Here is a 72089-nt window from a genome sequence, read left to right as displayed (position 1 = left end):
TGGTTTTTGTAAGGCAGATTTCACTGGGATAATTTTAGGTTGCCATGTCACATTTGAAGACCCCCTGATGCACCCCTAGAGTAGAAACTCCAGAAAAAGACCCCATTTTGGAAACTACAGGATAAGGTGGCAGTTTTGTTGGTACTATTTTAGGGTAAATATGATTTTTGGTTACTCTATATTACACTTTTTGTGAGGCAAGGTAACAAAAAATAGCTATTTTGGCACCGTTTTTATTTTTGTTATTTACAACATTCATCTGACAGGTTAGATCATGTGGTATTTGTATAGAGCAGGTTGTCACGAACGCGGCGATACCTAATATGTATACAATTTTTTTATTTATGTAAGTTTTACACAATGATTTCATTTTTACTGTGTTCACCTGAGGGATTAGGTAATGTGATACTTTTATACGGCAGGTTGTTACAGATGCGGCGATACCTAATATATCAACTTTTTTTATTTGTTTTACATTTAACACAATAAAAGCATTTTTGAAACAAAAAAAACATGTTTTAGTGCCTCCATAGTCTGAGAGCCATATTTTTTTTATCCTTGGGGCGATTGTCTTAGGTAGGGGATCTTTTCTTGCGGGAAGAAATGACGGTTTGATTGGTACTATTTTGGAGTACATTTTTGATTGGAATTACACTTTTTTTGCTCAGTTTTAATTTTATTTTTTTACAGCATTTACCTGAGGTGGTAGATTATGTGACATTTTTATAGAGCATGTTGTTACGGACGCGGCGATACCTAATTATTATAATTTTTTTTAAACACTATTTTATGGTGAGGGGGCTTTTTTTTTTAACTTGAAACTTAGATTTTTTTTATTATTTATTATTTTATTAAAATACACTTTTTTCACTTTTTATATTTGTCCCACTGTGGGGCTTCACCTTTTCAGGGTTTGATCCCTGTTTCAATTCAGTACAATACATTCAGTATTGTACTGTATTGAACTGTCAGCGTCTTACATAGTAAGACGCTGACAGTTGCCTAGGAGACCCAGCCCTCAGGCCGTATCTCCTAGGCTTCCGTAGCTGGCAGGCCCCGATGCCTGTGTAAGGGCCCTTGCACACGACCGTATGCCCTCCAAGATATATGGTCCGTGAGCGGGCCATATGTTCCGAAGCGGCATTGAACGTGCGCACAGGAGCACACAGCATCATAGATTGCAATGATGCTGTGCACATCGGGCCGCTCGCGGGACTATTGTCCAGCACTCATATGACCTTATGCGTGCGGGAGAATAGTCCCACGGGCGGCCTAACGTGCACAGCAACATTGTAATCTATGATGCTGTGTGCTCCCATGCACACGATCAATACCGTTCCAGGACATATGGCCCACTCACGGACTGCATATCTTGGAGGTGATACGGTCGTGTGCAAGAGGCCTAAGGAATCGGGGCAGCCATGGCTGCGCTGACTGGGCCGATGCAGTCAGAGGGAGCCCCCTCCCTCTATAACCCCGCACATGTCGTGGTCAGCGATGGCCGTGGCATGTGAAAGGGTAATCCGCTGGCATCACCGCATACAGCGATGCCGGTGGATGCTGCAGGGGTCCGGCTTTTGGTAACAGCCAGGCCCGTGCTGCGGATCGGGCAGGTGCAGCTCTTGCACCCACCCGATCGCATCACGTACATGCACACGAGGATGCGGCAAGAAGCCTCATGCACACGAATGTTGTTTTGGACCACATCTGAGCCGCAGTATTTGCGGCTTGGATGCGGACCCATTCACTTCAATGGGACCACAAAAGATGTGAACAGCACTCTGTGCGCTTTCTGCATCCGTTGCTTCATTCCGTTGTCCGTAAAAAAAATATATAACCTGTCCTATTCTTGTCCGTTTTGCGAACAAGGATTGGCAGTTATATTAATGGCTGTCCGCACTGTTCCGCAAATTGCCATCCGTGTTTTGCGGATCCACAATTTGCCCCAAAACACACAACGGTCGTGTTCATGAGGCCTTATTATGTGACAGTAGCTGCTCCCAGTCTATGCCCTGAAATGCTGCCCTCAACCCAGGGAAATTAGCCTTTTAAAAATTCTGTGTCTTTGCTCTGCCTGACAGAGTTTGCGTCTTATAGTTTAGGGGTAAAATAATTATATTGTGGTCACTATTACCTAGTGTTTCTTGAACAGTAACATTTACAACAATGCATCATTAGAAATTACCAGATCCAACAGAGCATCGACCCTAGTGGGAGCTTCTACAAACTGGCCCATAAAGTGGTCCTGCAGCAAGTCCTCCATCTAGAATTTTTGAATATCAAAAATCTGTTGAGATCCTTCAAATTAATGATTGTCCTGAATGAACCCTCTGGTTTTAGGACCAGAAAAAGAGGAGAATAATATCCCTTTTCTCTTTCCTGTACTGGAACAGGGATAAGGACCAATTTTGCAATTAAATCCAATACTGCTTTTTCCATATCCATTCTCTTGATTAGCAGGAGCCCCATCCGTCAGAAGGCATCGATCAGACACCTATACTTTGGATAGCAGAGAAGTTGTCTTTATGGACAACCTCTTGAATATTGAGGCATGGGTGGGAATGAGTGAACTTCCTACACACGATCTAATAGACAAGAGGGGGCAGTATTATTATTTTAAGATAATGGTGACTAGTTGCACATTATGTTATATTAGTGGTAGGTAACCTCTAAAACTCCAACTGTTGTGAAACTACAACTCCCAGCATGTACACTTGGTCTGCTCTTCTCAGAACTCCCCTGGAAGTGAATGGGGCATAATGGGAATTGTAGTTTCACAACAGCTGGATTGTCAAAGGCTGCAGATCACTGTGTCGTATCGTGGCAGAAAAATATACAGGTCTTCTACTATACTTCACATGGAGATGATTAAAGGTGTCAGTCACTTTTTAAAGCAACCTCTACAATGCCATAAACAGGTGGGTGCTGGGTAACCTGCTGTCCATGGACTCCGTATGCAAAAAGTGGCCACCAGCAGCAGCCACGTCTACAGCAATCAAGATGGCAGAGGTCAGGTCATTAACCTGTTTGCTCAGCTGTGTTCTCTTCTGTCCTGGCTCAGACAGAATTCAGCGCATGAGAAGAGACAGGGGTCATGCTATGTGTCTGCACATGTGCTGAATGCTTTCAACTGCCATTTTCATTGCCATGGATGTGATGCTGGAGATGCTGGAGTCAACTGTTTACACACAGAATCCACGTGAGGGGCCAAGAACTGGTTAGCAGCACTAAGAGATGAGGGAGGGATGGATTTCCTATGTCAGCGCCATGCAGTGTACGACATAAAGGGGTCGCCCATTCAATCCACTGAAAATATATGGCGGCATGCTCCAATGGGTGCCATATAACCAATGTATTCTCTATGTAACATGGACCCCACAGAGCACTACCATACAGCGACACAATGAGGGCCTACACGGCAGTGGCAGACTGCCCCAGATTCACCCAGACTGCCTACACGTCAGTGCCCCAGATTCACCCAAACTGGAGTTTCCTACGTCCATCTTAAACTTCTGGGCGCCGGAGTGAGATGCACCAGATATATGAAGAGGCAGATGATTCTTAATAAATTAGACACATCTCATGCCCTCCGTGCGCCAGAAACTGAATTCTATGTCCTCTAGGAGCTGGATTAGATGGTGTAAGTACAGGATGTGTCACAATTGTGACTTTTTACCGCAACTATTGTACACACATACATTTCAATATGCGGTTTCCCTACAGACAAAGCCGGGAGGGGATCCAAAAATATAAAAAAATGCAATGAAATATCAAGGAAGTGAAAAATAAGAGACTAATAATCTAGAGGACATAACAACCATTGTAGATACTGAGCAGTTGGTAGGAAGCAACATGGCAGCCAGGCTGTGGTGATGTCACAGTGCAGTGCTCGAGAACAGGTTCCTCTGTATGACAACACAATGTACAGGAACCTAGAAGACACCTCTGCACAGTCAACCCAGCGCCATTTTCTTGAGCTCAAACCTCGGTGTAAACTTCACTTTGGCTCTGGAAGAGAGAAGTAGATATTGCTTCTAGTGTTTGCTTCCTATTATTTTATCCTTTGATTTTTATCTCAAGGCCCCATAACATCGGTGCCACTTGAGGACATTTTCCTCACTTAGAGAGGTCCATCTCTGGAAACCAGAAACGGGATCCAGGGAACTAGGACAGCTGAACGCTGATAACGATGCCTGGCTCCACCGCTCCGAGAACGAGGGTAAGTGACACTCTGAAGAAGAGTTAAGCAATCTTTGCTTTCATTATCTGTACTGGGTCAACTATTCTAAACTCCAATGGGACACATGGGTGCAACTATGTCATCTGGTGATAACTGAGATGTTTTAAGGGGTTTGGAAATGATGAAGGGGGAACTGAAAGGTAGGGCCTGCACACCAGAATTCTGGCTTTAAAAATATCAAAAATAGGGATCTGAGACTTTTTGGAGTTTACATACTCATATTTTTGGAGACCTTTTGCATTTTTACTCCACTCACTCAAGTTATGTAAAGTGGGTGACATGGTAAGCCTGTCTAGCTGATTTAAGCCACAATCATCAATGGAGTAAACAGTCCCAAAAATGTCTCAGTCTTGCTCCAGTAAAGAGAAAGTGCAGACAGTGGAGGAACATCTCAAGACTGAGATGTTAGACTTAAAGGAAATGTGTCATCAGAAAAGGACCCATTGTTTAAATCACATTTTTATGTTTAACATTATTTAAAATTTTCTATGTCACTATTTATATTTAAATGAAAACCATAAAACCCTGCTGTTTTTGAACTGAACACTAAGCATAAAAGTAGGTGCCACTTCTTGGTCTGTACAGATCACTTTACTGCCCTTACCTGCTTATCTATACACAGAGGTGATATCACAAAAAGGGTTGTCAAAGCTTATGTATTCTTTCCCTGTAAAATGACCTCAGCTCAGGTCACAGAGCATTCCTAGAAAACGCTACCTTAGAAGTCAATGAGATCCCCTCCTGACCATTGTGTCTATGGCCTGTAGAGCTCTATGGCCCCTTTCACACGAGCGAGTTTTCCGCACGGGTGCAATGCGTGACGTGAACGCATAGCACCCGCACTGAATCCTGACCCATTAATTTCAATGGGTCTGTGTACATTAGCGTTTTTTTTCATGCATCAGTTCTGTGTTGCATGAAAAACGCAGCATGTTCTATATTCTGCGTTTTTCACGCAGCCCTGGCCCCATAGAAGTGAATGGGACTCAGTGAAAAACGCATTGCATCCAGAAGCAAGTGCGGATGCAATTAGTTTTTCACTGATGGTTGGTAGATTTTGTTTGTAAACCTTCCGTTTTTTATCACGCGCGTGAAATACGCATCAAAACGCATTGCACTCGCGCGGAAAAAACTGAACAACTGAACGCAATCGCAGACAAAACTGACTGAACTTGCTTGCAAAATGGTGCGAGTTTGACTGAACGCACCCTGAATGCATCCGGACGTAATCCGTCATGCTCGTGCGAAAGAGGCCTATGTCAATCATATACTGGAAATACATTCTTCTTCATTTCTTTGCTCTTTTAGGTCAGACTATTCTTTGAGAGCGATTGAGATCAGCTCAGAGAACACCTGGTAGGGACACACAACATCTGAATGTTTCCCATGTCCTCCACGGCAATTACCATCTGCCAGGGAGAGAAGTTGCTCTCCAATAAGACCTGCACCAGCCCAAGACCCCCGACCATCTGGGGTGAGCAGCCAGGAGAGTGCTGGGACCACCACCGCTGAATTCCACCATCCTCGGCCTATACCCCCGAGCCGAAGGACCAGGGAGATACTGCCACCAACGGGGTCTCCCATATACTCTACAGAACGCCTCTATAACATCTTAATACAGCTGCAGAGGATGGGCACCATGAGACCTCAGGCCATACCACCGCCAGAGCCCCCAACACCGGCTCCACTGAGTGTGCCCCACCAGCCTCCACCGAGCTGCAGGACTCAGCAAATTGGAGAGCTCCCTGCAAGGACTATCACAGTGGAGGACCCACAGTCTTGCGTCATCTGCCTGACTGAGTACACCAAGGGCGAGCAGGCAAAATTACTGCCCTGCGGTCATATGTACCACCAGGCCTGCATTGCCCAGTGGCTCCGAAATAACACCTGCTGTCCCCTGTGCCGCTGGAACTGCTTTTAACGGAGCACAAGACCAACATCCACTTCTTCTGTCATCAACATCAAGACAGAAGAAAACTGCACGGTGCTCCAGGGGGCGTGGAAACTGCTGTAAGAGTGTTTGGAGTTTACCCAGGTAAGTGACTTTTACATGCAGCAAAACTTCCATCATTTTCCTCCATAAATATTTCCTACTGTAATAGAAAAGATCTACAGATGTCCTAACACAGAGCGTTATAACCATGCAGCCAAAAAGACCTCAAAAATAAATTAAAGGGGTATTATGGAGCCATGAAAAGCCGGCCTGATGGGCTGGGAATATCTGAGGAGAAAGAAAGGATTTTATTCTATTACTTTTCGCTCCTGGTCTGACGATTCTGGGGCCCCTGCTGCACTCCACTTTCTGCTTGTGGACTCGACACACCATACACTGGCTGCAGCAATGACTCCCATCATCCAATGACTGGCAGAACAGCATTTCCATCTATTTCCTGCCATGTTGAGAACAGAAGCAGGAAGTGGATTGCAGTTGCGTCTGGGCACCACCAATTAGGCGAGGTGAGTAACATCCTTGATTGTTTTCTAAGATTGCTAGCCTATCAGACCAGCTTTTCACCCCGCCGCAATACCTTTTAAGCTCTGCTACATCTGTTCATATATATTTATATTTGCTTTTCAGAACCCAAACTATGGGACGACTCCATCTTGGTCACCATCCAACTTCAAGCACATAAACACCAATGAAAAGATCGATACAAGTGCAGAACCACACAGACTACAATTACCACCATGAGACTGGACTTCCAGGTGAATCTCCTGAGTAGAACCCGACTCAGTTTCTGGACCTCCTGATCTGCAAAAATTCTCCTCTTCATCTTCTCAAAAAAAGACTTGTCGACTGCATCAGTGGAGAGAGCTGTCAGGCTGCCTTATATCTACCTACCACGTACCTGAAGAAAATCACCTACAAGTGGAGGACACACTTTCGCCCTCCAGATTCCAAATTCCTACTCGATCCATCAGCACCTGCCATGGGAACTTTCTGAAGGACTGTAAGAGATCACGCAACATCTTTGGTCCACCTCCAGTGGACTCTACTTTTTGCTGAATAAATATTGCTGGTGACTTATCATACTTCTGCTCTTCCATTCTTATTGATTAGTGAATCTCTTTTTTCTATCTCCATCAGGTGGAGGACACACTTTCACTTTCTGCGTCTAGAAGACCTACAAGACTTATCTGATCTACAAGGATTCCTCCAGGCCTTGGGACCTGATATTGCTTCCTGCAAACTTGTACCTGATAACGGGTATCCCTTCTCCAGATTCCAAATTCTTACTCGATCCATCAGCACTTGCCATGGGAACTTTCTGAAGGACTGTAAGAGACCACATAACATCTCTGGTCCACCTCCACTGGACTCTACTTCTTGCTAAATAAATATTGCTGGTGACTTATCATACTTCTGCTTTTCCATTCTTATTGATTAGTGAATCTCTTTTTTCTATCTCCATCAGGTGGAGGACACACTTTCGCCCTCTGCGTCTAGAAGACCTACAAGACTTATCCGATCTACAAGGATTCCTCCAGGCCTTGGGACCTGATATTGCTTCCTGCAACTTGTACCTGATAACAGGTATCCCTTCTCCAGATTCCAAATTCCTACTCGATCCATCAGCATCTGCCATGGGAACTTTCTGAAGGACTGTAAGAGACCACGTAACATCTTTGGTCCACCTCCACTGGACTTTACTTCTTGATGAATAAATATTGCTTTTGACTCATACTTCTGCTCTTCCATTCTTATTGATTAGTGAATCTCTTTTTTCTATCTCCATCTTGTGGATCACAGTGGGCTGCCTTCAATTTTCCCCCAGAAGGGGGGGTTCTCAGAGAACACCTGGTAGGGACACACAACATCTGAATGTTTCCCATGTCCTCCACGGCAATTACCATCTGCCAGGGAGAGAAGTTGCTCTCCAATAAGACCTGCACCAGCCCAAGACCCCCGACCATCTGGGGTGAGCAGCCAGGAGAGTGCTGGGACCACCACCACTGAATTCCACCATCCTCGGCCTATACCCCCGAGCCGAAGGACCAGGGAGATAGTGCCACCAACGGGGTCTCCCATATACTCTACAGAACGCCTCTATAACATCTTAATACAGCTGCAGAGGATGGGCACCATGAGACCTCAGCCATACCACCGCCAGAGCCCCCAACACCGGCTCCACTGGGTGTGCCCCACCAGCCTCCACCGAGCTGCAGGGCTCAGCAAATTGGAGAGCTCCCTGCAAGGACCATCACAGTGGAGGACCCACAGTCTTGCGTCATCTGCCTGACTGAGTACACCAAGGGCGAGCAGGCAAAATCCCTGCCCTGCGGTCATATGTACCACCAGGCCTGCATTGCCCAGTGGCTCCAGAACAAGCACCGCTGTCCCCTGTGCCCCAGGGACTGCTTTTAGTGGAGCAAAACATCAACATCTCCATCTGTGCCATATATCTTGGCAGCATAAAATACTGGTGGTGGTCTACTGTATTCCACAAGGAGATGATTAAAGGGTTTGGTCACATTTTGAAGCCACCTCTACTATGCCATAAGCAGGTGGGTGCTGGGAAACCTGTTGTCCATGGACTCCGTTTGCAAACAGTGTCTGACAGCAGCAGCCGCGTCTACAGCAATCAAGATGGCGGAGGTCACGTCATTTACCCGTGTGCTTGGCTGTATTCGTTTCTGTGCTGGCTCGGAGAGCATTCCGCGCATGCGCAGATACAGGGCTCTTGCTGCGTGTCTGCACATGCGCTGAATGCTTTCAACTGCTATTTTCACTGCTATGGACTGCTGGAGTCAACTGTTTACACACAGAATCCATGCGAGGGGCAAAGAACTGGTGAGCTGCACTAAGAGATGGGGGAGGGATGGATTTCCTATGTCAGCGCCCTGCAGTGTACGGCATAAAGGGATCGCCCATTCAATCCACTGAAAATATTAGGCGCGCTCCACTGGGCGTCATATAACAAATGTATTCTCTATGTAACATGGACCCCACAGAGCACCATACAGCGACATCATAAAGGCCTACACTACACAGTCCTGAGCAGCAGGTACTCTGTGCCCGGATTCATTCAGACTGGAGTTTCCTATGTCAGACTTGATCTTCTGGGCACCGGAGTGAGATGCACCAGATATATGAAGGGGAAGATGATTCTTAATAAATCTGAGATATCTTCATGCTCCAGAAACTGAATTCTACGCCATCTAGGAGCTGGATTACATGGTGTAAATACTGAATGTGCCACAATCTATGACTTTTTAACGGCACTAGTGTACACACATATTCTTCATGATGCAGTTTTCTACAGACAAAGCCGGGAGGGGATCCAAAAAGAATGAAAAGTTTAATAAAATATCAGAAAATAGAAAATTAAGAGACTAATAATCTAGAGGAGATAACAAGCATTGTAGATACTGAGCAGTTGGCAGGAAGCAACATGGCGGCCAGGCTGTGGTGATGTCACAGAGCAGTGATCTACAACAGGTTCCTCTCTATGACATCACAATGTCCAGGAACCTAGAAGACACCTCTGCACAGTCAGCTCAGCGCCATTTTCTTGAGTTCACACCTTGGCGGTAACAATATTGGCTCTGGAAGAGAGAACTAGAACATTTTTCTAGTGTTTGCTTCCTTTCTCCATTGGTTTTCTCCTCAAGGCCCAATAACATGGGGGCCACTTGAGACCATTTGCCTCATCTACAGAGGTCCAGCTCTGGAAACCAGAAATGGGATCCAGGGAACTACAACAGCTGAATGCTGATAATGACGCCTGGCTCCGTCGCCCCCGAGAATGAGGGTAAGTGATGCTCTGAAGAAGAGTTCGGCAGTACTTGGTAACATTATCTGTAGAGGGGACAACTAGTCTAAACTCCAACAGGACACATGGGTGCAAGTATGTCATCCGGTGATAACTGAGATGTTGAAGAGGGTGAACATTGAGATGTTGAAGGGGGGGGGGGTCTGCACACCAAAATTCTGGCTTTAAAAATTTCAAAAATAGGGATCTGAGACTTTTTGGCGCTTACTCACATATTTTGAGACATTTTAAATTTTTACACTATTCACTCAAGATATGTAAAGTGGGTGACATGGTTAGCCTGTCTAGCTGATTTAAGCCACAATCATCAATGGAGACTTTATAAACAGTCCCAAAAATGCTTCAGCCTCGCTCCAGGGAACGGGAGGTGCAGAAAGTGGAGGAACATCTCAAGACAGAACTGTTAGACCTAAAGGAAATGTGTCTCCAGAAAATGACCTATTGTTTAAATCACGTTTTTATGTTTAACATTTTAAAGAACTTTTGGTGATATTTTTTATTTTCTATGTCACTATCTATATTTAAATGAAAACCATACATTCCTGCAGTTTTTCCACTGTCCACTAAGCCTCATTATAGGCGCCGCTTCTTAGTTTGTCCAGATAACTTTACTGCAGTTATCTGCTTATCTGTACAAAGAGATGATATAATTACAGGCAGGATTTGGATAACAGAGAACACAGGATCCACCAGGTGATTGTCAGAGCTTATCTCTTCTTTCCCTGTACAATGACCTCTGCACAGGTCACAGAGCATGCCTAGAAAACTCTCCCATAGAAGTCAGTGAGGTTTCCTCCTGACCATTGTGTCTATGGTCTGTAGGGCTCTATGTCAATCATATACTGGAAATACTTCCTTTCTTCTTCATATTTTTGCTTTTTTAGGTCAGACTGTCCTTCGGGAGCGATTAAGATCAGCTCAGACAACATCTGGGAGAGACAGGCAACATCCTAATGTCTCCAGAGTCAGAGCTCCTCCTCTGCAAATACCATCTGCCAGGGAGAGAAGCCGCTCTCCAATAACACCTACGCCAGCCCAAGACCCCCGACCATCTGGGGAGAGCAGCCGGGAGAGTGCTGGGCCCACCACCCCTGAATTCCATCCTCCTCGGCCCATACCACCGAGCCACAGGACCAGGGAGATACAGCAACCCAGAAGGTCTCCCATACACTCTGAAGAACGCCTCTATAACATCTTAATACAGCTGCAGAGGATGGGCACCATGAGACCTCAGGCCATACCACCGGCAGAGCCCCCAACACCGGCTCCACTGAGTGTGCCCCACCAGCCTCCACCGAGCTGCAGGGCCGCACAAATCGGAGACCTCCCTGCAAGCACCATCACAGCGGAGGAGCCACAGTCTTGTGTCATCTGCCTCACTGATTACATCCGGGGTGAGCAGGTGACATCCCTGCCCTGCGGCCACTTATACCATCCTACCTGCATAGCCCAGTGGCTCCGAAATAACACCCGCTGTCCCCTGTGCCGCTGGAACTGCTTTTAACGGAGCACAAGACCAACATCCACTTCTTCTGTCATCAACATCAAGACAGAAGAAAACTGCACGGTGCTCCAGGGGGCGTGGAAACTGCTGTAAGAGTGTTTGGAGTTTACCCAGGTAAGTGACTTTTACATGCAGCAAAACTTCCATCATTTTCCTCCATATATATTTCCTACTGTAATAGAAAAGATCTACAGATGTCCTAACACAGAGCGTTATAACCATGCAGCCAAAAAGACCTCAAAAATAAATTAAAGGGGTATTATGGAGCCATGAAAAGCCGGCCTGATGGGCTGGGAATATCTGAGGAGAAAGAAAGGATTTTATTCTATTACTTTTCGCTCCTGGTCTGACGATTCTGGGGCCCCGCTGCACTCCACTTTCTGCTTGTGGACTCGACACACCATACACTGGCTGCAGCAATGACTCCCATCATCCAATGACTGGCAGAACAGCATTTCCATCTATTTCCTGCCATGTTGAGAACAGAAGCAGGAAGTGGATTGCAGTTGCGTCTGGGCACCACCAATTAGGCGAGGTGAGTAACATCCTTGATTGTTTTCTAAGATTGCTAGCCTATCAGACCAGCTTTTCACCCCGCCGCAATACCTTTTAAGCTCTGCCACATCTGTTCATATATATATTTATATATGCTTTTCAGAACCCAAACTATGGGAAGACTCCATCTTGGTCACCATCCAACTTCAAGCACATAAACACCAATGAAAAGATCGATACAAGTGCAGAACCACACAGACTACAATTACCACCATGAGACTGGACTTCCAGGTGAATCTCCTGAGTAGAACCTGACTCAGTATCTGGACCTCCTGATCTGCAAAAATTCTCCTCTTCATCTTCTCAAAAAAATACCTGTCGACTGCATCAGTGGAGAGAGCTGCCAGGCTGCCTTATATCTACCTACCACGTACCTGAAGAACATCACCTACAAGTGGAGGACACACTTTCGCCCTCCAGATTCCAAATTCCTACTCGATCCATCAGCACCTGCCATGGGAACTTTCTGAAGGACTGTAAGAGATCACGCAACATCTTTGGTCCACCTCCAGTGGACTCTACTTCTTGCTGAATAAATATTGCTGGTGACTTATCATACTTCTGCTCTTCCATTCTTATTGATTAGTGAATCTCTTTTTTCTATCTCCATCAGGTGGAGGACACACTTTCACTTTCTGCGTCTAGAAGACCTACAAGACTTATCTGATCTACAAGGATTCCTCCAGGCCTTGGGACCTGATATTGCTTCCTGCAAACTGGTACCTGATAACGGGTATCCCTTCTCCAGATTCCAAATTCCTACTCGATCCATCAGCATCTGCCATGGGAACTTTCTGAAGGACTGTAAGAGACCACGTAACATCTCTGGTCCACCTCCACTGGACTTTACTTCTTGATGAATAAATATTGCTTTTGACTCATACTTCTGCTCTTCCATTCTTATTGATTAGTGAATCTCTTTTTTCTATCTCCATCTTGTGGATCACAGTGGGCTGCCTTAAATTTTCCCCCAGAAGGGGGGGTGCTCAGAGACCACCTGGTAGGGACACACAACATCTGAATGTTTCCCATGTCCTCCACGGCAATTACCATCTGCCAGGGAGAGAAGTTGCTCTCCAATAAGACCTGCACCAGCCCAAGACCCCCGACCATCTGGGGTGAGCAGCCAGGAGAGTGCTGGGACCACCACCGCTGAATTCCACCATCCTCGGCCTATACCCCCGAGCCGAAGGACCAGGGAGATACTGCCACCAACGGGGTCTCCCATATACTCTACAGAACGCCTCTATAACATCTTAATATAGCTGCAGAGGATGGGCACCATGAGACCTCAGCCATACCACCGCCAGAGCCCCCAACACCGGCTCCACTGAGTGTGCCCCACCAGCCTCCACCGAGCTGCAGGGCTCAGCAAATTGGAGAGCTCCCTGCAAGGACCATCACAGTGTAGGACCCACAGTCTTGCGTCATCTGCCTGACTGAGTACACCAAGGGCGAGCAGGCAAAATCCCTGCCCTGCGGTCATATGTACCACCAGGCCTGCATTGCCCAGTGGCTCCAGAACAAGCACCGCTGTCCCCCGTGCCCCAGGGACTGCTTTTAGTGGAGCAAAACATCAACATCTCCATCTGTGCCATATATCTTGGCAGCAAAAAATACTGGTAGTGGTCTTCTACTGTATTCCACAAGGAGATGATTAAAGGGTTTGGTCACATTTTGAAGCCATCTCTACTATACCATAAGCAGGTGGGTGCTGGGAAACCTGCTGTCCATGGACTCCGTTTGCAAACAGTGGCTGACAGCAGCAGCCGCGTCTACAGCAATCAAGATGGCGGAGGTCACGTCATTTACCCGTGTGCTTGGCTGTATTCGTTTCTGTGCTGGCTCAGAGAGCATTCCGCGCATGCGCAGATACAGGGCTCTTGCTGCGTGTCTGCACATGCGCTGAATGCTTTCAACTGCTATTTTCACTGCTATGGACGTGATGCTGGAGTCAACTTTTTACACACAGAATCCATGCGAGGGGCAAAGAACTGGTGAGCTGCACTAAGAGATGGGGGAGGGATGGATTTCCTATGTCAGCGCCCTGCAGTGTACGGCATAAAGGGATCGCCCATTCAATCCACTGAAAATATTAGGCGCGCTCCACTGGGCGTCATATAACAAATGTATTCTCTATGTAACATGGACCCCACAGAGCACCATACAGCGACATCATAAGGGCCTACACTACACAGTCCTGAGCAGCAGGTACTCTGTGCCCGGATTCATTCAGACTGGAGTTTCCTATGTCAGACTTGATCTTCTGGGCACCGGAGTGAGATGCACCAGATATATGAAGGGGAAGATGATTCTTAATAAATCTGAGATATCTTCATGCTCCAGAAACTGAATTCTACGCCATCTAGGAGCTGGATTACATGGTGTAAATACTGAATGTGCCACAATCTATGACTTTTTAACGGCACTAGTGTACACACATATTCTTCATGATGCAGTTTTCTACAGACAAAGCCGGGAGGGGATCCAAAAAGAATGAAAAGTTTAATAAAATATCAGAAAATAGAAAATTAAGAGACTAATAATCTAGAGGAGATAACAAGCATTGTAGATACTGAGCAGTTGGCAGGAAGCAACATGGCGGCCAGGCTGTGGTGATGTCACAGAGCAGTGATCTACAACAGGTTCCTCTCTATGACATCACAATGTCCAGGAACCTAGAAGACACCTCTGCACAGTCAGCTCAGCGCCATTTTCTTGAGTTCACACCTTGGCGGTAACAATATTGGCTCTGGAAGAGAGAACTAGAACATTTTTCTAGTGTTTGCTTCCTTTCTCCATTGGTTTTCTCCTCAAGGCCCAATAACATGGGGGCCACTTGAGACCATTTGCCTCATCTACAGAGGTCCAGCTCTGGAAACCAGAAATGGGATCCAGGGAACTACAACAGCTGAATGCTGATAATGACGCCTGGCTCCGTCGCCCCCGAGAATGAGGGTAAGTGATGCTCTGAAGAAGAGTTCGGCAGTACTTGGTAACATTATCTGTAGAGGGGACAACTAGTCTAAACTCCAACAGGACACATGGGTGCAAGTATGTCATCCGGTGATAACTGAGATGTTGAAGGGGGTGAACATTGAGATGTTGAAGGGGGGGGGGGGGTCTGCACACCAAAATTCTGGCTTTAAAAATTTCAAAAATAGGGATCTGAGACTTTTTGGCGCTTACTCACATATTTTGAGACATTTTACATTTTTACACTATTCACTCAAGATATGTAAAGTGGGTGACATGGTTAGCCTGTCTAGCTGATTTAAGCCACAATCATCAATGGAGACTTTATAAACAGTCCCAAAAATGCTTCAGCCTCGCTCCAGGGAACGGGAGGTGCAGAAAGTGGAGGAACATCTCAAGACAGAACTGTTAGACCTAAAGGAAATGTGTCTCCAGAAAATGACCTATTGTTTAAATCACGTTTTTATGTTTAACATTTTAAAGAACTTTTGGTGATATTTTTAATTTTCTATGTCACTATCTATATTTAAATGAAAACCATACATTCCTGCAGTTTTTCCACTGTCCACTAAGCCTCATTATAGGCGCCGCTTCTTAGTCTGTCCAGATAACTTTACTGCAGTTATCTGCTTATCTGTACAAAGAGATGATATAATTACAGGCAGGATTTGGATAACAGAGAACACAGGATCCACCAGGTGATTGTCAGAGCTTATCTCTTCTTTCCCTGTACAATGACCTCTGCACAGGTCACAGAGCATGCCTAGAAAACTCTCCCATAGAAGTCAGTGAGGTTTCCTCCTGACCATTGTGTCTATGGTCTGTAGGGCTCTATGTCAATCATATACTGGAAATACTTCCTTTCTTCTTCATATTTTTGCTTTTTTAGGTCAGACTGTCCTTCGGGAGCGATTAAGATCAGCTCAGACAACATCTGGGAGAGACAGGCAACATCCTAATGTCTCCAGAGTCAGAGCTCCTCCTCTGCAAATACCATCTGCCAGGGAGAGAAGCCGCTCTCCAATAACACCTACGCCAGCCCAAGACCCCCGACCATCTGGGGAGAGCAGCCGGGAGAGTGCTGGGCCCACCACCCCTGAATTCCATCCTCCTCGGCCCATACCACCGAGCCACAGGACCAGGGAGATACAGCAACCCAGAAGGTCTCCCATACACTCTGAAGAACGCCTCTATAACATCTTAATACAGCTGCAGAGGATGGGCACCATGAGACCTCAGGCCATACCACCGGCAGAGCCCCCAACACCGGCTCCACTGAGTGTGCCCCACCAGCCTCCACCAAGCTGCAGGGCCGCACAAATCGGAGACCTCCCTGCAAGCACCATCACAGCGGAGGAGCCACAGTCTTGTGTCATCTGCCTCACTGATTACATCCGGGGTGAGCAGGTGACATCCCTGCCCTGCGGCCACTTATACCATCCTACCTGCATAGCCCAGTGGCTCCGAAATAACACCCGCTGTCCCCTGTGCCGCTGGAACTGCTTTTAACGGAGCACAAGACCAACATCCACTTCTTCTGTCATCAACATCAAGACAGAAGAAAACTGCACGGTGCTCCAGGGGGCGTGGAAACTGCTGTAAGAGTGTTTGGAGTTTACCCAGGTAAGTGACTTTTACATGCAGCAAAACTTCCATCATTTTCCTCCATATATATTTCCTACTGTAATAGAAAAGATCTACAGATGTCCTAACACAGAGCGTTATAACCATGCAGCCAAAAAGACCTAAAAAATAAATTAAAGGGGTATTATGGAGCCATGAAAAGCCGGCCTGATGGGCTGGGAATATCTGAGGAGAAAGAAAGGATTTTATTCTATTACTTTTCGCTCCTGGTCTGACGATTCTGGGGCCCCGCTGCACTCCACTTTCTGCTTGTGGACTCGACACACCATACACTGGCTGCAGCAATGACTCCCATCATCCAATGACTGGCAGAACAGCATTTCCATCTATTTCCTGCCATGTTGAGAACAGAAGCAGGAAGTGGATTGCAGTTGCGTCTGGGCACCACCAATTAGGCGAGGTGAGTAACATCCTTGATTGTTTTCTAAGATTGCTAGCCTATCAGACCAGCTTTTCACCCCGCCGCAATACCTTTTAAGCTCTGCCACATCTGTTCATATATATATTTATATATGCTTTTCAGAACCCAAACTATGGGAAGACTCCATCTTGGTCACCATCCAACTTCAAGCACATAAACACCAATGAAAAGATCGATACAAGTGCAGAACCACACAGACTACAATTACCACCATGAGACTGGACTTCCAGGTGAATCTCCTGAGTAGAACCTGACTCAGTATCTGGACCTCCTGATCTGCAAAAATTCTCCTCTTCATCTTCTCAAAAAAATACCTGTCGACTGCATCAGTGGAGAGAGCTGCCAGGCTGCCTTATATCTACCTACCACGTACCTGAAGAACATCACCTACAAGTGGAGGACACTCTTTCGCCCTCCAGATTCCAAATTCCTACTCGATCCATCAGCACCTGCCATGGGAACTTTCTGAAGGACTGTAAGAGATCACGCAACATCTTTGGTCCACCTCCAGTGGACTCTACTTCTTGCTGAATAAATATTGCTGGTGACTTATCATACTTCTGCTCTTCCATTCTTATTGATTAGTGAATCTCTTTTTTCTATCTCCATCAGGTGGAGGACACACTTTCACTTTCTGCGTCTAGAAGACCTACAAGACTTATCTGATCTACAAGGATTCCTCCAGGCCTTGGGACCTGATATTGCTTCCTGCAAACTGGTACCTGATAACGGGTATCCCTTCTCCAGATTCCAAATTCCTACTCGATCCATCAGCATCTGCCATGGGAACTTTCTGAAGGACTGTAAGAGACCACGTAACATCTCTGGTCCACCTCCACTGGACTTTACTTCTTGATGAATAAATATTGCTTTTGACTCATACTTCTGCTCTTCCATTCTTATTGATTAGTGAATCTCTTTTTTCTATCTCCATCTTGTGGATCACAGTGGGCTGCCTTAAATTTTCCCCCAGAAGGGGGGGTGCTCAGAGACCACCTGGTAGGGACACACAACATCTGAATGTTTCCCATGTCCTCCACGGCAATTACCATCTGCCAGGGAGAGAAGTTGCTCTCCAATAAGACCTGCACCAGCCCAAGACCCCCGACCATCTGGGGTGAGCAGCCAGGAGAGTGCTGGGACCACCACCGCTGAATTCCACCATCCTCGGCCTATACCCCCGAGCCGAAGGACCAGGGAGATACTGCCACCAACGGGGTCTCCCATATACTCTACAGAACGCCTCTATAACATCTTAATATAGCTGCAGAGGATGGGCACCATGAGACCTCAGCCATACCACCGCCAGAGCCCCCAACACCGGCTCCACTGAGTGTGCCCCACCAGCCTCCACCGAGCTGCAGGGCTCAGCAAATTGGAGAGCTCCCTGCAAGGACCATCACAGTGTAGGACCCACAGTCTTGCGTCATCTGCCTGACTGAGTACACCAAGGGCGAGCAGGCAAAATCCCTGCCCTGCGGTCATATGTACCACCAGGCCTGCATTGCCCAGTGGCTCCAGAACAAGCACCGCTGTCCCCCGTGCCCCAGGGACTGCTTTTAGTGGAGCAAAACATCAACATCTCCATCTGTGCCATATATCTTGGCAGCAAAAAATACTGGTAGTGGTCTTCTACTGTATTCCACAAGGAGATGATTAAAGGGTTTGGTCACATTTTGAAGCCATCTCTACTATACCATAAGCAGGTGGGTGCTGGGAAACCTGCTGTCCATGGACTCCGTTTGCAAACAGTGGCTGACAGCAGCAGCCGCGTCTATAGCAATCAAGATGGCGGAGGTCACGTCATTTACCCGTGTGCTTGGCTGTATTCGTTTCTGTGCTGGCTCAGAGAGCATTCAGCGCATGCGCAGATACAGGGCTCTTGCTGCGTGTCTGCACATGCGCTGAATGCTTTCAACTGCTATTTTCACTGCTATGGACGTGATGCTGGAGTCAACTTTTTACACACAGAATCCATGCGAGGGGCAAAGAACTGGTGAGCTGCACTAAGAGATGGGGGAGGGATGGATTTCCTATGTCAGCGCCCTGCAGTGTACGGCATAAAGGGATCGCCCATTCAATCCACTGAAAATATTAGGCGCGCTCCACTGGGCGTCATATAACAAATGTATTCTCTATGTAACATGGACCCCACAGAGCACCATACAGCGACATCATAAGGGCCTACACTACACAGTCCTGAGCAGCAGGTACTCTGTGCCCGGATTCATTCAGACTGGAGTTTCCTATGTCAGACTTGATCTTCTGGGCACCGGAGTGAGATGCACCAGATATATGAAGGGGAAGATGATTCTTAATAAATCTGAGATATCTTCATGCTCCAGAAACTGAATTCTACGCCATCTAGGAGCTGGATTACATGGTGTAAATACTGAATGTGCCACAATCTATGACTTTTTAACGGCACTAGTGTACACACATATTCTTCATGATGCAGTTTTCTACAGACAAAGCCGGGAGGGGATCCAAAAAGAATGAAAAGTTTAATAAAATATCAGAAAATAGAAAATTTAGAGACTAATAATCTAGAGGAGATAACAAGCATTGTAGATACTGAGCAGTTGGCAGGAAGCAACATGGCGGCCAGGCTGTGGTGATGTCACAGAGCAGTGATCTACAACAGGTTCCTCTCTATGACATCACAATGTCCAGGAACCTAGAAGACACCTCTGCACAGTCAGCTCAGCGCCATTTTCTTGAGTTCACACCTTGGCGGTAACAATATTGGCTCTGGAAGAGAGAACTAGAACATTTTTCTAGTGTTTGCTTCCTTTCTCCATTGGTTTTCTCCTCAAGGCCCAATAACATGGGGGCCACTTGAGACCATTTGCCTCATCTACAGAGGTCCAGCTCTGGAAACCAGAAATGGGATCCAGGGAACTACAACAGCTGAATGCTGATAATGACGCCTGGCTCCGTCGCCCCCGAGAATGAGGGTAAGTGATGCTCTGAAGAAGAGTTCGGCAGTACTTGGTAACATTATCTGTAGAGGGGACAACTAGTCTAAACTCCAACAGGACACATGGGTGCAAGTATGTCATCCGGTGATAACTGAGATGTTGAAGGGGGTGAACATTGAGATGTTGAAGGGGGGGGGGGGTCTGCACACCAAAATTCTGGCTTTAAAAATTTCAAAAATAGGGATCTGAGACTTTTTGGCGCTTACTCACATATTTTGAGACATTTTACATTTTTACACTATTCACTCAAGATATGTAAAGTGGGTGACATGGTTAGCCTGTCTAGCTGATTTAAGCCACAATTTTCAATGGAGACTTTATAAACAGTCCCAAAAATGCTTCAGCCTCGCTCCAGGGAACGGGAGGTGCAGAAAGTGGAGGAACATCTCAAGACAGAACTGTTAGACCTAAAGGAAATGTGTCTCCAGAAAATGACCTATTGTTTAAATCACGTTTTTATGTTTAACATTTTAAAGAACTTTTGGTGATATTTTTAATTTTCTATGTCACTATCTATATTTAAATGAAAACCATACATTCCTGCAGTTTTTCCACTGTCCACTAAGCCTCATTATAGGCGCCGCTTCTTAGTCTGTCCAGATAACTTTACTGCAGTTATCTGCTTATCTGTACAAAGAGATGATATAATTACAGGCAGGATTTGGATAACAGAGAACACAGGATCCACCAGGTGATTGTCAGAGCTTATCTCTTCTTTCCCTGTACAATGACCTCTGCACAGGTCACAGAGCATGCCTAGAAAACTCTCCCATAGAAGTCAGTGAGGTTTCCTCCTGACCATTGTGTCTATGGTCTGTAGGGCTCTATGTCAATCATATACTGGAAATACTTCCTTTCTTCTTCATATTTTTGCTTTTTTAGGTCAGACTGTCCTTCGGGAGCGATTAAGATCAGCTCAGACAACATCTGGGAGAGACAGGCAACATCCTAATGTCTCCAGAGTCAGAGCTCCTCCTCTGCAAATACCATCTGCCAGGGAGAGAAGCCGCTCTCCAATAACACCTACGCCAGCCCAAGACCCCCGACCATCTGGGGAGAGCAGCCGGGAGAGTGCTGGGCCCACCACCCCTGAATTCCATCCTCCTCGGCCCATACCACCGAGCCACAGGACCAGGGAGATACAGCAACCCAGAAGGTCTCCCATACACTCTGAAGAACGCCTCTATAACATCTTAATACAGCTGCAGAGGATGGGCACCATGAGACCTCAGGCCATACCACCGGCAGAGCCTCCACCGAGCTGCAGGGCCGCACAAATCGGAGACCTCCCTGCAAGCACCATCACAGCGGAGGAGCCACAGTCTTGTGTCATCTGCCTCACTGATTACATCCGGGGTGAGCAGGTGACATCCCTGCCCTGCGGCCACTTATACCATCCTACCTGCATCGCCCAGTGGCTCCGAAATAACACCCGCTGTCCCCTGTGCCGCTGGAACTGCTTTTAACGGAGCACAAGACCAACATCCACTTCTTCTGTCATCAACATCAAGACAGAAGAAAACTGCACGGTGCTCCAGGGGGCGTGGAAACTGCTGTAAGAGTGTTTGGAGTTTACCCAGGTAAGTGACTTTTACATGCAGCAAAACTTCCATCATTTTCCTCCATATATATTTCCTACTGTAATAGAAAAGATCTACAGATGTCCTAACACAGAGCGTTATAACCATGCAGCCAAAAAGACCTAAAAAATAAATTAAAGGGGTATTATGGAGCCATGAAAAGCCGGCCTGATGGGCTGGGAATATCTGAGGAGAAAGAAAGGATTTTATTCTATTACTTTTCGCTCCTGGTCTGACGATTCTGGGGCCCCGCTGCACTCCACTTTCTGCTTGTGGACTCGACACACCATACACTGGCTGCAGCAATGACTCCCATCATCCAATGACTGGCAGAACAGCATTTCCATCTATTTCCTGCCATGTTGAGAACAGAAGCAGGAAGTGGATTGCAGTTGCGTCTGGGCACCACCAATTAGGCGAGGTGAGTAACATCCTTGATTGTTTTCTAAGATTGCTAGCCTATCAGACCAGCTTTTCACCCCGCCGCAATACCTTTTAAGCTCTGCCACATCTGTTCATATATATATTTATATATGCTTTTCAGAACCCAAACTATGGGAAGACTCCATCTTGGTCACCATCCAACTTCAAGCACATAAACACCAATGAAAAGATCGATACAAGTGCAGAACCACACAGACTACAATTACCACCATGAGACTGGACTTCCAGGTGAATCTCCTGAGTAGAACCTGACTCAGTATCTGGACCTCCTGATCTGCAAAAATTCTCCTCTTCATCTTCTCAAAAAAATACCTGTCGACTGCATCAGTGGAGAGAGCTGCCAGGCTGCCTTATATCTACCTACCACGTACCTGAAGAACATCACCTACAAGTGGAGGACACACTTTCGCCCTCCAGATTCCAAATTCCTACTCGATCCATCAGCACCTGCCATGGGAACTTTCTGAAGGACTGTAAGAGATCACGCAACATCTTTGGTCCACCTCCAGTGGACTCTACTTCTTGCTGAATAAATATTGCTGGTGACTTATCATACTTCTGCTCTTCCATTCTTATTGATTAGTGAATCTCTTTTTTCTATCTCCATCAGGTGGAGGACACACTTTCACTTTCTGCGTCTAGAAGACCTACAAGACTTATCTGATCTACAAGGATTCCTCCAGGCCTTGGGACCTGATATTGCTTCCTGCAAACTGGTACCTGATAACGGGTATCCCTTCTCCAGATTCCAAATTCCTACTCGATCCATCAGCATCTGCCATGGGAACTTTCTGAAGGACTGTAAGAGACCACGTAACATCTCTGGTCCACCTCCACTGGACTTTACTTCTTGATGAATAAATATTGCTTTTGACTCATACTTCTGCTCTTCCATTCTTTTTTTTTTTTTTTTTTTTTTTTTAATTTTTTATTGGGAAAACTTCAAAACATTTACAGTAAAAAAGAAAAGTTTTTACAATCTCTCAATTCTTAGTGACCCAACTAATTATATATAAATATGATTATAAATATATTCAGCTAATCTTTTCATAGCGTTTAGAAAACCCTCCCCTCCCTCCCCCCCAATTTGTGGTGCGTCAAAGTAGGACCCCTGTACATAATACAACCTGACCTCAGCTAATCAGTCCTCCAACCACTCCATATCCTACTCCACTGGTACTCAATTTCCCTCCGTCTGTATATTATTTTCTCGTAGTTCTTTACCTTATCAATTAAGTTTGACCATGTATTTATATCTGGAATGGATCGGGCAAACCAGGTCCGACTGATCAGAACTCTAGCCAACATCAGTATTCTACTCAGGAAGATCTTTTGATACTTATGATTTTTTAGTTTGGAAAGATCATTAAGAACAAATACTTGTGGTTCAAAAGGGATTCGAATCTTTAGTTTACACATAATACAATTATTGATACCATTCCAGTAATTTATAAGTTTTGGACAGGTCCATATCATATGGAGAAAGTCCGCTCCCACAGTGTCACATTTGGGACAATTGGACGTAACTCTTAACCCACATTTATTCATCCAAAAGGGAGTGATATATAATCTGTGACAAATATAGAATTGTATTAGAACATGGTTAAAGTTCTGGGACAATAAAGATAAATTCCCAAAAATATTCTCCCACCCTTCTCCCTGTAAATTCGGACAGTCCACCTCCCAAAGTTTTTGTCCTGGTGAATGTATATCACTAAACCGTGCCTTAACTAATAACTTATATATATTTGAAATTTTTATTCTAGAAAGTGTACCCCCTACCCAATCATTCAGAAAGGATAAATTATCTATATCCAACAGCCGCTTATCATCCAGGCTAGATAGTACAGATCGCAATTGAAAGTACCTAAACCATGAAAGATTTTTTATATTATGTGTCATTTCTATATAAGGTTTAATTTCTCTATTTTTAACTACCTGTGAAATATATAAAATTTTGTTCTTCTGCCAAAATTTGTCGGCTGCAATTTCATCCAGCCTTTGTAAATATAAATTGTGCCAAAGAGGCGTAAATGTGAATGAACCCTTAACCTTCAACCATGTCCTAATTGTAGCCCACACTCTAAGGAGTAATTTTATAGTCTCTCTATAGCCTTGCTCATAACTCTTCAATAAACCAGATTCCAACAAGGTAAAGATGTTATTGTGAGCGTGACTAGTTACCAACTTCCCCAGCAGTGCACTGTTCTCTACTTCATAGCACATCAATAACTGGGCTGCAATAAAATACCCCTTAAAGTAGGGGAGATTTAAACCCCCGCAATCCACTGATTTATACAAATATTCCAACTTAATTCGCACTCGCTTTCTTCCCCATATTAGGTCATTTATTATTCTTTCCATAAGTTTAAAATATTTGTCTTGTATCCAAATAGGTGTATTCCTGAGCACGTAAAGAAATTGTGGTAATATCACCATTTTAACTAGTGAAACTCGATCAGCTCTGGATAGGGGAAGTTTCAGCCAGATTCCTATTTTAGCTCTAATCTTTACCATGATGGGGATCAAATTAAGTTCTACAAAGTTTTCAACCCTAGATGATATAATCAAACCCAAATACTGAAAAGTATCAACAATATCCAACTGAGTAACAGGAACCTCTTTCTGTGGCAGGGGGTCTATTGGGAGCAGACTAGTCTTGGCCCAGTTTATAAGAAGACCAGACACCTCACCAAATACTTTAACCATTTGAATAATCCTAGGGAGAGTAGTTTCCGTATGATCTATAAAAAACAGAACATCATCTGCGTATAATGAGATGCGGTCTTGTGTTCCTAGCGTACCAAATCCTTTGACCTGATCGTCCTGCCTGATGGCCATCGCAAGGGGTTCAATATATATATCGAATAGTAAGGGAGATAATGGGCAACCCTGACGGGTGCCTCTGTTTAACTCGATACTACTACTCAAAATTCCATTAAGACTCAATTTAGCCCTTGGAGATCCATACAATACCCTAAGAGTGCGTATAAACCTTTCTCCAAAGCCCATCCTAGCAAGAACCTTCCAGAGGAAACGCCACTCCACCCTGTCAAAGGCCTTAGAGGCATCCAATGACAGGATGGAGCGGGCGGTCCCCCCAGGGGCCTGGATATTAGAAAAGAGCCGATGTAAATTATGATGTGTGCCCTTATTTTTAATAAAACCGCTCTGATCCGGATGGATTATGGAGGAGACGACCCCAGAAAGCCTTGTAGCAAGGACCCTCGCCAAAAGCTTTACATCTGCATTAAGCAGTGAAATTGGTCTATAGGATTCTAAATCTAGAGGGTCCTTGCCTTTTTTTGGAATTAGTATCACTGTAGCCTCCATCATTGAGTCTGGCAACATCCCATCCTCCATTGATTCGGCAAAAACCTCCAATAATCTAGGAAGAATACAGTCCCCGTATTTACTATAAAATTCATATGGAAGCCCGTCTGAACCAGGAGTAGAATTAGCTGAACATAATTTAATAGCTCCCTCAAGTTCATGAATTGAGATCTCCAGTTCTAATGCTTTCTTTTGCATCTCAGTGATAGTTGGAAAGTTGATCCTATCTAGATAAAAATCTATCTTATCATCTGTAATATTAGAATCAGCCTTGTACAAATCTAGAAAATATTCAACAAAGGCCTTCTCCACCGGACCCTGTCCAGAAACTATCCTACCATCCCTCATTCGAACCTTGTCTAAATGTTTTTTGGGTTGTTGATTGGAGATTACTCTAGAAAGGAGTCTACCGGGTCGCCCAGACTCTGAAAAATATTTTTGCCCTTTAAAAAAGAGATTCTGTTGAGCTTTATCCAGTAGAAAATTAGCATATATTTGTGTGGCTTTTTGCATATTTTCCCTATTAATCTCCGTCTTATTTATATGGAAGGATTCTGTCGCTGACACTACATGTTTTTCTAGATTTTTCTGTTTTTTTCCATATTCCCTTCTAAGATTCGTGATATTACTAACCATCAATCCCCTCATGTACGCCTTAAAGGTATCCCATACCACTTGAATTTTTGCTGAGCCGTAGTTAATATCCCAGAATCGGCCTATATCATTTCGAATTATTTCATGTGTCTTTATAACTGATAGCCAGTAAGGGTTTAGTCTAAAGGGCGGTCTTGGTGTATATCTTTCCGGAGACAAGCATAATTCTAGTACTAACGGGGAATGGTCAGATATTGACCTTGTTTCATATTTCATTCGTTTTATCAATTTCACATATTTACTATTTATCAATACAAGGTCTATTCTGGACAACGATTTACCTGCTTTACTAAAGCATGAAAAAACCCTTTTCCCCTGTCCCAGATATTCCCAAGCGTCCTCAAATCCAGCCTCCAGACAAAACCGTGCGAGGGGAGACCCCTGGACCGGACTGTCACTCTTAGCACTCATAGAGACCCTGTCACGTAGAGGATCGATGACACAGTTAAAATCGCCAATAATCAGTGTTGGACATTCTGGCCATTTATCCATAAATAATAAAAGAGAATTAAGAACCAAAAGAGAAAATGGCGGAGGGATATAGACAAAGGCCAAAATACATAACTCTCCCCCTAACCTGCAATATAAAAAAATAAATCTCCCCTGTTGGTCGACAGAGGATGCCTCACAAACGAAGTCAATAAGTCTGTGTATCAACACCGTAACACCTCTCGAGTAGTTGGAGAGGGTAGAATGATACCTATACACAGCCCATCCCCTGTCGACCATTCTAGTGGTCTCCTCAGTGAGATGGGTCTCTAACAGGCATACTATTGCTGGTAAATGGGCCTGAGTCAGGTCAAAAACCGCTTGTCTCTTACCTCTTTCCCCCAAACCCCGTACATTCCAAGCAAAAATTCTGATCATCGTCATTAACAATGGTTAAATGGGGGATCCGGAGAGAGGGAAAGAGGAAAAAACAAGAAGAAAAAAAATTAGTAAACCAAAAAAAGGGGAACCACATCCACTTTGACGCACCACAACCCAACCCCCCCCCCCCTCACCCCCCTCCCACAAACAATCCACCACATATGGTAGTAGATTTCTTTCCTATGACCAACCCCCGACCCTCCCCCCACTCAGCCACCCCCACACCGCCAATAAGAAGCAAAGAAAACTACATTTAGGGGTATAAGCCCCTTATAATACTAATTATTCCCGCCAGATCATAACCCAATTGTATCATCGATTGTTTCGATCAAGCCAATCCGCGGCTTCTTCTGCGGTGTCAAAAAAAAGGGTTTTATCATCAAAAACAATCCGCAATTTGGCCGGGAATATAAGAGAATATTTAATATCCCTTTCTCTTAGCTTCTTTTTAACAGTCATAAATGTGCGTCTCTCTTCTTGTATTTCTTTCGAAAAATCAGGAAAAAAGGCCAGTCTAATCCCATTGTACACAACCGGTGAGGATTCCCTCGCCCTTCTCAGGAGGACATCTCTGTCCCCTGTAGTCAATATCTTAGCCAGGATTGTCCGAGGTTGTCTCCCTGGAATTGGTTTTCCTCCTGGGACCCGATGAGCTCTTTCAATCATGAAAAGAGAAGAAAATGACTCTTTACCAAAGTTCTCAAGAATTAATTTCTGTATGAATTGGGTTGGATTTTTCTCTTCCACACCCTCTGGAATCCCTATTATTCTCACGTTGTATCTTCGTGACCTATCCTCCAGGTCCACTACCTTTTTCTTCAGGAGATTATATTCCACTTTAAGTGTAGACAGTTCCGTATTTATTTTTTTGGATTCGTTCTGTATAAGGGTGACGGAATTTTCAAGGGTATTGACTCTGTCTCGCATTTTAGACAAATCATCTTTTATTAATCCCACATCAACTTGAATAAACCCAAGTTGGGTTGTAACCGCCTGTATTAAATCCCCGTTCTGTTTAACCGCTAGGAGTATTTCTTCCAGCGGGGAAGAGTTATCATTAGGGATTGCTTCCCCCATTATGCCGTCTTCCTCTTCATGGTATCTAATGCCTTTTTGTATTTCTGGCTCAGTTACCTCTGGTTCATAATTTATTTTTGCAAAAAATTCCTTTTGTCCGCCCCTCGTATTGACCCTTGGAGACTTCAGAAACTGGTCCAATTTTGTTGGTTCAGCAATTTGGACCCGTGTTTTCTGACTTGATAGATCAGTCGAACGCCTAGGGGCTTTTGGACCCATATCTTATTTCTTTTTATTCTTCTTTATTATTTACTTTATTTTTTTTTTTTTTTCCTTTGGTATCTTTTTTTTTTTTTTTTTTTTTTCCCCTTATTCCGCTTATTCCGCCTCCTTCTCTCCTTTGAGTATATATCTTTTCTTCTTTGCTCTCCTTTCTTTATTTTTTTTTCTAATTTTTGTTCCTTTTCTTTTTTTTCTTTTTTTTTTCCTTATCCCCCTTCCCCTTTTTTTTTTTTTTTTATAGTGCCTTCTTCTTAGTTCTGTTTTTTCTTCTCCTTTTTTTTTTTTTTAAATTTTTTTGTCTCCTCCCCCTTTTTTTTTTTTGTGTCCACTCTTCTTTATACTCTTTATCCTCTTTTTTTTTTTATTTTTTTTTTCCCCTTTTTTTTTTTTCTTCACTTTATACTTTAAACTCTATAGTTCACTTTGTTATACTCGTAAGCAATTTGGCAATCTCCAGTCAAGATTAGTTGGGATCAGCAGTCATGGAAGGTTAGTCACTATGACATCAAAAAAGGAGACATAACAAATCGGAGAGAGAAGCTTATCGTCTTCTCCAACGAACCATCAGGTATGGGGAACACAGAGGTTACTCACTGACACCAAAGGGGGAGTAGCAGATCGGCAGGAACCGGAGGCACACTCCACGGGGGTAAGGGAAAAGAAACTCCAGAGAGCAGACTGCACACACCGAGACGGAGGGCAAGAAAGGAGGCAGGAGCAGCAGGAGCAGCAAACTCGGGAACGGCAGGATCAACAAAGAGCCGGAGGCAGCCCCCACATCCGAACCCAGCAATCGATAGCAGCAGCGTGGGGGTAACAATACCGGGGGTCAACAGCGCTAATCACACGGTCAGACGGTCACAGAGAGGGTGCAGGGAGGATTCGGCACGAAGACGCCAGCATAGTCAAAGCGGCGAGGTAGCGGCGGGGTAGCTGAGCAGCAGGGAAAGCCGGGAGCGCGACGTCCACTACGTCATCACGTCATCACGCTCAAGGACATTTCTGCTCTTCCATTCTTATTGATTAGTGAATCTCTTTTTTCTATCTCCATCTTGTGGATCACAGTGGGCTGCCTTCAATTTTCCCCCAGAAGGGGGGGTGCTCAGAGACCACCTGGTAGGGACACACAACATCTGAATGTTTCCCATGTCCTCCACGGCAATTACCATCTGCCAGGGAGAGAAGTTGCTCTCCAATAAGACCTGCACCAGCCCAAGACCCCCGACCATCTGGGGTGAGCAGCCAGGAGAGTGCTGGGACCACCACCGCTGAATTCCACCATCCTCGGCCTATACCCCCGAGCCGAAGGACCAGGGAGATACTGCCACCAACGGGGTCTCCCATATACTCTACAGAACGCCTCTATAACATCTTAATATAGCTGCAGAGGATGGGCACCATGAGACCTCAGCCATACCACCGCCAGAGCCCCCAACACCGGCTCCACTGAGTGTGCCCCACCAGCCTCCACCGAGCTGCAGGGCTCAGCAAATTGGAGAGCTCCCTGCAAGGACCATCACAGTGTAGGACCCACAGTCTTGCGTCATCTGCCTGACTGAGTACACCAAGGGCGAGCAGGCAAAATCCCTGCCCTGCGGTCATATGTACCACCAGGCCTGCATTGCCCAGTGGCTCCAGAACAAGCACCGCTGTCCCCCGTGCCCCAGGGACTGCTTTTAGTGGAGCAAAACATCAACATCTCCATCTGTGCCATATATCTTGGCAGCAAAAAATACTGGTAGTGGTCTTCTACTGTATTCCACAAGGAGATGATTAAAGGGTTTGGTCACATTTTGAAGCCATCTCTACTATACCATAAGCAGGTGGGTGCTGGGAAACCTGCTGTCCATGGACTCCGTTTGCAAACAGTGGCTGACAGCAGCAGCCGCGTCTACAGCAATCAAGATGGCGGAGGTCACGTCATTTACCCGTGTGCTTGGCTGTATTAGTTTCTGTGCTGGCTCAGAGAGCATTCAGCGCATGCGCAGATACAGGGCTCTTGCTGCGTGTCTGCACATGCGCTGAATGCTTTCAACTGCTATTTTCACTGCTATGGACGTGATGCTGGAGTCAACTGTTTACACACAGAATCCATGCGAGGGGCAAAGAACTGGTGAGCTGCACTAAGAGATGGGGGAGGGATGGATTTCCTATGTCAGCGCCCTGCAGTGTACGGCATAAAGGGATCGCCCATTCAATCCACTGAAAATATTAGGCGCGCTCCACTGGGCGTCATATAACAAATGTATTCTCTATGTAACATGGACCCCACAGAGCACCATACAGCGACATCATAAGGGCCTACACTACACAGTCCTGAGCAGCAGGTACTCTGTGCCCGGATTCATTCAGACTGGAGTTTCCTATGTCAGACTTGATCTTCTGGGCACCGGAGTGAGATGCACCAGATATATGAAGGGGAAGATGATTCTTAATAAATCTGAGATATCTTCATGCTCCAGAAACTGAATTCTACGCCATCTAGGAGCTGGATTACATGGTGTAAATACTGAATGTGCCACAATCTATGACTTTTTAACGGCACTAGTGTACACACATATTCTTCATGATGCAGTTTTCTACAGACAAAGCCGGGAGGGGATCCAAAAAGAATGAAAAGTTTAATAAAATATCAGAAAATAGAAAATTAAGAGACTAATAATCTAGAGGAGATAACAAGCATTGTAGATACTGAGCAGTTGGCAGGAAGCAACATGGCGGCCAGGCTGTGGTGATGTCACAGAGCAGTGATCTACAACAGGTTCCTCTCTATGACATCACAATGTCCAGGAACCTAGAAGACACCTCTGCACAGTCAGCTCAGCGCCATTTTCTTGAGTTCACACCTTGGCGGTAACAATATTGGCTCTGGAAGAGAGAACTAGAACATTTTTCTAGTGTTTGCTTCCTTTCTCCATTGGTTTTCTCCTCAAGGCCCAATAACATGGGGGCCACTTGAGACCATTTGCCTCATCTACAGAGGTCCAGCTCTGGAAACCAGAAATGGGATCCAGGGAACTACAACAGCTGAATGCTGATAATGACGCCTGGCTCCGTCGCCCCCGAGAATGAGGGTAAGTGATGCTCTGAAGAAGAGTTCGGCAGTACTTGGTAACATTATCTGTAGAGGGGACAACTAGTCTAAACTCCAACAGGACACATGGGTGCAAGTATGTCATCCGGTGATAACTGAGATGTTGAAGAGGGTGAACATTGAGATGTTGAAGGGGGGGGGGTCTGCACACCAAAATTCTGGCTTTAAAAATTTCAAAAATAGGGATCTGAGACTTTTTGGCGCTTACTCACATATTTTGAGACATTTTAAATTTTTACACTATTCACTCAAGATATGTAAAGTGGGTGACATGGTTAGCCTGTCTAGCTGATTTAAGCCACAATCATCAATGGAGACTTTATAAACAGTCCCAAAAATGCTTCAGCCTCGCTCCAGGGAACGGGAGGTGCAGAAAGTGGAGGAACATCTCAAGACAGAACTGTTAGACCTAAAGGAAATGTGTCTCCAGAAAATGACCTATTGTTTAAATCACGTTTTTATGTTTAACATTTTAAAGAACTTTTGGTGATATTTTTAATTTTCTATGTCACTATCTATATTTAAATGAAAACCATACATTCCTGCAGTTTTTCCACTGTCCACTAAGCCTCATTATAGGCGCCGCTTCTTAGTCTGTCCAGATAACTTTACTGCAGTTATCTGCTTATCTGTACACAGAGATGATATAATTACAGGCAGGATTTGGATAACAGAGAACACAGGATCCACCAGGTGATTGTCAGAGCTTATCTCTTCTTTCCCTGTACAATGACCTCTGCACAGGTCACAGAGCATGCCTAGAAAACTCTCCCATAGAAGTCAGTGAGGTTCCCTCCTGACCATTGTGTCTATGGTCTGTAGGGCTCTATGTCAATCATATACTGGAAATACTTACATTCTTCTTCATATTTTTGCTTTTTTAGGTCGGACTGTCCTTCGGGAGCGATTAAGATCAGCTCAGACAACATCTGGGAGAGACAGGCAACATCCTAATGTCTCCAGAGTCAGAGCTCCTCCTCTGCAAATACCATCTGCCAGGGAGAGAAGCCGCTCTCCAATAACACCTACGCCAGCCCAAGACCCCCGACCATCTGGGGAGAGCAGCCAGGAGAGTGCTGGGCCCACCACCCCTGAATTCCATCCTCCTCGGCCCATACCACCGAGCCACAGGACCAGGGAGATACAGCAACCCAGAAGGTCTCCCATACACTCTGCAGAACGCCTCTATAACATCTTAATACAGCTGCAGAGGATGGGCACCATGAGACCTCAGGCCATACCACCGGCAGAGCCCCCAACACCGGCTCCACTGAGTGTGCCCCACCAGCCTCCACCGAGCTGCAGGGCCGCACAAATCGGAGACCTCCCTGCAAGCACCATCACAGCGGAGGAGCCACAGTCTTGTGTCATCTGCCTCACTGATTACATCCGGGGTGAGCAGGTGACATCCCTGCCCTGCGGCCACTTATACCATCCTACCTGCATCGCCCAGTGGCTCCGAAATAACACCCGCTGTCCCCTGTGCCGCTGGAACTGCTTTTAACGGAGCACAAGACCAACATCCACTTCTTCTGTCATCAACATCAAGACAGAAGAAAACTGCACGGTGCTCCAGGGGGCGTGGAAACTGCTGTAAGAGTGTTTGGAGTTTACCCAGGTAAGTGACTTTTACATGCAGCAAAACTTCCATCATTTTCCTCCATATATATTTCCTACTGTAATAGAAAAGATCTACAGATGTCCTAACACAGAGCGTTATAACCATGCAGCCAAAAAGACCTCAAAAATAAATTAAAGGGGTATTATGGAGCCATGAAAAGCCGGCCTGATGGGCTGGGAATATCTGAGGAGAAAGAAAGGATTTTATTCTATTACTTTTCGCTCCTGGTCTGACGATTCTGGGGCCCCGCTGCACTCCACTTTCTGCTTGTGGACTCGACACACCATACACTGGCTGCAGCAATGACTCCCATCATCCAATGACTGGCAGAACAGCATTTCCATCTATTTCCTGCCATGTTGAGAACAGAAGCAGGAAGTGGATTGCAGTTGCGTCTGGGCACCACCAATTAGGCGAGGTGAGTAACATCCTTGATTGTTTTCTAAGATTGCTAGCCTATCAGACCAGCTTTTCACCCCGCCGCAATACCTTTTAAGCTCTGCCACATCTGTTCATATATATATATTTATATATGCTTTTCAGAACCCAAACTATGGGAAGACTCCATCTTGGTCACCATCCAACTTCAAGCACATAAACACCAATGAAAAGATCGATACAAGTGCAGAACCACACAGACTACAATTACCACCATGAGACTGGACTTCCAGGTGAATCTCCTGAGTAGAACCTGACTCAGTATCTGGACCTCCTGATCTGCAAAAATTCTCCTCTTCATCTTCTCAAAAAAATACCTGTCGACTGCATCAGTGGAGAGAGCTGCCAGGCTGCCTTATATCTACCTACCACGTACCTGAAGAACATCACCTACAAGTTGAGGACACACTTTCGCCCTCCAGATTCCAAATTCCTACTCGATCCATCAGCACCTGCCATGGGAACTTTCTGAAGGACTGTAAGAGATCACGCAACATCTTTGGTCCACCTCCAGTGGACTCTACTTCTTGCTGAATAAATATTGCTGGTGACTTATCATACTTCTGCTCTTCCATTCTTATTGATTAGTGAATCTCTTTTTTTCTATCTCCATCAGGTGGAGGGCACACTTTCGCCCTCTGAGTCTAGAAGACCTACAAGACTTATCTGATCTATAAGGATTCCTCCAGGCCTTGGGACCTGATATTGCTTCCTGCAACTGGTACCTGATAACGGGTATCCCTTCTCCAGATTCCAAATTCCTACTCGACACGTTCGCCCTCTGCGTCTAGAAGGCCGCCAGGACTTATCTGATCTGCAAGGATTCCTCCAGGCCTTGGGACCTGATATTGCTTCCTGCAACTGGTACCTGATAACGGGTATCCCTTCTCCAGATTCCAAATTCCTACTCGATCCATCAGCACCGGCCATGGGAACTTTCTGAAGGACTGTAAGAGACCACGTAACATCTCTGGTCCACCTCCACTGGACTTTACTTCTTGATGAATAAATATTGCTTTTGACTCATACTTCTGCTCTTCCATTCTTATTGATTAGTGAATCTCTTTTTTCTATCTCCATCTTGTGGATCACAGTGGGCTGCCTTCAATTTTCCCCCAGAAGGGGACAGGGCTTGGTCCTTGTATTATAGTGGTTGACAGGTTTTCTATATAGATTACCTATCGGTCTGGATCCCCACCAATCAGCTGTTTGAAGAGAACACCGCTCTCAGTTCACCTGCTCACTGTCAACATTGCAGTGGAATTACAGCCACTTGAATAGAAAGAAGTTATAGTTAAACCACGTAACATTCAAGTAAATAGGACGGAGGAGCTGTAAGTACACTGCAATGTCGACAGCGAGCAGGTGAGCAGAACGCAGCCCTCGCACCAGCACTGTGTTCTCTTGAAACAGCGGATATACCTCGTAGACCAGGGGGTACTGAATGGTCGGACTGTGATCGAAATCCTGATCCCTAGATCTTTGAATGACACATTTATGGGGGATCTTTAGATGGCACACTGTTATGAGTGATCTGAGAATTACACTATTATGGGGATCTGTAGATGACACTGTTATGGGGGATCTGTGGATGACACTGTTATGGGGGATCTGTGGATGACACTGTTATGGGGGATCTGTGGATGACACTGTTATGGGGATCTGTGGGTATCACACTGTTATGGGTGGGATCTGTGGATGATACACTGTTATGGGGGATCTCATTTATTGGCCGTATCCCTATTTTTGAGCACATTGTCCCAGTTTGTGAGCCTTACTGCTTCTTTAACCCCTTCCCGCATTATCACGTACATGTACGTGGGGGAATGTGGTGCTTTACCGCATTCCCACGTGCATGTACATGATACAATTAAATTGTCAGCGCACGGAGCGATGCGCTGACAGTTCAGTTTTGATGGCACACGGGGGTTGCTAGGCAATGAGTGACACCGGCTGTGAGCAAATCGCAACGCTCCCTGGCCGGCGATCACTATGATTGGTCCATCTGCAGTAATGGACCAATCACAGCGCATTGACGCAATTTAGGGAGGTACTGTGTGTACTCTCCTTCTCTGATCGTCCCAATTCCTGTCAAGGAAGCGTCAGAGATGGAACTATTGTCAGAGTTCAGTCACCAAAGTTTTAAGCCCTTTTAACCCCTTCAGTGCGGAAACGTTGCTCTTCTGTACCTTAATCAATGACACAGCTCAGTTCTGTGCTTCATCTGTCAACCTGTCATCATCAGTTCTGTGCCTCATCCCCTGCCTCACACATAATTAACCCCTTCAGTGCCGATTTGCCACTCTTCCGTGCCTGTCACTGCAGCTTGTCCGTTAAGACACCTGTCACTCCAGCCTGTCCGTCAAGACACCTGTCACTCCAGCCTGTCCGTCCGTCAAGACACCTGTCACTCCAGCCTGTTCGTCCATCAAGACACCTGTCACTCCAGCCTGTACGTCTGTTAAGACACCTGTCACTCCAGCCTGTACAGGGAGTGCAGAATTATTAGGCAAATGAGTATTTTGACCACATCATCCTCTTTATGCATGTTGTCTTACTCCAAGCTGTATAGGCTCGAAAGCCTACTACCAATTAAGCATATTAGGTGATGTGCATCTCTGTAATGAGAAGGGGTGTGGTCTAATGACATCAACACCCTATATCAGGTGTGCATAATTATTAGGCAACTTCCTTTCCTTTGGCAAAATGGGTCAAAAGAAGAACTTGACAGGCTCAGAAAAGTCAAAAATAGTGAGATATCTTGCAGAGGGATGCAGCACTCTGAAAATTGCAAAGCTTCTGAAGCGTGATCATCGAACAATCAAGCGTTTCATTCAAAGTAGTCAACAGGGTCGCAAGAAGCGTGTGGAAAAACCAAGGCGCAAAATAACTGCCCATGAACTGAGAAAAGTCAAGCGTGCAGCTGCCAAGATGCCACTTGCCACCAGTTTGGCCATATTTCAGAGCTGCAACATCACTGGAGTGCCCAAAAGCACAAGGTGTGCAATACTCAGAGACATGGCCAAGGTAAGAAAGGCTGAAAGACGACCACCACTGAACAAGACTCACAAGCTGAAACGTCAAGACTGGGCCAAGAAATATCTCAAGACTGATTTTTCTAAGGTTTTATGGACTGATGAAATGAGAGTGAGTCTTGATGGGCCAGATGGATGGGCCCGTGGCTGGATTGGTAAAGGGCAGAGAGCTCCAGTCCGACTCAGACGCCAGTAAGGTGGAGGTGGAGTACTGGTTTGGGCTGGTATCATCAAAGATGAGCTTGTGGGGCCTTTTCGGGTTGAGGATGGAGTCAAGCTCAACTCCCAGTCCTACTGCCAGTTTCTGGAAGACACCTTCTTCAAGCAGTGGTACAGGAAGAAGTCTGCATCCTTCAAGACATGATTTTCACGCAGGACAATGCTCCATCACACGCGTCCAAGTACTCCACAGCGTGGCTGGCAAGAAAGGGTATAAAAGAAGAAAATCTAATGACATGGCCTCCTTGTTCACCTGATCTGAACCCCATTGAGAACCTGTGGTCCATCATCAAATGTGAGATTTACAAGGAGGGAAAACAGTCCACCTCTCTGAACAGTGTCTGGGAGGCTGTGGTTGCTGCTGCACGCAATGTTGATGGTGAACAGATCAAAACACTGACAGAATCCATGGATGGCAGGCTTTTGAGTGTCCTTGCAAAGAAAGGTGGCTATATTGGTCACTGATTTGTTTTTGGTTTTGAATGTCAGAAATGTATATTTGTGAATGTTGAGATGTTATATTGGTTTCACTGGTAAAAATAAATAATTGAAATGGGTATATATTTGTTTTTTGTTAAGTTGCCTAATAATTATGCACAGTAATAGTCACCTGCACACACAGATGTCCCCCTAAAATAGCTAAAACTAAAAACAAACTAAAAACTACTTCCAAAAATATTCAGCTTTAATATTAATGAGTTTTTTGGGTTCATTGAGAACATGGTTGTTGTTCAATAATAAAATTAATCCTCAAAAATACAACTTGCCTAATAATTCTGCATTCTCTGTACATATGGGGTATCGTTGTAATCGTACTGACCCAGAGAATGACGGGAACAGGTCAGTTTTGCTGCAAACGGAACACCATGGGAACAAAAACCATAAAATGATGGAGGAATTTCAGTTTTTTTTCCAATTACACATCATTTAGAATTTTTGTATGCTATATTAAATGGTGGCATTTGAAAGTAGAACTTTTCGTGCAAAAAATAAGTGCCCATACCAGTGGCGTACATAGAGAAGTAAGGGCCCCATAGCAAGCATCAACCCCCCCCCCCCCCCCCCCCCCACACACACACACACACAGAAGGGTTTCTTTTCAATGACCCATGGGGCATTTTTTCCACTGCTTTATTTGCTAAAAGTCGTTCCTTTAGAGTCCTGACCAAGTTTTCACCTCCAGTAGAAGAGAAGATAATCCCAACTAAGACTGGGCCCCATAGCAATCACATGGTCTGCCGCTATGGTAGTTACGCCCCAGGCCCATACAGCTATGTAAACGGAAAAATAAAAACGTTATGGCTAAGGAAGATAGGGGGAAAAAAATGAAAACGCAAAAATGAAAAACCTCCCCTATCCTAAGGGTTAGGGCTCACGCACGCAAACATATTTTCTTTCCATGTCCGTTCCATTTTTTTGCGGACCATATGCGGAACCATTAATTTCATGTCCTATTATTGTCAGCATTACGGACAAGGATAGGACTGTTCTATTAGGGACCAGCTCTTCCGTTCTGCAAAATACGAAATGCACACGGACGTCATCTGTATTTTTTGTGGATCTGTTTTTTGCAGACCACAAAATACATATGGTTGTGTGCATGATCCCTTAAAGGGTTTCTGTCACCAGATTTAACCCTATTAAGCCAGCTGACATTAGTGATATGCTAATGTCAGCTAAACCCAACTAGCCTATTCCTACTTTTATCCATGCCCCCGTTACGCCAGAAATCTAACTTTTATAATATGCTAATTTGTCTCTGGGAGCGGGGAGGGGTGTGGGCATTGTTCCTGCTATTAGAGGCTCCGTTCTCTCACCTTGTGTCGCCTCCCTCCAAGACCTAATTGACAGGGCCAGGCAGCACTCACATCTGTCTGCCAGCCCTGTGCTCTGGAGAAATCTTGCGCCGTTCAGCATTTGGCGCAGACGCGGTGAGGGAAAGATGCTGAGAGGCTGCCAGCTTCATCAGTGCGCCTGTGCCAAATACTGAATGGCGCAAGATTCCACCAGAGCACAGGGCTGGCAGACAGATGTGAGCGCTGCCTGGCCCTGTCAATCAGGACTTGGAGGGAGGAGACAAAAGGGAGAACGGAGCCAATCATATTATAAAAGTTAGATTTCTAGCGTAACGGGGGGCATAGATAAAACTAGGAATAGGCTAGTTGGGTTTAGCTGACATTAGCACATTGCTAATGTCAACTGGCTTAATAGGGTTAAATCTGGTGACAGAAACCTAAAGAACCCCAGGTGTAACCTATATGTTCTTCTGGCCACTAGCTCTACCTACCGGAGCACCCCTGCAGCCGCATGTACTACACAGGCACCAGGTGTGAACCGCACATGTAAGCTGTCAGTTACCACACGCACACCACCTCACTGTAAAGTACAAGCAGCGTTCTGCCTCATAGGTAGTGGTACACAACATAGCGCCGTCACATGGTTCACTGACGTCACGGTCACATGACCGAGGATGAATCCAGGTCTTTCTAGAAACTAGGTACAGTAGCTCGCCACGCAACTGCTCGGGGGGGGGTCCTACTCAGAGAGATGTAGCTGTCTAAAAGGTGCCTGATCGCAACTAACGATTTAACTAATTGCGGGAGACGCGTATATAATATATATGGTGTGCGTCCATTGGGTTGACGAGCCACGGCTTCCACGTTTAAAGCCTCATCACTTTACTAACCCTCTTTGTTATAAGGCAGGGTAAAGGACAGCCTGACTGGGGGCTTCACTGCTCTCAGTGTTGCTGAAGCTGCCGATGTGGACAGGAGCCGGTAACTAGCGGGGGGCGGGTGAAGGGATTTGGGATGGTTTGTCTGGTATGGGGGAGCAATGGTTTCATGCAGAGAGATTAGGAAAGTGAATGACATAACTCTACGTTCGTGCTTCTGTGTAGTACAGTACGTTATATGAAGTGGTGGCAGACATAGGACACATGTATATGCAGTGCATGTAAGGCTGTCACCCTGATCCACCTGGAAGTGAGAACCTCTAAACGTGGGCAAAATGATTGGGGAGCCCTTAAAGGGGTTTTCTGAGTGTTTAATACTGATGTCCTATCCACAGGATAGGTCCTCTATATCCGATCGATGGGGGTCCATGCGAGGGCTACTTGCTGTTCATTACGCTGCCTGTCGTCTCAGAAGTTTCAGCAGTGTAGTGTAAGGGTACAACCTATGTCCGCATTTTGCGGACAAATGACTTCCGTTTGGGTTACGGTCCGCAAAAAATGGAAGGGAAAAAAAGATGGAGAAAAAACTATTAAGGCCTTCAAAAATATGGAAACGGATCCGTATGTCATCCGCATTTTGCAGATCTATTGACTTGAATGGGGCTGCGGACCGATCTGTACGGACAATAGTAGGACAAGCTTCATATTGTCCGCGCATTTTATTCACCCTTAGAAATAAATGGATCTGCATCTATTCCGCAAAATGCGGATCAGATGCGGATAAAATTATACGATCGTGTGAATTTACCCTAAGGGTCCATTCACACGTCCGTAAATGTTCTGCAAAACACAGACACTGGCAATGTGCATTCCGCAATTTGGGGACCGCACATCGTTGGCACTATAATAGAAAATGCCTAATCTTGTCCGCAATTGTGGACAAGAATAGGACATGTTCGATATATATATTTTTTTTTTTGCGGAAACGAAAGCATAAGTGCGGATGCGGACAGCACATTCTGGCCCCATTGAAAATGAATGGGTCTGCACCCGTTCCGCAAAATTACGGAACGGATCCGGACCCATTTTGCGGAGGTGTGAATGGACCCTAATTCACTTGAATACACTATACTGCCGATCCAGAGGAGATGATGCTTAGTGCACTCACATGGAGCGCCGTCTGCTCTTCAAACAGCTGATCAGCCGGGGTGCTGGGTGTCAGACCCCCACAGATCAGATGTTGATGACCTATGCTGACGATAAGTCATCAGTATAAATGGCAGGAACCTACCATCATGTTACAAAGTAGCGCGTTCTCCCTGTGAAGTCATGTGGGCGGTCCTGGCCATCTGAAGAGTCATACAGTCCTATACCACGCTTGGCTTGATTGGTGTCCCACAGGCAGAGATATGCCATTGCAGAGACTGGCGGATATTGACCGTGTCCGGCAATAATGTCGATCGTGGTCATTAAAGCCTTTTAGATGCTGTGATCAAGTGAGATCACGGCATCTAAAGGGTGAAAAACTCTGTGCCCAATGAGGATGCTAGTAATTGATTTTAAGGTGCTGGGTCTCGCTGAAGAGACCCAGGGCATTTAAGCTTCAATTCTTATTTTGGCCAGCAGATGGCAGGCCAACATAAGAAATGCGCAATTCTGAACAATTAATGGATATATAAAGTCCATGATTGTTCAGAATAAAATAAAAAATAGATTTTGGAGGCTCAAATACGAGCTTTAAAATAATAAACCACTAAAAATATATAAAAAAAATTAAAGTTTAAATGACCCCCCTTTCCATAGAATAAAAAAATACATATATAACAAAAAATATAAACATCATGTATCACCGATACTGTAAATGCCAGTACTATTAAAATATAAATATTTTTTCCAATATGGCGTAACGCAAAAAAAGGGTAAAAATGGCCAATTTGCAATTTTTTCTCTTACAAAAAAAGTGATCAAAAAGTCACACACGCTCCAAAATGGTATCAATAAAAGCTACAGATTGTCCCGTGAAAAATGAGCCTCCACACAGCTCAGTAGATATAACTATAAAAAAGTTATGGGGGTCAGAATATGGTGACATAAAGTTTTTACATTTATTTTCATCTATTTAGACATAAAACCTATACATATGTGGTATCGTTGTAATTGTACTGACCCAGAGAATGAAGGGCACAAGTCAGTTTAACAGCAAAAGGAACGCAGTGGGAACAAAACCCGTAAAATGGTGGATGAATTGCGTTTTTTTTCCAATTCCACCCCATTTGGAATTATTTTTTTTACATTGTAAGCCATATAAAATGGTGGCATTAGAAACTACAACTTGTGCCACAAAAAATAAGCTGTCATACAGCTATGTGAACGGAAAAATAAAAAAAGTTATGGCTCAAGGAAGATGGTGAAGAAAAATAAAAATGCAAAAACAAACTTCCGTTATCCTAAGGGTTAAACGGGGTTGTGTGGTCTCATGATATTGATGACCTGTCCTCAGGATCAGTATCAAATCGGTGGGGGTTAGACTCCCAGCACCCACACCCCGATCAGCTGTTGGATACTTTAGGGCTTTGTTTAAATCCCTGCTGCTCCATGCCTCTCTGTAGTGTCCTGTGTGCTGCGTCTGAAAGATTTAGGGGGACATTCGTCAAGACTGGCGTTTTACACACCAGTCTTAATCTCTCCCCTGCTTACTTTAGATGTGCATGCCTCTTAAAATTTGTGATACCTCTTTGAATGTCCGTGCGACAAAGCGGAGATCTAAACCAGCAAGGGGGATGAGTGAGCGAGTATTTGGCGGAATTGTTTTCTCAGCATTTACTGTATATGTACCAATTCTATTTCCTACATCAGAAAAATCATTTTTATCTTTTACATCAATCACTAAATATGAATGATATAAAAATTCCGTAATTTGTATGTTATGTATACGTAGACTATTATGTGTTCTTTGTTGTTTTACATATGAAGGTGCCAGGAGGTCTTTTCTGAAGACAATGAGATCTATCCATCAACATTAGGCCTATTGCACACGACCATATGGCTTTTTCAGTGTTTTGCGGTCCGCTAAAATTACGGATGACATCCGTGTGCATTCCGTTTTTTGCGGAACTTTACTTCCTGCATCTAATAGAACAGTACTATCCTTGTCCGTTATGCGGATGATAATAATAGGACATGTTCTATCTATGAACGGAAAAGGAAAGCATATGGAGTACATTTCCATTTTTTTGCTGACCCATTGAAATGAATGGTTCCGTATACGTAACGCAAAAAACTGAATGTAAACGGGGAAAAAAAAACGTTCATGTGCAAGAGGCCTTACAATCATTTTCTTTGTGTTTGATCAAACTACAGGTTCTGGGGAGGACACTATATAAAGATGGTGATCCCCAAATCCCGCTGGCTTCTGCTCACTGTTCTTTTAGTCCCCTTCTTCACTGGTACTTTGGCCAGAAGAGGGCAGGATGTGCACTGCGGAGGTAAGATTACATTGTGTACTTCCTACTAGTATTACTGTTACATTACATTTATTATGCCATAAACACAGGGAGGGTCATTTACAAACATTTTTACACTACTTTTGCGGGGGAAAAAGGTTGAACAACTCCCTTTTTTCAACTTTTTAAAATGCATGTGCAACAATATTTAGTTGCACGGGGCGTTTCTGCTCCACTTTCAACACTTAAGAGTGTTGAGGGAGGGGGCCAGGACATTGGCCCCAACAGATTTACCAACATTTGGCTGGAGTAGTTTTTCCTGCCAGGCACATGGATTGCTGAAGGTGTGCACGCCCTGTCATAAATTATGCGTATCATCTGGCAGCGTAAAAGACCAGCGTAAAATGGCGGCCTTAGTAAATGACCCCCAGTGTTTGCAACTTTTTAAAATTCCACTTACTTTTCAGTGCTGCCTCGTCACTTTCCTGAAAAGGGTGTGGGACAGGGCCAGAAGCCCCCATGATGTAGGCGGGTCCAAATGTACAGAAGACAGGCCAACACGAGTAGGCAATACCATGGTGCGTGCACAAAATACCCTCCCAGCAGAACCAAATGGAACAGAGCAGAACAAAATATTGCCCCAGAAGCTGCCCCTCTGTGGTGGCCTAATTAAGATATGGAGCAGGGGGCTTAGGTGAGATGTGGGCCACAGCACCAAGCCAGCCCTACCTTCAACATGCTGCCTGGACTGTCCTATTAGTGACCCCCATAGTACCCCTAGTCATTAGCTCCCCAAGTGGCAAAGAAAAATAAATTCCTTTCAGTATGCGGTGCAGGCCATTTTTAACCTGCGGCCTGAGACACCTGTGTCCTTGCACCATTTGTACACTGCCTCATATAATGGCCTGAGGCCTATGGCAGGACAGAGAGCCAATAGTTCCAGTGCCTTGCTTCAGTATTCAACTCTATCACCGCCCTGTGGACAGCCATACAATTGAATTCAGAAGGGCACCTGCGGCCACCACCCAGGTAGATAAGTACCTGTTGTTACCGCAGAGAGCATTAGTGCATTCTGTTCCCCGCCAGTGGCATTGAGGAGGGCTTGGGCTGCCCCCTGAGCATTGGCCTACTGGGCAAATTCCTTGTGGGGTCTACGGCTAGTACACTCCTAAGTTAACGTGGTAGAAGTTGTTTGCAACGTATTTTGCTGTAAATCTGCTGCGCAGCCGGACTAGCCAGATCTCATATTTGGTCATCACTGTAGGGGTCTTGCATACCATGGACATCCTTCCAGTATAGCTACATGTTCAGCATACAGCAGGGCTTACCCATTGGTTTGGTTGGTTCAGCTAGGCTTCTTTGCTCTTTAGCGGTCACATTTCACATGGATTCATTTAAAACGGTGCGTGATGCAGTGATCTGTAACACCATACAACATCGCCATATTGTGAAACTGCTCCCTCTGCTACAGAGCGTATTGATGTGCAGCCTATTAGTGCCTGTGAGAAAAACAATACAGCGTATTGACTGCTGATTGTCATCTCATGATCCCTTAGGCTAGGTGTACACTTGTCGCGCGACAATTTATATAATGATAGTCTATGGTGTCACGCTGCGACATGCTGTGATGCGACAGTCGCAAAAAAAATCCATTCAAGATGGATTTTTCTGCGACTGTCGCGTCGCAGTGCGACACCATAGACTATAATTATTAAAATTGTTGCGCGACACATGTCGTCGTGTAGACCTAGCCTTAACCCTATTATATATTTAGACAGTGTGCCGGAAGACATGCAAACTAATATTTTTTGTACTAATATATCTACTAATGGATATACTAATTATCGATAATAATTCAGTATATATTTATACTAATAATATCTATGCTGGGGGGGGGGGGGGGGAATAATATATATAATTATTTATTAGTGGTAGTGTTGCGTGTTTTACCATGGTTTTGCAATGCAGTTATTGGCGACGTGATTTTTACAGGTATTACATCTGTAAAAAAAAAAAAAAAAACTCGTAGCCAATAACCACATTGAAAAACAGTGTTGGCAATTCCCAGTAAAGCCTCATTCACACGTCAGTGTTTTCCCATCAGTGACTGTGAGCCCAAACCAGGGGAAAGATCTGCCCCTGTTCTGTGTTTAGAGCCGCACCTGGTTTTGGCTCAAAATCACTGACCGAACACTGACGTGTAAATGAGGCTTAAAATGTCATTTTAATGGGCACCACCCGTTTTTCCGTGTCCGATTCTAATTCAAGAGGTTGTCCTTGAACATGCCGCAGTCGCTTTGCAGTAACCTGCCCCAAAGTGCGCAGGACGGTCTTTTGCTTTCCCACTTAGATAACGCTGCTTAATCTGCCTCCTCCCTCTCATTTACATAGAATGCCACTTTCATTGGGGGAGGGGGACTGCAAACAAAACAAGTTGATACAGTAAAGGTAAATGAACCGTTTGAATAAAAAAAAAAAAATGTCTTTTTTTGTATACAGGCCAAATAATGAACTTTACACATACTCAAGACGCCCCCCACACCTGACTCTGTTCCAAACGTTTACTGCAGGGTGGAGCTTGTTATAAATCATCCTAGCATCTTAGGGCCCTTAAAGAGGACCTTTCATGGGTCCAGACATTATGAAATAAGTAGGGGGTTGTGGTAGGGCATAATTCATGGATGTAATATTGCTTACTAGTTTGTCTGGGCGCCCCTCCGTTACCCCGCTGTGGCCCCCGTTCACTTTGCCTACCTGATATGCTAATGAGTAGCATCGGTACAGGGAGGAGGAGACTGCCCTGTTTCTCAGTGGGCGTCTCCTTCTCCCTGGCTGTAGCGCTGTCCAATCACAGCGGAAAACGTCACAGCCAGAGAGAAAAAAAAACCTTACCTTCTCCCTGGCTGTGACGCTCTCCGCTGCGATTGGACCGAGCTACAGCCAGGGAGAAGGAGACGCCCACTGAGAAACAGGGCAGTCTCCTCCTCCCTGTACCGATGCTGCAGGGGGAATGGAGCGCCAGACAGGCTCACTAGTAAGTGATATTACATCCATGAACTATGCCCTACAGAACCCCCTACTTATTTCATAATGTCTGGACCTGTGAAAGGTCCTCTTTAGCATGAGCAGATGATTGGGGCAATTATCAGTAAGAAGCTTTCCTAGGAACGGCCGTTCCCAAATAATTGCCCTGTGTAATGGTGCTGCCAATCACCTGTTGAACGACACTGACAACATTCTAGATGCAGACGTCTAAATCATCATTTCAAGGCAGCAGATAGTTCAATGTAAACAGCTATCTGCTTCCCAGAAAGAATGATTCTCTATGGGGACGAGCAATCTCGGTAGTGATTCCTCGTTCCCACGCAGAGGAAATGATTGCTGCATGCAGCTCTCGCCTCTTCAGACAAGCAGGCAATTATCAGGAATGTATGGTTCCTTCCTGATAGCTGCCTGCCGAGTTTGCCCATGTAAAGGGGCCTTCACTCTCTCAGCAAAATCTAAGGAGAAGTACCATAGAATCTGCCGGCAAGGTGACGGCTTCCATAAACTGTAGAGAATGATGAACCGGCAATAATGCATTGGAATACATATGTAATCCTTATTCCTTCCCCCCCCCCCCCAATGGATAAGGATAAGACAACCTCCATCTTATTTTATAACACAATATGAGTATGAGACAACCACTCATTCCACAGTTTCTCAAACTTCAGAGGACAGCCTCTCTTGACAAACACACTTTTTTCCATGACCAACATATCCTTCACCCTTCTCACAAACTCCTCTATCGTTGGCGGACTCCCCTGGATCCACCTCTGCGCCACCAGTTTCCTGGCCACTTATAACAGCCTTCCCACCGCCACCTTGAGCAATTCACTCCCTCCAATCTCTGACACATACCCCAACACACAAACCTTAGGGTCCATTTGCAGACTCAGCGCCAATTTGTGATTAATCATGATCCGCACCTCATCCCAATATCGACCTATCACTGGACACGACCAGAGCATGTGTACCAGGTCCGCTCCCTCCTCCATGCACTTCGGACACTTATCATCATTCCTAACCCCAATTCTTTCTAAAAATACCGGTGTTTTATATACCCTATGAATGATGACATCGATAGTGCCTTTAACACTGGAGGGTGCAATTTATAGAGTTAAAGGGATTCTGTCATCAGAAATGAGCCCTATAAGCTAAACATATGGCGATGTCCCTTGTAAAACACAGAATCCTAAAGTGAGTTTATCTAATACCCCTGTGGCTATATATATATATATATATATATATATATATATATATATATATATATATATATATATATATATATATGCAATTTATATCACCGGTCAATCACTTTAAAATGTATCCAAGGGGACGTCTCCTGGTGAAAGGTGCCCGGCTGCAGCCATGTCGTTTAGGTGCCCAATGCCGCCTTCTGTAGTGAAATCGCTGCCCTCCCTTTCATGCGATCCGCCTACCTCACGTCAACACTGCTTCTCTAACCACCGCTCACTTCATCCAGATCCCGCGCGTGCGCACTAGGTTGGATGGCTGGGATGGGCTGTAATAGTCAGTGAGTCAGTGGAGGTTCGAGCGAAGTGTGCCGGCTGGCGCATGTGCACTTCGCTATACGAGGTCGCTGCCAGTAGTCCGCACGGGCGCATCAGGATATACCTAGTGCGCACACGCGGGATCTGGATGAAGCGAGCGGAGGTTAGAGGCGGCCACGAACTGAAGTAGGCGGATATAATAAAAGGGAGGGCGGTGATTTCACTTGAGGAGGCGACGCTGGGCACATAAACGACATGGCTGCAGCCGGGCACCTTTCAGCATGAGACGTCCCCTTGGACACATTTTGAAGTGATTGGCAGGTGATATAAACGTCTTTTTTATGAATATAGAGCCACAGGGGCATTAGATAAACTCACTTTAGGATTCTGTGTTCTACAAGGGACATCGCCATATGTTTAGCTTATAGGGCTCATTTCTGATGACAGAATCCCTTTAAGAAATGCTTTGCCTTTTAAAGGCTATGTACACCTTTTTGGAGGCTTTTTTTTTATGATTGCATTTTACTCATTTTGAGTTAAAAATCATTTTTCCAATTGGTCTTTATTAAAAATATTGAGCCGTTCTGTCACAGTGGGTTAACTGTTTGTCTAGCTGTGTGAATGCTACGTTTTACTTTCACTTTGTGCCGTCATCTAATAACCCTTATCTCTAATTTACTAAGAGGTCATAAACACTTATTTAAGCCACATTTTATCAGTAAGATAAGAACTGAGCTATGAGTGTTTATAATGTCAGAGAGCAGAGATAAGGAGCCCGTCAGATCAGCTGGCTGACGAAGCAGAGAGGAAATTCGGATCCCTCTATTAGAGCATCTCAGCTCTGTACAGAAAAAAGGGCTCCATATTTGTAATAAAGACCAATTTAAAAAAAATGGTTTTAAGCTGAAAATAAGTACAATGCAAAAAATTGCCCCCAGAGGTGTATGTAGCCTTTAAAGGGGTTGGCCAGTTTATATAACTAGCTGCACATGTGCTGGGAAATTATTCAAGGCATATTCAAAATGCATATGAAGTTAGTAGTTTTTTTTTTTTTTTAATCTTCTTACTTAATTCCTACTTGCATGCAGGTCCACTCACCTGCTTGCCGACACCGCACTGCGAAAATGGGTGCCGATGGAAGATTCCATCCATCAGTGGCCTCTATTCACTTACACTGGGGACGGACAGGGTAACCAGCACATACGCAGTGCGTCCCCAGTGTAAGCTCTTCATGAGCAGCCATGTTCCCTGCACAGCGCCAGCAAGCAGGTGAGCGGACCTGCATGTAAACATTCATTATTCATATTAAACTATCAGGTGTCATCGCCACTGGTTTAATAATGCTTAATGGGTTTTCTAAGCCACATGATTCCCTTTAATAAAAAGTAGGGGTGCAGCCCTTCACACAGTAAGTTTGGAAGTCAGCTTTAGCAAATTAGGCACCATGCTTTCTGCACTATAGACTCTGCTTATACACTACGATACTAGTAATGTGTAACGCTAACAAGCATTTTCTAACCATTTTGATCCAGTAATGTCCTTTATCACTGATCATTTCATGTGATCTAATACATTTGATGTCAGAATTTGATCCTAGGGTGTGCAGAGGACATTTTATCTCCATGTATAGCAGCCTATATGGATGATGTGTATACATCTGGTTTTATATTAGGTTTGGTGAACTAGGAACCTATGACTTATCCGATCTGTTGCTTGCATAGTCTCGTCTGAAGTAATGACATGTCTCTTCTGTGTCAGCTTGCCGAGCCCTTGTCGATGAAATGGAGTGGGAGATCTCACAAGTGGATCCTAAGAAGACCATTCAGAAAGGATCTTTTAGAATAAACCCTGATGGTTCCCAGTCTATAATTGAGGTATGTCAGTTTGGGTGCATCTACATTGCCATGTATTCTGGATTAGGTTAGGGTTAGGTATTTCTTGCAAAAAGTCCCATTGAGTAGCACCTTGTACATCTAAGATATTCCTACGGAGCTGAAAGTTCCACATATTCGTAACAATGGTCAGTCTGACAATTGATCAGATTTACAATTTGTCCAGTTTAAATACTAATTTATTTCCCATTTATTAATATTAGGCACCTGTCAGATTGATAAATATTAATATTGGCAGCATTTTCCGGTACTAGTACATTGCTGGAACATTTAATTCGAAAACTGCTTAGGATACTTTCACATCTGTGGTTTTGCTGGATCAGTCATGGATCAGCAAAAACACATCCGTCATAATAATACAACCGGCTGTATCTGTTCTGAACGGATCCGGTTGTATTATTTCTAAAATGACCAAGACAGATCTGGCACTAAATTGTAAGTCAATGGGCGCTGGATCCGTTTTTTTTTTTTTTCATGTCTGAGAAAACTGATCCGGCACCATTGATTTACATTGCCAGATCCGTCTTGATTAGTATCCCATGACGCACACAAAAACACAGCTTGCAGCGGTTTTGTATCCGGCATGGGAACACAACCAAACGGAACGGAATGCATTCTGGTGCACTCAGTTTAGTTCAGTTTTGTCCCCAAGCGTTTTCCTCCGGTTTTGAGATCCTATATCCTCAATACCGGAAAGGAAAATGCAGGTGTCAAAGTAGCCTTATGTAGGATAAATTGCAGCACGAGAGTCGAGAATACCAGACACATACAGTTACCACACAGAGAAGAGAAATATAAGCTTGACCATGGCACAAGTCTAGAATGATGCCAAGGACTTGTGGAGTAGGCAAGCATGTATAGAAATGCAGGTATTAAAGGGGTTGCTCAGGATCCTAAAAACTATGGTCCATCCTCAAGATAGGTCATCAGTATATGACTGACAAGGATCTGACACCCCACAACCACTGCATTGGCTCTGGTGCCAGAACTTCCACATCTTCGTCCAGTGTGTAGTGGATGAAGCTGGTTAGCGCAGCACCGTTCCCATTGAAGTGAATAGCTTTCTGCTCTGGAGCTAATGCAAAACAGCTGATGTGCTGGGTTTCAGACCCCTGCCGACTAGGTAGTGTAGCAGTGAACAGGCTTAGGCCCCTTTCACACGGGCGAGTATTCCACGCGGATGCGATGCTTGAGTTGAACGCATTGCACCCGCACTGAATCCCGACCCATTCATTTCTATGGGGCTGTTCACATGAGCGGTGATTTACACGCATCACTTGTGCGTTGCGTGAAAATCGCAGCATGCTCTATATTCAGCGTTTTTTCACGTAACGCAGGCCCCATAGAAATGAATGGGGTTGCGTGAAAATCGCAAGCAAGTGCGGATGCGGTGCGATTTTTCACGCACGGTTGCTAGGAGACGATCGGGATGGAGACCCGATCATTATTATTTTCCTATTATTATAAAAAAATAAAAATTTAACTCTCCTTAATCCACTTGATCGCGCAGCCGGCATCTCCTTGTGTCTTCATCTTAGCTGTGTGCAGGAACAGGACCTGTGGTGACGTCACTCCGGTCATCACATGTTCCATCACATGATCCATCACCATGGTAAAAGATCATGTGATGACCGGAGTGACGTCACCACAGGTCCTGTTACTGCACACAGCTAAGATGAAGACACAAGGAGATGCCGGCTGCGCGATCAGGTGGATTAAGGTGAGTAAAATTTTTATTTTTTTAACCCCTCCAGCGCTATTTTACTATGCATTCTATATTCAGAATGTAATATTTTCCCTTATAACATGGGTATAAGGGAAAATAATAGCAATCTACAGAACACCGATCCCAAGCCCGAACATCTGTGAAGAAGTTCTGGTTTGGGTACCAAACATGCCGATTTTTCTCACGCGAGTGCAAAAAGCATTACAATGTTTTGCACTCGCTCTGAAAAATCGCACGTGTTCCCGCAACGCACCCGCACATTTTCCCGCAACGCCCATGTGAAAGAGGCCTTGCAGTTTTACATTTTACGTGTGCCTTTTTGTTTCTCGTAAGGGCCCTTTTACACAGGGAAATGATCAGGAACAAGCTCATGTAAATGCCCACCTGATAAACCTTTATAAAGTAATCGCATCTTTCGTGCCGCACACAAAATCTTTGTTTGCTGGTAGCAGATTGTCCTGTGTAAAAGAGGCATTTGATGCCAGCAAACAATGAATCTGCATGGGGACGAGCGATCACAGTAGAGATCATTCATCCCCCATATAGAGGGGATGATTGCTTCATGTAAATCCAGCTATCACCTCTGCTCACAGTCATTATCAGGGATGAATGGTTGGCCATCAGTCACCCCATGGTAAAGGTTATTTACTTGAGAAAGACTAATCTTTTGGTATTTCATACCATATTAAATTTAGGTGCCTTATTCCCGAACTGAAGCTCATCTTATGGAGCTTCTGGAGCATGTTTGTGAAAATATGAAGGCTTATGGCGAGAAGATAGACCCAGATACACGCCGAAAAACCTATGTACGTGTCCTTTCTCGTGACGGCAAAAGAATGGATGCATCCAACACCAACATTGAAACAGGACGCTATATCTGACTTGAAATTTACAGTGAGTATGGTTTCATTTTGCTGCCTTGACACTGTGCTAATGTTTATTTGCTGCATTTCTTTACTCTTCTCTAAGTAAGACGGCCACTTTAATCCATATATATATTATTGCATATTATTACGTATTTAGACAAAAATAATGTAATAAGCATACATGGTAACATACATGGCCATGGCTTGCATAGTCAGCAATGGAGGAGGTAAGGGACAAGGAGGGGAATTTATCAAGACATTTCATACGCCAGCCTTGATCTACTTTGCGCTGGAGTGAGATGCACCGAATGTATTCAGAAGCGCATCTCTGTCTCTCCATTTGTCAGAAAGTGAAATCTACCACCAGAAATAGATCTGAGATATGATTTACACCACGTCCCAGCGTGAATTATAGTTTAACACTGATGGTCTAACAGTCTAATTTAGCGAAGTTTGATCATTTTCTATTTTATTTTTTCCTATTAGACTAGTAAAATTATTTTTGTGATTTATAAATTTTTAAATTATTATTATTTTTTTAAAATCTGCTAAGGCTAGGTTCACATCATGTTTTAGGCTTCCATTTGACGTATACATTAGAAAAAAAAACTATACAAAAATGCAGTACACCACATTCTTATAGCCTGCAGAGTTTAGCAAAACATGCCATAGTGTTTGGGGTTTTGAGCACTTCCTCCTATTTAGGCCACTTCATTCTGTGATTTATTTATATTTTTTCTTGATTATATATGGAATGTGCCATAGTTTATCGTTGGTAACATTCTGTGCACCTGGTAGCCTGTGTCACGTGGCCTGTTATAGGTGGGGCTCGCAGCCTCCTCCTACCCTCCCATTGTACTAGTGATCTTACTATGGAGGTATGTGGGAATTTGGCTGTAAGGCTCAAAATTCTTAAATGTTAGTTCAACCTAACCAGTGTAAGGAAGAGGCAGTGAGCAATACTTACCTTCGGCAGTGCTACACTTTCCTCAATCCTCGTCATGGTCACAGTTTCATGCCTTCGGTACGGTCCCATCCAGAAGCGCTCTTCTGTCTTCCTGGCCTCAGCAGTCGATGGAACATCATCCCTGATTTCACCATCTACTGCAGCCAGGAAGACTTGTTGAGGGCTTCATTCTGGAATCCTGCTCGGTAGGATATTGCTTCTGTGCATGTGCCAGAACCTCTGCTGCAGACGACATCCCTGACATCAAGGTTCCGTCACAGGCTTCTGTACATCCCAACGCAATTGAATGTAAGGCCTGTGCAGGTGTGGGAACATAGCATTCGGCATCTGTGCTGTTGCTATAATAGGCATGCACTGGTTCAGGGAATCCTCAGCAAGCACTGCCTATCTGGTTCGTTTTTTATTTGAGAGCAATTCAATTCTAAGGATATTTGAATGATGTGAATAGGGCGATGATTCGTGTTTAATTGTAACAGCCACAGGATGTGTATAAGATGTGGTTACTTCTGATTGAACACTGTGGCAGGCAAGGCCAGCCCTGTGACGCATCACACCGCATAGCAGGAAAAAGCTGAAAATTAACAAAAACAGGAAGTGCTAGAAGTAATCATGCTTGCTAAGCTGCTCTACTGCCCAGACAGGGAGAAGGAAAGCACAGACATGAAAAATGGGTATTGAGGGCATAAGTATGCAATGTTAGGGGTGTTAGAAGCACATAGAAAAGTTTTTTGATTTGTGGGACCTAAGAACCTTTTTAAAAAGCATCCAAGAGACTCTCGTTTACGGTGGAAAACGGCACCCTGTGGGTCATTGTACACTGGCAGGGCTGATCAGGAGCTCTGCCATGCCATAGACACCCAGAAATCACATGTTCGTCAAGTCCGATAGAGGAAGGAGCATAGCTCCGGTAGAGGAGCAGCATTTCTGTATTCACTGCATAGCGCTCATTAAATGCCACGTATAGAACTCTAACAGGGGGTTCACACCTGAGCGTTCTGAAACGAGCGCTCTGTATGCGCGATTGTACGGGCGTTTACAATCGCGCATACAGAGACTGGCGTTCACACATTGTAGCGCGTTCCCGAATTTCTATGTGCGGGAACGCGCGACAAACGCCCCCAAAAAAGCTCAAGAACTTGTTTGAGCGTCGGTCGTTTTACAGCGCGATCGTACGCGCTCTAAAACGCCTAGGTGAGAACCATTCCCATAGGGAAGCATTGGTTTCTCCGTGTTGAGCGTTTTACAGCGCGTAGGAACGCGCTGTAAAACGCTCAGGTCTGAACTTAGGGTAATACCGGGTATCACAAATGAAGAAATTAGTGACCTATTAGAATCTCCTGTATTGGTTCCCCCATCCATCAATAATACATTTATACAGCTATGTATTATTCACCATAGTTATCTATCGCCCGTCCGGTTACAAAAAATTGGGAAATTGTCACCTTCTAGGTGTCATAGATGCGACTCAGAAGGGGCAACTTTCTGGCATCTTATATGGGAGTATCCGTATATAGAAACCTTTTGGTCTGACATCACAAGCTTTCTTTCTACGCTTACGCACCTCCCGATAGCACTAACCCCACAAGTATGCCTGTTTGGTATACTTGATGAAGAGGTATAGCCTCACCATGTCAGAATACTCTTGAGAGAGACATTGTTTCTCGCACTAAAGGCTATTGCGATTCGTTGGATGGGTGATAGACGACCTTCTCTTAACCAATGGAAAGTACTTTTGAATAATGTGGTATCCTATAAGAATATTGTATTTAAGAATCGGGGTTGTCCTCAGAAATTCAGTAAAGTATGGGGACCCTGCTGTTCATCTATGCAGCTCCTAGATTTTTCGATACACTTAACGCAATATTAGGATGTATATGGTACTGTTTATGTATTTGAATGTCTTATTGACCTTCATGTATACTGATGTTCTTTGAACTTCTCTGATGATTCGTTCAATAAAACGAGTTTAAAAAAATGAGAAGAAATGAGAAGACAGAAGCAGTAATAAACCTCTTCTGTCTTCGCGTCAGGGTCCTTGACTGTCGCTGACACGCAGGACCTGACCTGCTCCTGATAGAGAGCAGGAGCTGTAATCCTGCATCACACATGTACAGTGCTTGGTTGTTACCAGCGTATATAATATTTTTCTTGCTTGATTACAGTAAAGTGACATTTAGAAGAGAATGTAGGAATCTCATGAATGTTTTCCTTTCCTTTTTGAGAAGACTCTGACTTAGCTAAAATCCTTAGCCATGTTTTAAGGCTCTATAATGGGTAGGACGTTGACTTACAGGGTAGCCACCTGCAATGACTTTAGACATTGTTCTTCCTGGTGGAGAAAGAGTTGTTAAAATATGAATGCAGAAAGAATAACTGAAATTATCATCTTGGATTTACCTGCAGTTAAAATGTTTTTTATTTTATGTTTTTCCTTTTTTTGCTTATGATAGCTGATTTATTACAGCAAATGTCTTTTTGGCAGCTGCTGAATTCTGTGTCGTAAACGTGTGGTATTCGGCTAGGTAACATATTACAAGAGTTTATTAGACAGAAGCTGCATGCCTTCAGTGGCCATATGACTTGCTAAACAGTAACCGGCATGTTTCTGCCGTGTCCCCAAATATCCCTTTATGCGCACACCCTGTATCTGTGATTTGGGAATATTGGCTACCAGTTCCCTGCAAACAGAAGGTCAGTTCAGTTTATGAGAAAACTTTGATGAAGGGGAAAAATAAGATTATACTTGGCTCTATGAGCCATGAATTGTATAATGGATACCCCCCTCCTGCTTGTTTTGTTCAAAAATTAAAACAGATGCCCAGACGTAAAAATCTTCCAAACCCTATGTTTTAACCTTTCCACAACTGACCATCAGAGTGACGGCCAGTTCTAATAACCTGCGGTGATATTGCATTACAAGGTTATTTTCAAAGCCTCCTATAAACAAGAAAACGTAATATCCTCTATCTAAAGATGACCTTACACATTAGATATAAGTAATCATTGAACTAATAGGCCTCCATACACATTAGTGTATTGTCTGCCGAACCCCGCGCGAGCATCGGGTTTGGCCGACAGTCTGATGTGTGTGGGGAGCTCCTGACTCTCCCTAGACAGAAGATGTAGGGGAGAGAAGGATCGGGCAAAGTGAATATTTTCGCCGGATCCTTTTGCTCTTCCAGGAGATAAGCTGCCACCAGTGGCTTTCTCCTGTCTCCCCATTGAATACACATGCATGCTCGGCCAAACCGAACGTGACGGATGAATGTATGGAGGATTTAGGAGAGAGGTGTTGGCCGAACGATTGTTCACCAAAAGCTATTGAATGTGTATGGCAGCCTTAACAATCGTCTGGTGAATGATTTTTCACAGATGCAGCCGTTAACATATTAGTCCATGCTGAGTAAATGTTCCGTGACACTCGGTGAAGAAGGAATTTCTTTGAATGAAAGATCTTTCATCCTAGTAATGGCCAAAAATTTCAAATACGAGGGGCGTAGCTATAGGGGGAAGCGGCTGCTTTGGGGCCCAAACTCAGAAGGGGCCCACCCAGGATGAGGGCTAAAAGATTTTGTCAGGGGGCCCCCTCAACAATATTTTAATTATACAATGACAATATACACTGCATGTCCCCAAAAAAAAATTAAGATTCTCAATGGGGTTAAGGTCTGGACACCGTGGTGGCCAATCTATGTGTGAAAATGATGTCTCATGCTCCTTGAACCACTCTTTCACAATTTGAGCCCGATGAATCCTGGCATTGTCATCTTGGAATATGCCTGTGCCATCAGGGAAGAAAAAATCGTTTGGAATAACCTGGTCATTCAGTATGTTCAGGTAGTCAGCTGACCTTATTCTTGGAGCACATACTGTTGCTGAACCTAGACCTGACCAACTGCAGCAACCCCAGATCATAGCACTGCCCCCACAGGCTTGTACAGTGGGCACTAGGCATGATGGGTGCCTCACTTCATCTGCCTCTCTTATTACCCTGATGCGCCCATCACATTGGAACAGGGTAAATCTGGACTTATCAGACCACATGACCTTCTTCCAATGCTCCAGAGTCCAATCTTTATGCTCCCTAGCAAATTGAAGCCTTTTTTGCTGGTTTGCCTCACTGATTAGTGGTTTTCTTACAGCTACACAGCTGTTCAGTCCCAATCCCTTGAGTTCCGTTCGCATTGTGCGTGTGGAAATGCTCTTCCTTTCACTATTAAACATAGCCCTGAGTTCTACTGTTGATTTTGCCAAACGTTTAAGTGATTGCCCGATCACAATTTATTCAGGATTGTCTTTTTCTGGCCGCATTTCTTCCTCGATGGGTCCCCACTATCCTTTCAGTTTTTAATTATGCGTTGGACAGTTCTTAACCCAATTTTAGTAGTTTCTGCAATCTCCTTAGATGTTTTCTCTGCTTGATGCATGCCAATGATCTGACCCTTCTCAAACAGGCTAACATCTTTTCCACGACCACAAGATGTCTTTCGATATGTTTGTAAAAGTAATGAGAAGCAACTCATTGCACCAGTTGGGGTTAAATAACTTGTTGCCAGCTAAAAGATAATCGCCCATGCAGTAATTATCCAATAGGAGGCTCATAACTATTTGCTTTTTTTTTTTGGGGGGGGGGGGGGGGGGGGGAGAGTGGGGTTTGAGAAGACGTTTCCGAGGGATGGGGGGGTGTTGCCTGTTCAAAAAGTTGCTGTTGTGCTCAGTGATTTCTAGTTACGCCACTGGCTGATGGTCCGTCATATTTCAGCAAAAACAGTCATTTGTTAAAGGGAACCTGTCACCCAAAAATCGCCTATTAAGCTGTTTACAGTACCTTATAGTGCTGTATAGTCGTTTCCTGATGCACTTTTTGTTAGTTTTGCAGCATGTATGCTCAGTCAGAAATCGATGTTTTATTCAGCTGCTGCCCCGTGCTTCAAGTCAGGCTTGAAGTCACGGGGGCAGCGGCCTCGGCGTCTTACATGGCCCTCTCCCCGCCCCCTGCCTCTGTGACTGACAGCCGAAATCCGATTCCGGGACCGCGCTCAACGGCCGCATGCGCAGTAAAGGGCGGCAGGAGCGCGGTCCCGGCTGCCGCGCGTACTACGCGCCGTCTTACTTTCGCCGCACTGCGCATGCGCCCGACATCCTGTATCAAACGCGCCCGCGCCCAGATGCCGGGCGCGGGCGCGTTTGATACAGGATGTCGGGCGCATGCGCAGTGCGGCGAAAGTAAGACGGCGCGTAGTACGCGCGGCAGCCGGGACCGCGCTCCTGCCGCCCTTTACTGCGCATGCGGCCGTTGAGCGCGGTCCCGGAATCGGATTTCGGCTGTCAGTCACAGAGGCAGGGGGCGGGGAGAGGGCCATGTAAGACGCCGAGGCCGCTGCCCCCGTGACTTCAAGCCTGACTTGAAGCACGGGGCAGCAGCTGAATAAAACATCGATTTCTGACTGAGCATACATGCTGCAAAACTAACAAAAAGTGCATCAGGAAACGACTATACAGCACTATAAGGTACTGTAAACAGCTTAATAGGTGATTTTTGGGTGACAGGTTCCCTTTAAATTTTACCCTACAAATGATTGTTTTGGTTGAAATTGTCCGTAACTGCATGCAGTATAGTAGAATTCATGAATGCCAGCAGTTGTGCATTACACGTTAGATTTACTTAGACTTGTTAACTATTTTTTTTTGTCTCCTTCTATCCTATCCTAAAACAGCAGTTTTATTTATCAGGACCCCTATACCATACTTAATACAGCATCATGGGTGGGTTGCTGTGTTATACACTGTGGACCAGCCACCTTAGTACTAACAAGTAACAGACTAATTATAAATCCTAATAAATTCTAGTTTATGCAGTGCCTTACGCAGTGTTCATTGGAGTGCTAATGGGTTATTTGTGTCTACATATTTCTATACATAAATATACAGTTGTTTGTATGTAGTATTATTTTATATATATATATATATATATATATATATATATATATATATATATATATAAGCTGTTTTTGTTTACTCTATTAAATTTGAAAAATCTAAGAAAAACGAGCAGTCATGTGATCAAGAACTGGAAGAAAAGGTATGACAGATTGGATATCAGCTATACAAAATCAGCCGTTTATGGTGCTCAGTTTTAGAATAATATAACAATGAAAAATAGCTTCATCCAGACATACTTGATAAATAATACATGTAAGCTTACCTATTGAAGACCAAAAAAAGATTCCTGCTTATAGGCAGGAGAGTACTTTTCTTGCATAAACTCTCCTATCCAGGAAGGAGGAGAAGAGAGTAGAAAAAGAGTATAGAGAGAAAAGATTAGTTAAAGGCTATGTATACCACCAGGGGAATTTTTTTTTATTATTGCATTTTACTCATTTTGGGCTAAAAATTATCATTTTCAGTTGGTCTTTATTAAAAATGTTCAGCCGTTTGAGGTACAGGGGTTAAAAATCAGTCTACTTGCAAGCTGTCACTTTCTGTATTCTTTGAATACAGTCATCTTATCTCTGATCTCCTGACCTCATAAACACTTATTTAAATGGGTTTTCCTCAGGCTAGGTCATCAGTATCTGATCAGTGGGAGTCTGAAGAAACCTGGGCCCCCGCCGTTCCTCTGAGAAGGCAGCGGCGCTCACAATAGCGGTACGGCCTTCTCTGCTTTTCCTAGGCCAAGTAATAACACGTTCATGTGTCACGTGGCTTAGGAGCAGCTCGGCACCATTTAAGTGAGTACCAAGCAGAAAAAAGCCCTGTGTGCAATACTTTTTTTTTCTGTCTAAAAAGAAAAAACAGATCTCAGATGGAAATGGCTAAAACTGATGCAAAATGTGCATAATGGATTTGTTTAGGGTTTTTCTGTTCTGACTGATCAGAGGAACAGGAAATTAAACAGTGATGTGAATCCAGCCTTAGTATGTCCAGCCTTGAACACTTCAGTAATTTATTTTGGGTATAAACAGCCAAGCCAGTAGTGTCTTTGGGGCTGTATAAAGCAGAATGTCGTGGATGCAATAATCGAGTCAGAGCTTGAGCACATTTATTTGCATTCTCATTTACATAGGTCTGAAAGCTGTTTAGGGTGTCTTCGTGAGCTTCCCCCCCCCCCCCCCCCCCCTCTCCCTCTTTTAGCTGATCTCAGACTAGGGACATTTTAACTAGGGTTTTCAGGAGTGAAAGATTGCTTATGGGTCTTATGTAGATCTCCTAATTTTAGCAACTGCTGTATGTGCCCTGCTTTCTCTTGTTTCAGTCTAGCACCCTTCTGGATCAATATACTGCTTATCACACATTTTAGGGCTGCCCACTGCAGAGGAGGAGCGGTTGGGTCAGAGGTGTGATTATCTATGAAATCTTTAATAGCTCATTCTATCGTGCCATGACACGAAGTGTCCTAATACAATCTGTGTCTCAGCCATCTATTATGTAGTGCATTCTTTGCCAAAGCGAGCAATAAACGTGGGGTTAGTCATCTGCCTAAGGATGAGTCAAATGATATTTCTGGCACCAAGTTTAAATTCCCTCCCAGAAACATTACACCTTCCATAAAGCAATCTGTTTGAGCTAGTATATTTGCAAGCGACTTTCCTTGATTGGCGTTCGTAAGATTAATATTCCAGATAGTATACATCCTCTCAAGGATTTACAGTTTCATAAACCTCCCTTCGGGACAGACAATATTGTGCCTATGAAGAAACCAGTAATATGCATTAGCTTTATAGGTATAGAAAACCACAATTTTCAACATGGTAGATCTGTAGCCTGGAGGTAAGTGTTCTGCCTTCTATACATACAGGGTCCCAAGTTCAAATCCCAAAAGAGACTTTCTAATTTATTTATTTATTCTCCCTCATTTAAGCCATAGTAAAAGTGAAAATCTTGTATGTATGGCAAAATGGCCTGATACATGTAATGCTGTACTTGCTAGGTGGTAAGTACTGTATGATATAGTATGACACAGCTTTAGGATGAATTTTACTTCTGTCCGGATACTACTACATAATACTTCCCCTATCTAGTTCAAGATGTGTTTCTCAGTGTAAAGGCAATGTCTGAGCCACAGTTGAGTGTCACAGACATGAGAAGCATTAATGCATCTGCTGCTTCTGCCCTCACCATGCTTGATATCTAGCCCTGTCAGTCAATGGGAGGAGTGTGCAAGTGTGTTACAAAAGCAGTGCTCCAAGGACTCGGTGCAGCCCCCTGGTGTTACAAAAGCAGTGCTCCAAGGACTCGGTGCAGCCCCCTGGTGTTCAAATGTGCTCATTTGCATATCAATAAAAAGACAGATATTTCTGCAGCTGTTTAACATACAGGACATCATCAAGACTTCTACTATCTATAAGAAGGCCCTTTGACGTGCATATGGTTAAGTATTGCAAACAGTAAGCGTGACTTTCCTAGTCTGTTGTATGAAGTCAACTTGTGCACAATCCCAAAGCACTCCCAGAGGGTTGCCCCCCAGGATTCTTCAGGTGAAGCACAATATAACGGCATGAACATTAAGAGCACAAATTAAACAGCAGGTGTACATAAGGAGTAGCACACATATTGAAATATACATATACTTTGAAAGGTGACATCAGTCATCTGTAGTTCTGTAACTCTACCTCATGTTGGATTCTTGGCCGTAGTAATGGTGTCTTGCGATGCAGAAGTCCTGGGTCTTTTAACTGAGAAGTAGGAAGGGAGAGGAGGCATGGGGCTCCACACCGGAAGTATAATGACAGGCAACTCAAGGATGCCAGGGAAATCCAGGAGGTCTGCTGGTGTCTGCAATTTGAAACGTTGTCCATTGCAACAATCCACCAATTGGAAGGGAAAACCTAATGTTAATGGAATGTCTTCCTCTCGAAGAAGGCTCAATAGAGGTTGTAGAGCTCTGCACTGCACTATAATGGAGCAGGAAAGATTTAGTAAAATAGACATTCTCTCAAAGTCAATGACAGGAAGGTTGTAGTTCTTTTGTATGATTCCTTTTTTCCACGGAATAGTAATGGAGGCAACAAATAACATCTCTTGGTTTGGGTGATGCAAGAGTATGGGCTCTGTTAATATCAATCTCTTCAAATATAGGCTGGTCTAGAATAAGATCTTCTCACAATTTTTATGGTCCAAAAAGAGAGCTAGGATAGCCCTACGGAAGCTATATTTGCCGGTAGATAGGGGGGGGGGGGGTACGCATACAACTTATCCTTTAAGACTTCTAAATATATGTCTCTATGGTCACATCCAGAATTCGAAGTGGGAAACACTAATAAAATGTTCCAGCACTGGAGGCAGAAGGGTATTGAAACTGTGCAGCACTTATTACATGTTCAAGGGCAGGCATGAAATGCAGTATTATCAAATAATGCACTTTTGTAAGTCCAGGCTAAAAGGGGTTTCTTCAGAATGTAAAGTAAATGGGTTTGATACATTACTCAAACAGATAGGAAATAAATGGTCACTATCCGATATCTATCAGCAACTTAGAGATAGGGGCAATGATAAAATGGCTGCTACAATTAGTGGAGGGTGGGGTAAACTATTGGTAAGCCAAGACTGGAGAGAAAGGATAATGACGGGATGGATTAGGATAAGGAAAGCAGTAATATGTGAGAAATGGAGGGAAACTCAACTGAAACTAATGCACAGAGCACTATACGCTTTCAACAGGAACAGTACATGTAATACAGAGTCCAGGATAAATAAATGTCCAAAATGTGATCTCTTAAGGGCGGATTTGGACCATGGGATGTGGTTATGCCCCAAAACACAACAGTATTGGGAATGGCTGCTGTCATGGATTAAAGACACATGGCATATTGGCTTGCCACGTGAGCCAGATGTGCTACTATTTCACGTGTTTCCGGACACAATCCAAGTACCCAAACTGATAGATGGGGTGTTGCTGGTAGCATTGAAATGCTTATTGCAAAAATGGCTGGAGCCACAGATACCCACAAGTACAGAATTTCTCAGTCTAATTAGGCATTTCCTATTAATGGACCAATTGGACGCGGAGTCCAATAAAAACAGGGGTGCAGCACCTTTTTTGAATAAATGGTTGAAATTTATTGCCAAACATTTATCAACAGATGAAGTACAAGCTCTCATGAGTAATTTTAAGCATACTGAATGGTACTTACAGAAAGATATTAGAGGAACTCTAGGAAAATTTGAAAGTTTCATAAGTGTGTAGAAAGAGGTAAAGGGGGTATATATTTAATTATAGTATGCATTTCCTAGTTGCTCCTTATATGGGCAAGGTAACAATAGTATAAGGGAGGAGTTACATCCAGACGGTATGGGGTGGGAGGAGGGAAAGGGGTTGTTGGCTTGTTCATTATTCATTTTGCAGACTCTATTCTTCTAACTTTGTCATTTTCAATGTACAAGCTTTTGTAAAATTGGAATAGGTGATATCAATGCTCTAAAATTGATACTTGGTACATATGGAATGTATGCATCATCACTTATGTATTTCTGCCTTAAATGATTATACTTGTCTGCAGAAATGAAATAAAATGTTTTGGAAAAAAAAAAATATAGGCTGGTCTAAGATCTTGCTAAATAGATCTTACAGTGTGGGTATCAAGTCAGCTGATTTAGTGGCTTCTGTGAAGCCTCTGATCTGTCTATTGTGGTTCTCAGTATCATCCTGAAGACGCTCAAACTGACTTGTGTACATGTTGTGAACCTCCACTACCGCTGCTATAACTTCCATCTTAGCAGGGGTGTCATGATAAGATCTTCCACCTGCAGATTCACTTTTAAGGCATTCCTTTCCTAATTACAAGAGTTCTCTAGCCTTTCAAAAAAGTTCTCAAAATTTTTTTTTTGTTCAGTAGGCAGGAGTTTCATGTGTTCCTTCCAGTCCCATTTGTCCTCTACAGAAGTGTGTGAGGCCATTTCTCCAAGCTCCAGAAGATGGCAGCTGCTGCTTGATGTTGCATTGCAGTATGAGGGTTAGGTGCTCTGGGATAGATAACTGCACTGCTGATTGTGTTATGGACACCGCAAATGTGGAGATGCCAGTCTCGTTCCTTCCCCTGACAGACCTGCAGTCTCTTCTAGAGAGAAGGGAGCAACATGCGGGTTGCGCCCTGCAGTCACTGGCTCAAGTATGGCCTCCACACTGAATAAGGGATAAGTACTGCTCTACCCTGATGAGGGGCCCATCACATTGGAGCCAGCAAAAGACCACTTTCTTGTTCTTACCATTGGATCTAGAAGGCAGTAGACGGTGAATAGTTAGCCAGTGTGTGCTTACTCTATGCTCAGCACAAGCCCCCCTGTACATAGTAATTTATATTCAGTTCTGGTAAAAATAAAGAAATGTACCAGTCAGACAGCAACTTTAAAAATCTTTTATGTTTTTCTACAAGACGGGGCTTTTTAAAAACTTGTTCTAGCAGGTCACCTCTTGGGTAGTTCTACCAGTGGAATGGCCAACTGGCTACAACAACTTTCCAAGAAGAAAACCATAGAATAGAACTAATTATTTTTAACAACGCTTCTGTCATAACTCTGAATTTTGCATAAGGATTGCACCTAGTTTTGGAGAAGTTTCACATGATCATGTTTGGTCCAGGATCCACAATCCACGGTTGACTCATTGCTTAGTGCTATTGCCTTGTGTAGCCCTGGAATCATAGGATGGAATTTGACCAGGAGAAACATTGGCTTGGAGATTTATGTTCTTCTGTTTTGTAGGCTTTTTGTTCCCTCAGTCCACACATACTGAGAGGTGATTTGGCTCCCAATTAAATGTGTGTTTCCTTTTAGATTTTGAATCTAATTGTGGCAGGGACTGATGTGAGCAGATACAGTACAGACCAAAAGTTTGGACACACCTTCTCATTCAAAGAGTTTTTTTTATTTTCATGACTATGAAAATTGTAGATTCACACTGAAGGCATAAAAACTATGAATTAACACATGTGGAATTATATACATAACAAAAAAGTGTGAAACAACTGAAAATCTGTCATATTCTAGGTTCTTCAAAGTAGCCACCTTTTGCTTTGATTACTGCTTTGCACACTCTTGGCATTCTCTTGATGAGCTTCAAGAGGTAGTCACCTGAAATGGTCTTCCAACAGTCTTGAAGGAGTTCCCAGAGATGCTTAGCACTTGTTGGCCCTTTTGCCTTCACTCTGCGGTCCAGCTCATTCCAAACCATCTCGATTGGGTTCAGGTCCAGTTACTGTGGAGGCCAGGTCATCTGGCGCAGCACCCCATCACTCTCCTTCATGGTCAAATAGCCCTTATACAGCCTGGAGGTGTGTTTGGGGTCATTGTCCTGTTGAAAAATTAATGATGGTCCAACTAAACGCAAACCGGATGGAATAGCATGCCGCTGCAAGATGCTGTGGTAGCCATGCTGGTTGAGTATGCCTTCAATTTTGAATGAATCCCCGACAGTGTCACCAGCAAAGCACCCCCACACCATCACACCTCCTCCATGCTTCACGGTGGGAACCAGGCATGTAGAGTCCATCCGTTCACCTTTTCTGCGTCGCACAAAGACACGGTGGTTGGAACCAAAGATCTCAAATTTGGACTCATCAGACCAAAGCACAGATTTCCACTGGTCTAATGTCCATTCCTTGTGTTCTTTAGCCCAAACAAGTCTCTTCTGCTTGTTGCCTGTCCTTAGCAGTGGTTTCCTAGCAGATATTCTACCATGAAGGCCTGATTCACACAGTCTCCTCTTAACAGTTGTTCTAGAGATGTGTCTGCTGCTAGAACTCTGTGTGGCATTGACCTGGTCTCTAATCTGAGCTGCTGTTAACCTGTGATTTCTGAGGCTGGTGACTCGGATGAACTTATCCTCCGCAGCAGAGGTGACTCTTGGTCTTCCTTTCCTGGGGCGGTCCGCATGTGAGCCAGTTTCTTTGTAGCGCTTGATGGTTTTTGTGACTGCACTTGGGGACACTTTCAAAGTTTTCCCAATTTTTCGGACTGACTGACCTTCATTAATTAAAGTAATGATGGCCACTCATTTTTCTTTACTTAGCTGCCTTTTTCTTGCCATAATACAAATTCTAACAGTCTATTCAGTAGGACTATCAGCTGTGTATCCACCTGACTTCTCCACAACGCAACTGATGGTCCCAACCCCATTTATAAGGCAAGAAATCCCACTTATTAAACCTGACAGGGCACACCTGTGAAGTGAAAACCATTTCAGGTGACTACCTCTTGAAGCTCATCAAGAGAATGCCAAGAGTGTGCAAAGCAGTAATCAAAGCAAAAGGTGGCTACTTTGAAGAACCTAGAATATGACATATTTTCAGTTGTTTCACACTTTTTTGTTATGTATATAATTCCACATGTGTTAATTCATAGTTTTGATGCCTTCAGTGTGAATCTACAATTTTCATAGTTATGAAAATAAAGAATGAGAAGGTGTGTCCAAACTTGTGGTCTGTACTGTACATCCTTGACAGTACAGTGGAATATGTTGATGCTATTGATACAATGAGGAATATAGTTTTGCATAATTGGGTATACTGTATGCGGATGCAAACCCATTGACTTGAATGAGTCTGTGATCCGCAAGATTCAGCCTATTTTTCTTGCAGTGCGGAAGCACGGAGTGAAATCCCACAGAAGCGATCTGTAGTGTTCCGTTTTGTGTCTCTGCACCGATCCATGACTTGCTGATTGCGGACCCATTCAAGTGGGCGCACGCGGCCGGTTCCTGTATATTGCGGACCGCAATACGGGCTCGGGCCGCACACGTTCATGTGCATGAGCCCTAAATCCTAACTGATCTATAGTGGTGTCAGTGCCTTGTCTGCAGGTACCTTTTTCTGTGCATGCAACCGTCTGTCTTCTGTTGCCTTAAGTTTTTCTACAAATGTTTTTGTTATGCTGCTTTCAGTGTGAACGGATAGTTGAGGAGTATGAAGATGAACTAATAGAATTCTTCTCTCGTGAAACCGATAATGTAAAAGACAAACTCTGCAGTAAACGAACAGGTAATGTATTCCCTGCTATAATGCATTATTTTGTCCTGTAAATCGTCCTACTTTATTGGGTAATAGATTTGTCATTACTCTCTTCTTTCTGCACCAGTATTACTTCTAGTGTCACAGAGATGACGCTCTCAGGGCCAATGGTAACACAATTGCAGTTTCTTTGTAAAAAAAAAAAAAAAAAAGAGGTGGCTCTCTCACTGTACCACTTCTGGAATGGTGCACTACCCCTCAGCACTCCCAAATGCTGTTGTGTAGATTGAGTGGAAAAAACTTGGATTGGGGGTCACTCAATATTGGGCAAACACACAATAATTTTGTATCCACATAAACTTTATAGGTTTAAAAATTCATAAACACGCTACGATATTACATATAAAACATGTCATAAAAATACAATTAAAATAACATTGGGTAATAAAAATGGCACATATATACCGCACTCTATATCGCAATATCCCACTAGTAACTGCAACTAGCGCAGGTGGCAAGTCTGTATAGTTGGGTTTATAGAAAATCAGAGCTGCAAATGTTCATTAACTGCAAATGTTCATTAATTCTTCCGTATACTGTGTATATATAGTGAGAGAAGTGGTTATTCAATTGTACATTACCAAACCATCATCGTTTGATCTTTCGCTGAGTATACTGTTTGTTCGGTCCCCCGAGAAGGTGAAGTCTCCCGTTCCTCTGTGCAGAACGCAGCGATATTGCAACAATTCTTTGTTGTAAACTTCCAGGACCTTATGTGGCGTCCCACGTGGTCTTCTGCTTGGTCATGTGCTGCTGACGTCTTTTCGGCGGGGATTCAAATCACCTGTATTCAAATAGTCGTGGATTCTAACGTGATCGCTATTCCAGTATTAAATAGTACACGTCAAAATTCGTAATGTGGAGCGCTCCTGATAGTCCCTCACTGTTATCACCAAACGCGTTTCGGGGTAAATGGACCCCTTTTATCAGTGGTTTGAACAGTGGAGGTGAAATCTCCTCTTTTTTTATAGTGTCCATGATTAACACATGTGGGTTGGAACATGGGTTGAACTCTGGGTTGGGCCAGTGAGGGCTATCTTAAAAACCCAGGAAATCGGTTCCAAAAGTTGGGACATGTTCTATTGGAGCTGATTCGTATGTCATAAACACTTATATTTATAAATTCAATGCTTTAATTTGCATTTCATGCGGTATACTATGCTTTAAGTTAATATATAGGATCTAAGAACCAGAAAAACGCATGTGCGGTTTCTGTGCGTTTTCAATGCGTTTTTTCCGGAATGAGTTAAAATGGATCAAAAAATACAATTTGATACATATAAAGTTAAAATACTAGCTGAACAATGTACATAAACATATCAAAAATCGTATTTGGACTCGTATACACTATAGTCATCAGTGTTATGAAGGAGTGTTGCACTAGGAACTTGTAGCTTCAATAACTTTTGGCTTCAATATATATCCAACTATTTATATTAAAGCCAAAAGTCATTGAAGCTACAAGTTACTGTGCAACATTCCACGACTATTTGAATACAGGTGATTTGAATCCCTGCCGAAAAGACGGCAGCAGCACATGACCAAGCAGTAGACCATGTGGGACGCCACGTAAGGTCCTGGAAGGTCACAACAAAGAATTGTTGCAATATCGCTGCGCTCTGCACAGAGGAACGGGAGACTTCACCTTCTCGGGGGACCGAACAAACAGTATACTCAGCGAATGATCAAACGGACGGTGGATGAAGGTTTGGTAATGTACAATTGAATAACCACTTCTCTCACTATATATACACAGTATACAGAAGAATTAAAGAACATTTGCAGTTTCTTTGTGTTTGCAAGGAAACAACAGTGGACAGTCCCGCATAAACCTCAGTAAATACATTCCTTTGTCCTTTATAATTAGAGGGTAAACCATACAGTGCCGTTCTAGATATATTTTGCTTTGTGTCATCTTGACTCAGGCTGTTAGGAGAAAACCTTAAAGGGGTTCTGCAGTTCGTTTAAACTGGTGATCTATCCTCTAGATCAGTGATGGCGAACCTTTTAGAGACCGATTGCCCAAATTGCAGCCCAAAACCCACTTATTTATCGCAAAGTGCCAACACAGCAATTTAACCTGAATACTACATTCCAATATAGTATATCTTCCATGTACTTTATCATGTAGCTATAATAACCTACCTGCATTCAATGCGCTGCCTGTGCCGTTCATAGTGCGTGATGAATGGCAGGAAATGTCTAAGGCTATTGGTACACCATAGATTTTTCCAGGGTGCGGGTGCCCACAGAGAGGGCTTTGAGTGCCACCTCTGGCACCCGTGCCATAGGTTCGCCACCACTGCTCTAGATGGATCATCTGATCGGCGGGGGTCCGACACCCGGGGGAGGGGGGGGGGGGGATAGCTGTCGCCCGAAACGATCATTTAGCGAACATTTGTCTAAAGTGTATAGCCTACTTTATTGTACAGACATTCTAAAAAAAAAAATGGCATTGTTTAACAATGTTGTAAAAAGTTGTACTGGCCATTATTAAGAGATTAATGTAAGAGAGGGATGTTTGCCAGCACTGCGCCTGATGAGTAATTTCTACACTCCTTTTTTTTCCTCCCTGCAGATTTGTGTGACCACGCTGTGCACATACCACATGATGAACTTTGACCTGCTGCTTCTTCCTTGTAGATGGTCCATAAAGCTTCACTAAGGAACAAGGATAATCTAATGTGAATGGGGGGCTTAGTACATTTTGTTTCTTAAATATTTTTTTTTTTACATTAAAAGTAAAATGACTTTTGAATATATGTTGTGTGCCTTTTATTTAGTGTTTAATTTTCCTCCATAGTACATAAGATTGGTCTGGAAATATTAGGTAGTAGTATTCTTAGCTGATTGAGGAGGGCGTCCCAACAAGGAATGCCCCTTTAAATAAACAAGCTTACTGGGACTATATATATATATATATATATATATATATATATATATATATATATACACACACACAAAAGAAAACAAAGTGGCAGCACTGTCCCTGATATAGACAGAAGGGTGCAACTGGTCCAATATGGATATAAGCCAATCCAAATAGATAAAAAATGGGCAGCACTCCAGAAGGTAAAAATGCAAAAAAATGATTTATTTACCCAGAAAGGACATGCAACGTTTCGGCTCTATACAGGAGCCCTCCTCAAGCAGTGTGTACAGACAAAGTGCTAAGTATATATAGCATTGTGCTAGATCATATCAATTTACAAAACATATGTGTTCAATTCATAGCAATTAAAAACCAATTTGATAAAAAAAATACAATACATACACCTGATAATAAAGTGTAACACAGACAATCAATAATTCATGATCATGTTATAAATATCCAAATGACAAAGTGCACTCATAATTCTATAGTGATAGAAATTCATACATGAACCTATAATTAATGTTCATATCATTAGCGGTGCCAACTGTGATCAATAATAAAACTTGGTCAGTACTTTCCTCTCCATCACTCCGCTGATGCCGCCATCTCCACTACGCTCACACAGGCTGCAGGCTCTTCCACTTGGATCCCAACCGGATGTCTTCCCTTCTCTTCCTGTTCAGCTGCATAATAGTAAATGCAACTGAACAGGAAGAAAAGGACACACGTCCAGCAGAGACCTGAACGGAAGAGCCTGCAGCCTCAGTAAGTGCAGCGGAGGTAGCGGCATCCACAGAGTGATGGAGAGGAGAGTACTAACTAAACAAACTGTCTTCCTCCCACAGGTTAGAAGAAACGGGTTTCTAAAAAGCCCAGGGAACTTCTTTAAGCTGACAGCTTAATCAAACTGCTGTAAAGGAACCAGTAGCAACCAACTGGATTCCACCATAGCAAGCAATCAGATTCCAGAAGCTGATTGGTTGCTATGGGCAACTAAGGGTACTGTCACACTAGAGTTATTCTTTTCCGGCATAGAGTTTCATCCTAGGGGCTCAATGCCGGAAAAGAACTGATCAGTTTTATCCCCATGCATTCTGAATGTAGAGCAATCCGTTCAGGATGTCTTCAGTTCAGCCTTTTTGCCTTTTCAGGACTGAGATAATACTGCAGCATGCTACGGTTTTATCTCAGTCCAAAATTCCAGAACACTTGCCGGAATAATCCTGCATTTTTTCCCTTTGAAATGCATTGGGTCCGGATCTGGCAAAACGGATCCGGCATTGCGGTCTGCACATGCTCAGACTGCAAAAATGTGGGGAAAAAATGTCGGATACGTTTTTCCGGATGACACCAGAGAGACGGATCCGGCATTTCAATGCATTTGTCATAAAGATCAGGATCCTGATCCGACTGACAAATGCCATCAGTTTGACAGATCCGGCGGGCAGTTCCGGCGACAAAGCTCCTTTACACCAGTTTTGATAAGAAATGTAATAAACTGGTTCTGTAGAATCTGTGGGCGTATTATTTCGCCCTGTGGAGAGTGCCTGGTATATGTAAGAAGTCTTTATAGATTCTGCAGAAATGTTTGTTTTTAATGTTCTGAACAAGCACTTAAAGGGAACTGTCACCTAGAGAATGCATGTGAACCCGCCAGAAGTACCTCAGAGTAGCCCGCAGTGTGATACTAATCATACTTTCCATGCTGCATGAGGTCAGAAAACGATCTTTTATCCTCCGTCCGCGATAATTTGCATGTCAGCTTGAAGTCAAGGGGGCAGCGACCTCCTTGCTTCAAGTCAAGGTAACCACACCCCCTCTTGCCTTTGAGTGACAGCCCGCAATTCGGCTTCGCTTTCCCAAGTCTCGCGCATGTGCAGTGCCCTCTGTTTTACTGCGCGATCCCATGTCAGGGCAGGGAAAGGGGGTGGGGCGCGCTTGACTTAGGGTCCATTCACACGTCCGTTGTTTCTTTCCTGATCTGTTCCGTTTTTTGCGGAACAGATCTGGACCAGTTCTGTACCCATTCATTTTCAATTGAAAATGAATGGGTACAGAACTGGTCCAGATCTGTTCCGCAAAAAACGGAATAGATTAGGAAAGAAACAACGGACGTGTGAATGGACCCTAAAGGCGAGAAAACCGCTGCCCCCTTGACTTCAGACTTTTGCTGTATTGCACAGAAAAGACAGAGACCTTTTATAAACATGCTACAGGCTGCAATAAGCTACTGCTGGCGGTTAAATATGCATTTTCTAGGTGACAGGTTCTCTTTAAAGGGAACCTGTCACCGGGATTTTGGGTATAGAGCTGAGGACATGGGTTGCTAGATGGCCACTAGCACATCCGCAATACCCAGTCCCCATAGCTCTGTGTGCTTTTATTGTGTAAAAACAACGATTTGATAC

The 72089-nt window shown here is 44.2% G+C and overlaps 1 protein-coding gene across 1 annotated transcript; it reads left to right on the top strand.

Annotated features, from left to right (window-relative positions):
* Window positions 1-39332: 39332 nt before the first annotated feature.
* CNPY2 (canopy FGF signaling regulator 2) lies at window positions 39333-69566 on the top strand. The gene is given in 7 exon segments (XM_044286011.1): window positions 39333-39459; window positions 42717-42841; window positions 49111-49226; window positions 51666-51833; window positions 51835-51864; window positions 66680-66776; window positions 69385-69566. Coding segments are annotated over 6 exon segments (555 nt in total). The 5' UTR covers window positions 39333-39459; window positions 42717-42741; the 3' UTR covers window positions 69429-69566.
* The last annotated feature ends 2523 nt before the right edge of the window (window positions 69567-72089 follow it).

Source organism: Bufo gargarizans, chromosome 3 (genome assembly GCF_014858855.1).
Source record: "Bufo gargarizans isolate SCDJY-AF-19 chromosome 3, ASM1485885v1, whole genome shotgun sequence".
Taxonomy (NCBI): Eukaryota; Metazoa; Chordata; class Amphibia; order Anura; family Bufonidae; genus Bufo; species Bufo gargarizans.
The sequence above is the reverse complement of the archived record's forward strand: the minus strand, read 5'-3'. Positions and strand labels throughout refer to the sequence as shown.